The 72,089-nt window shown below is 35.8% G+C and overlaps 5 protein-coding genes across 6 annotated transcripts in view; 2 read left to right on the plus strand and 3 right to left on the minus strand.

Moving 5' to 3' along the window:
* The first annotated feature begins 21,836 nt into the window (after window positions 1-21,836).
* On the plus strand, window positions 21,837-23,781 carry LOC107763261 (putative methyltransferase TCM_000336). The gene is made up of 4 exons (XM_016581735.2): window positions 21,837-22,068; window positions 22,169-22,594; window positions 22,788-23,060; window positions 23,333-23,781. The coding sequence occupies exons 1-4, from the start codon at window positions 21,994-21,996 to the stop codon at window positions 23,666-23,668; spliced, it is 1,110 nt and encodes a 369-aa protein (XP_016437221.2). The 5' UTR covers window positions 21,837-21,993; the 3' UTR covers window positions 23,669-23,781.
* Window positions 23,782-30,464: 6,683 nt separating this feature from the next.
* LOC107763260 (lipid phosphate phosphatase epsilon 2, chloroplastic) lies at window positions 30,465-33,918 on the plus strand. Its single transcript, XM_016581734.2, has 4 exons — window positions 30,465-30,870; window positions 32,096-32,321; window positions 33,358-33,431; window positions 33,608-33,918. Exons 1-4 carry the CDS (start codon window positions 30,595-30,597, stop codon window positions 33,833-33,835), a joined length of 804 nt encoding a protein of 267 aa, XP_016437220.2. The 5' UTR covers window positions 30,465-30,594; the 3' UTR covers window positions 33,836-33,918.
* A 112-nt stretch (window positions 33,919-34,030) lies between these two features.
* LOC107763259 (galactinol synthase 2) lies at window positions 34,031-36,256 on the minus strand. The gene is made up of 3 exons (XM_016581733.2): window positions 35,878-36,256; window positions 35,139-35,462; window positions 34,031-34,723 (listed from the first exon to the last, which is right to left on the minus strand). The coding sequence occupies exons 1-3, from the start codon at window positions 36,208-36,210 to the stop codon at window positions 34,391-34,393; spliced, it is 990 nt and encodes a 329-aa protein (XP_016437219.2). The 5' UTR covers window positions 36,211-36,256; the 3' UTR covers window positions 34,031-34,390.
* An 18,227-nt stretch (window positions 36,257-54,483) lies between these two features.
* On the minus strand, window positions 54,484-62,443 carry LOC107763258 (gamma carbonic anhydrase 1, mitochondrial-like). Its single transcript, XM_016581732.2, has 5 exons — window positions 62,125-62,443; window positions 59,430-59,573; window positions 56,420-56,545; window positions 56,174-56,325; window positions 54,484-55,012 (listed from the first exon to the last, which is right to left on the minus strand). The coding sequence occupies exons 1-5, from the start codon at window positions 62,237-62,239 to the stop codon at window positions 54,743-54,745; spliced, it is 807 nt and encodes a 268-aa protein (XP_016437218.2). The 5' UTR covers window positions 62,240-62,443; the 3' UTR covers window positions 54,484-54,742.
* A 6,073-nt stretch (window positions 62,444-68,516) lies between these two features.
* Window positions 68,517-72,089, minus strand: part of LOC107763257 (uncharacterized) — a 4,056-nt gene continuing 483 nt past the window's right edge. For both annotated transcript variants that reach the window (XM_016581730.2, XM_016581729.2), the window contains 6 exons: window positions 72,059-72,089; window positions 71,828-71,966; window positions 71,206-71,376; window positions 70,157-70,397; window positions 69,485-69,576; window positions 68,517-68,951 (listed from right to left, as the gene is read on the minus strand). The exon at window positions 72,059-72,089 is cut by the window's right edge and continues 71 nt beyond it. In XM_016581730.2, coding sequence (XP_016437216.2) covers window positions 68,666-68,951; window positions 69,485-69,576; window positions 70,157-70,397; window positions 71,206-71,376; window positions 71,828-71,966; window positions 72,059-72,089 — 960 coding nt within the window. In that variant the 3' untranslated portion in view covers window positions 68,517-68,665. The remainder of the gene's footprint in view (window positions 68,952-69,484; window positions 69,577-70,156; window positions 70,398-71,205; window positions 71,377-71,827; window positions 71,967-72,058) is intronic.

Below are 72,089 nucleotides of genomic sequence, written 5' to 3' on the forward strand. Positions count from 1 at the left end.
ATGATTATGCCTTTGATTTCATCATTTAATGGGTGAATTAAGTTGAAAACTTTAAAAACCCTCTTGGTTTAATTTGAAGATTTGAGGGTCGAGTTGATGTCAGAATTTGGTAAAATTAGTATGGGTAGACTTGTGGTTGAATGGGCTTTCAGATTTTGTAAATTTTGTCGAGTTCCGAGATGTGGGCCTCACAGGCAATTTTTGGGTGAAAATTCGGATTTTTATGGAAAATTTATATTATCATATGGAATTAATTCTTATAATTTTTATTGACTGAATTTGACTATTTATGGCTAGATTCACTACGTTCGGACGCTGATTCACGAGGTAAAGGCATTGCAGAATAAAGAATTATATGGTTTGAGGTAAGTAACAATTCTAAATTTGGTTCTGAGGGTATGAAACCCCGGATTATGTGTTATATAATTGGTTTTGAGGTGACGCACATGCTAGGTGACGGGCGTGCACCGTAGGAATTGTGACTTCGTCAATTATGTGGAACTATGTAGTTGAATAATCTGTTGATATCCGTACAGTTTTTCACGTATTAGAGAAATTGATCTATAAATCATGTTTAAATCATATGTTTACATTATTGGGACCCACAGAGGTCGTGTACTTGTGGAATTATCTGCTAAATTGTTATTTTGCACTCAGTCACAGTTTTATTTGCAATTTTTACCTCAGTCTCCCTTATTCATTATTGATGCATCATATCATTATTGTTGGGGTGCTTATCATGATTTATGAGAGCCCGAGAGACTGGAGAGGTTGATGACCGAGTGAGGCCGAGGGCCTAATTGTGAGGATATTATGGGATCGGGCTGCACGCCGCAGCATGTTTCATTGATTTATGCCATGATTGGCTTGTTATAGCGCTTGGGATGAAGGAGCCCTTCCGGAGTCTGTACACACCCCTAGTGAGCGCAGGTACCTACTGAGTACTTATGCCGAGTGCTGAGTGATTGAGAAGAATGGGTGACAATGAGGAAAGAGTGATTGTGAGGTTGGAGTGAATAGGAGGACTGAGTGACTGTTGCTCTGAGAGGATGCATTGATTTTATTATTGCTGCATTTCAGCTATCATATATCATTATTTTGGAAATTTCTGAAAGACATTATTTCTGTTTCAGTCAAATTTGATATGAAATAACTGTGGAGTTTTAAATGTTGAACTTGAAAGCATGCCTACCTTTTCATGTTGAAATTACTCTATTTGGACTTAGTTATGAAGCTCATCACTACTTTCAGTTCTTTATTTATTATTGTTACTTACTAAGTTGGTTGTACTCATACTACAACCTGTATTTCGTGTGCAGATCCAAGTGATCCCGGACACAATGTTGATTCTTTCGCACAGTTGATTTTTCGGAGATTCAGAGGTTGTTGTTGTGTTTCGCAGACATTGTCTCTCCTTCCCTATCTCCTTGTTTACTCTATTTGGTCTCAGACTATTATACACCGTGTTTTCCAGATTTATAATGTATAGATGCCCATGTACTCAGTGACACCGGGTTTTGGGGGGTGTTTTATGTCGATATTAATGATATTTTTGTATTGACTTTAAATATTATATTTTCAAACTTAAAAGAAATTGTGGTTTATTGAGGTTGTCAGCTTGCCTAGTATAGAAATAGGCGCCATCACAACAGGTTAGGATTTTGGATCTTGAGATGTACGGACATTGAATTCTTATACCAACATTAGGTTTTGAAAATGCAAAGTTCAAAAATTATTCCACACCATTCAAGTATTCTGGTAATGCCTTATTCCTAAGAAGTATCCAACTTTTATTCATCATATAATAACCTACAAAAATATAAAATATTAGTTGTCCCTCAAATTTTTTGCTGTCAATTTAGCAAAAAAATAAATAAGGAAAAGGTCAGAGAAAGACTCTATACTAAAATATAGTAAAAATAACATCATATAAATTGAACCAACAGTGATACAAGCGAAGGAACGCACTATAGATGAATAGTAATTAGCAAGCTCATCAGACTTTATAGACAAGAAATAATGAAGCAAAAAATAGACCAGAACCAAATGCTCAGAGTTTTAGAACAATAAAGGGAAAAACCTTGCTAGAATGGTAACTGAAATAGGCTAAGGATTAAGAAAAGATAATTAAAAAGAAAAAACTGTTATGAATATATTATATTATGGATGTTCATTTAGTACTCCGTTGTAAATAAGCTTCCTGAAGAAGTTTATCCATATGAGACTCCGCCATAAATACATTTATCTATTTAGTACTCTATTGGAAATAAGCCTCCTGAAGAAGCTTATCCTTTCGGTACTCCGTTATGGATAAATATTACCCATGATAGAAGATTATCTATATCTCGCACAACAGTTTAGAGCAGCAGCTTGCAGTAGCAACTTCCTTTCTTCTATAAATAGAGGAGAATTCAGTTCATTATGTACAGAAGTTTGAATAATATATCAGTTTCTCTCTATACTTGTCTTTACTTTACAGTCTTTATTTTATAACATGTTATCAGCACGAGACTCTGCCATCTCGAGCAAATACTTTGAAAGTATCAGAGGTACGAACTTTCTTTTTCTAAATAATGTCAAATCTTTCTAAACTTGAGTTTGTAGCCCTGGATATATCGGGCAAAAGCTACATGTCTTGGGTGCTTGAAGCCGAAATTCATCTTGATGCGATGGGTCTGGCAGACACCATCAAAGATAAAAATCAGGCATCAAACCAAGACCGTGCCAAAGCAATGATATTCCTACGCCATCACCTTGATGAGGGCCTGAAAATGGAATATCTTACTATTAAAGATCCAGTCATACTGTGGAGTAATTTGAAAGATAGATATGACCACCTAAAGATGGTCGTTCTTCCACAGGCACGTTATGATTGGACTCATCTAAGGTTACAAGATTTCAAATCTATCAGTGAGTATAATTCTGATATGTTCAGAATTATTTCCCAATTGAAACTATGTGGTGATAATATTACTGATCATGATATGTTGGAGAAAACTTTCACCACTTTTCATGCCTCGAATATGCTCCTACAGCAGCAATATCGAGAGATGGGATTTAAAAAGTATTCTGAACTTATCTCACATCTTCTTGTAGCCGAGCAACATAATGGGCTATTAATGAAAAATAATGAAAGTCGACCTACTGGTTCTTGTCCATTTCCTGAAGTGAATGAGACGAACTTCCACCAAGCTAAACTTGGAAGAGGACGTGGCCCCAATCGTGGTCATGGCCGTGGTCAGGGAGGAAACTCTAATCGTGGTAATAATAATGCACCAAAGAACCTTCCTCACCACCAGCAGTGGAAAAGGAAGGAACAAAATCATGAAGCGGTGCAAGCAGCAAAGCCAGAAAATGCATGCTATAGATGTGGAGGAAAAGGGCACTGGTCACGTACATGCCGTACGCCAAAGCACCTGGTTGAGCTATATCAAGCTTCCCTGAAGAAGACAGAGAAAAATGCTGAAGCAAATTTTATTTCTGAAGATAACTTAGACTTCATGCATTTGGATGTAGCTGATTACTTTGCACTCGCAGAAGGAGAAACAAGTCATGTGATCGGTAGTGAATCTGTAGAGATGTAAATATTTTAATTTCTATTATTTGTAGTAGATAGTATAGTTATGTAATTGTTGTACATAAATAAAAGTTATAATGTTTACTATCATATTTATTTTGTTTATGTCATTTTGAAGAATATGGATAATCCTCAAATTATGTTTGGATCAAAGACCAATCATGAAGATATCTCTGTAGTTGATAGTGGAACAACTCATGCCATATTCAAAGATCAGAAATACTTTTCTTATTTGCATAAGGAAAAAGCAAATGTTTCTACAATTTCTGGTAATATAAGTTTGATTGAAGGCTCCGGAAGAGCTATTGTATTTCTGTCTAAGGGAACAAAACTTATTATCGACAATGCATTGTACTCCTCCAAGTCCCAAAGAAACTTGTTGAGTTTTATAGATATCTGCCGAAATGGGTATCATGTTGAGACAATAGATGAAATGAATGTGGAATATCTTTGTATTACAAAGAGTATTTCTGGCCAGAAATGCATTGTAGAAAAGTTAACAACTTTATCTTTTGGCTTATATTATTCAAAGATTAGTACAGTTGAAGCACACTCTATCGTAAACCAGAAGTTTACTGATTCAAATACTTTTGTGCTTTGGCATGGCCGTTTGGGCCATCCTGGATCAATAATGATGAGACGAATTACTGAAAATTCGAGTGGGCATCCATAAAAGAACCTGAAGATTATTACAAATAATGAATTTTCTTGTGATGTTTGTTATCAAGGCAAAATGATCACTAAACCATCACCAATGAAGGTTGGCATTGAGTCCCCTACCTTCTTAGAACGTATACATGGGGATATATGTGGACCTATTCACCCACCAAGTGGGTCGTTTAGATATTTTATGGTCCTAATAGATGCATCTTCAAGATGGTCTCATGTGTGCCTATTATCATCTCGCAACCTGGCGTTTGCAAAGTTATTAGCCCAAATAATTCGATTAAGGGCACAATTCCCAGATTATCCTATAAAGGCTATTCGCCTTGATAATGCTGGAGAATTCTCATCTCAAGCTTTTGATAATTACTGTCTATCAGTTGGGATAAAAGTTGAACATCATGTAGCTTATGTTCATACTCAAAATGGCCTTGCAGAGTCATTTATTAAACGGCTACAATTGATAGCAAGACCACTACTTATGAAAACAAAATTGCCCACTATTGTTTGGGGCCATGCTATCTTGCACGCAGCATCACTTATCCGTCTCAGACCAACGCATTATAATAAATATTCTCCGTCACAATTAGTTTTTGGTCATGAACCAAATATTTCCCATCTACGAATTTTTGGATGTGCTGTATATGTGCCAGTAGCACCACCACAACGCAGTAAGATAGGCCCCCAAAGAAGGTTAGAAATATATATTGGGTTTGAATCACCCTCTATTATTCGCTATCTTGAACCATTGACGGGAGATTTATTTACTGCTCGATTTGCAGATTGTCGATTTGATGAAACAAATTTTCCATAATTAGGGGGAGAGAAAAAGGAAATCAAAAGAGAAATTGTGTGGAAAGTTTCATCATTATCTCACTTTGATCCACGTACCCCTATATGTAATCAGGAGGTCCAGAAGATCATCCATTTACAGAATATAGCAAATCAAATGCCAGACGCATTTACTGATTTGAAAAGGATAACTAAGTCACATATCCCTGCAAAGAATGTGCCTATCCGAATTGATGTCCCAGCAGGACCATCTATTAGCATGAGAGCTAGTGAACCTAAAGAACGCCTGAAGCGTGGTAGGCCTATGGGTTCTAAGGATCGAAATCCTAGAAAAAGAAAATCGACAAATAATCAAAATGATATTATGAAGGGATATCTTGAAGAGACCCAAGATCTGATTAGTTATGAGATTCCTGAAGAAATCAATAAACCCGAGACTCAAGTGAGCGAAGAACTTTTAATAAGTTCTACTGGTGATGGGATTAATTTAAATCGATCTGAAATAGTGGTGGATAATATATTTGCATATAATGTTGCACTTAACATTATGCAAGATAATGAGGATTTTGAACCCCGATCTGTTGAAGAATGTCAACAAAGATCTGATTGGCCAAAATGGCAAGGGGCAATTCAATCAGAATTGAACGCGCTTGCTAAAAGAGAGGTCTTTGGACCAGTAGTCCAAACACCTGCTAGTATAAAACCAGTTGGTCATAAATGGGTTTTTGTGCAAAAAAAGAATGAGCAAAATGAAGTTGAAAGATACAAGGCTCGCCTTGTCGCACAAGGATTCTCACAACGACCTGGAGTCGATTATGAAGAAACATATTCACCTGTTATGGATGCCATAACATTTCAATATCTCATCAGTTTAGCCTTACGTGAAAGGCTTGAAATACATATGATGGATGTGGTTACAGCTTATCTGTATGGGTCACTTCTTAATGAGATTTAAATGAAAATCCCTGAAGGATTTAAAATGCCTGAAGCATATTCAAAATCTCGGGAAATATACTCAATCAGATTACAAAGATCTTTGTACGGTTTAAAGCAATCTGGGCGCATGTGGTATAATCGCCTCAGTGAATATTTGCTGAAAGAGGGTTACATAGATGATGTTATTTGTCCATGTATTTTTATAAAGAAAATAGCTTCGGAATTTGTTGTACTTGCTGTTTATGCTGATAACATAAATCTTGTTGGAACTTCAGAAGAGCTCCAAAAGGCAATTGAATATCTTAAGAAAGAATTTGAGATGAAAGATCTTGGGAAGACAAAACTTTGTCTTGGTCTGCAAATTGAACATTTAGCAGACGGTATCTTTATCCATCAACCTGCCTATACAGAAAGGGTCTTAAAATACATTTACATGGACAAAGCGCACCCATTGAGTACACCAATGGTTATTCGATCACTTGAAGTGAATAAGGACACGTTCCGACCTCCAGAAGATGATGAGAAACTCCTGGGTCCTGAAACACCCTATCTCAGTGCAATTGGTGCACTTATGTATCTTGCTAATGCTACAAGGCCTGACATAGCATTTTCTGTTAATTTACTAGCAAGATATAGCTCTTCTCCTACACTGAGACATTGGAATGGGATTAAGCATATATTGCGATATTTAAAGGGAACTCTTGATATGGGTTTGTTTTATGCTAACAAAGATAGTGCAAATCTTGTTGGTTATGCATATGCAGGTTATTTATCTGATCCCCATAAAGCTAGATCTCAAACAAGGTACGTGTTTACATGTGGAGGTACTATCATATCATGGCGCTCCACAAAATAATCTATTGTTGCTACTTCTTCAAATCATGCTGAAATAATAGCCATTCATGAAGCAAGTAGGGAATGTGTATGGTTGAGATCAATAATTCATTTTATTCGAGAAAAATGTGGTTTGGAATGTGAGAAAAGATCCACTATTTTATACGAAGACAATGTTGCATGCATAGCCCAATTGAAGGGAGGATTTATAAAAGGACATAGAACGAAGCACATTTCACCAAAATTATTCTACACACACGATCTTCAGAAAAATGGTGACATTGATGTGCAACAAATCCGTTCAAGTGACAATCCGACAGATTTATTCACCAAATCTTTACCAACTTCAACTTTTGAGAAGATGGTATACATGATTGGAATGTGGAGACTTAAATATTTGAAACAAAATTTTCATCAGGGGGAGTAAAATACGCGATGTACTCTTTTTTCCTTATTAAGGTTTTTTCCCACAGGATTTTCCTTATAAGGTTTTTAATGAGGCAGCTAGCAATGCGTATTACTAAATATGTGTACTCTTTTTCCTTCACTGGGATTTTTTCCCACGGGATTTTTCCTAGTAAGGTTTTAACGAGACACATTATCTTTTAATGAACATCCAAGAGGGAGTGTTATGAATATATTATATTATGGATGTTCATTTAGTACTCAATTTTAAATAAGCTTCCTGGAGAAGTTTATCCATATGAGACTCCGCCATAAATACATTTATCTATTTAGTACTCCATTGGAAATAAGCCTCCTGAAGAAGCTTATCCTTTCGGTACTCCGTTATGGATAAATATTACCCATGATAGAAGATTATCTATATCTGGCACAACAGCTTAGAGCAGCAGCTTACACAGCAGCTTGCAGTAGCAGCTTACACAACAACTTCCTTTCTTCTATAAATAGAGGAGAATTCAGTTCATTATGTACAGAAGTTTGAAGTTTGAATAATATATCAGTTTCTCTCTATACTTGTCTTTACTTTACAGTCTTTATTTTATAACAAAAACCAGTTTGCCGCTTTTTTTTGGCGGAAAGTTGAAAAATACTTAGCTAAATCTTAGGCCACTAACAAAACCTGTTGAGACAATTAAGGCGTGAACAAAACTTGTTGAGACAATTAAGGGTTCTGCAAAATATAAATTATTGCTAGTTTATTATATTTTAAAACTACTATGTTTTCAAATAAAATATGGCAGCAACAAAAAACTTACCCAGAGCAATTAAAAGAGTGGGCTAAAAATCCGGGAAAAGTGATTAACAAGAGAAAATTTTGCTGCTGTTTGATTTTGGCGAAAAACTAGAAAATAATTAGCTAAGTTTTAGGCCACAACCCACTTATATTGTTGGCAAAAATAAAGTGTATTGCTAACAATACAAATTTATTGTTACCAAATCTATTTATATTTTAAATTAATTATATTGTCCATAAATATGGTAATAGGAATATAAAACATTGGTATCAATGAAAAAGTCGTGGCTAAAAGTTCTATGATAATAGTAACAATTTTATCAAGTTTTTGTCATTTATTACAATAAGCCAACAACACTTTGATTGTTGCAAAAAAGTTGTTGCCAATTTTTTTAATTTAAAATTAATTATTTAAACGATAGAATATAGCAACAATATTATAATATTTGCTAACAAGAAAAATTTTATGTTTAAATTTTTTATGATATAGCAACAACTTCATAAAGTTGTTGCTATTTGTTCATTTTTGCCAACAATACTTTAGTTGTTGCTAAAAACATATTGCAAATTTCATACTTTTTTGTAGTGCTTATTTAATTTGTAAAATCTAAATAAATTATTTAACCCAAATAAAATTGGACCATACATCTAATCAGACTTTGAAAAGGTCCAATCAAATTTTATGTGCCTATAGAAATATTTGCATATGAAGTTGCAAACTTAAGATGCAGTTAAAACTGTTTTAGTCTGAAGTGTAGTTAATTTTTGTTTGCACTTAAAAATAATTTAGTCTGAAGTGCAGTTATTGCACTTAAGACTTAATTGGTCTGAAGTCCAACTAATATTTGCATGCACTTAAGACTTTTTAGTCTGAAGTGAAAATTGCCCAAAAAAAAAAATTTATTTTTCAAATTTCAACAATCCAACACACAAATCTACTCCAAATGAGTTCAAATTTGAAACATATCTTTCAAATATCATAAAAAATAAGATCCAATCATCAATTTGTCAAAACAATAACAAATCTAACAAAAGGTACCCATTTTTTAACTGAGAAGAAGAAGAAGAAACCTAAGCAGTAGTAAAGAGATGAGTATCATAGCAGTTCACTACTGTAACACAATATAAACTACCTTAAAATTTGCTCACAACACCACGTAAATCCACTGTCATCTTTGTTTTCATAGCAACTAAGAAGAAGAAGAAGAGAGGAGAAAAATGTTTGAAATTAACTATATTTTGGGTACTAGTTAAACTTTTTAAAAGAAAATAGGTATAAACTAAATGAGTACGATCAAACAGGATTTTACGGAAAATTTACACAAGAAAAAGCTAGATTGCTCTTCTTCTTTTTTCTCTTCTTTTTCTTTTTTCGCATTAGGTGGGCCGCTTATATTTTTCGGCTCTTTGTGCTCCAATGCTTTTCCTCCTACTCCTCTTTGTGCGGTTAATAAATGCTTATGCTTGGCATTGTAGTTTCAAAATATAGTATAAAATAATTGTTAATATATTATTAAATTATATAATAATCACATCTAAAAACTTTTATTCTTGGGTTGTAGGTGGCGGTAGCCCGTAAGGTTATAATATTGGAGTACTGCGTTACGTACTATAGCCACAAAGAATTTATTCATGACCTTAGAGAAAGAGGTATGCAATAAGTGTAACTAGGATAATGTCAATTGCTCTGCTCATGCACTAAGCCACAAAAAGTAGCTTTTCAGTCCTCGTCTCATTAACCAATCTGAGAAACCAAGAAAGTACAACAAATTAAGTTGATATACTTATCTCAAAGAAAAAGCCAAGGAACCAAAATCAGGTCCCCCATCCCCATACTAGCTATAACTTATCTCCCTTTAATTTCTTGACCAACAATATCTCTTTTATGGCTTGATGCACAGCTCAGAGTTGCAATATGTTTCCTATTTTGGATTAGCTTAAATCACACGCGTCCAAATCCTATGCTTCAGAACCGGGCCATAATTTATCCACTACAGCTTCCACTCAATTCCATTTGTGCGGCAAGTTTCCTGGCTATGATTTGACAGACTCAAAAGCAAATAGGGAGAGGAAACTTATCTTGTTTTCTTTTTCCAATGTCTTGTCTATTCACTTATCTTAGCTTTTACGCACAAAACACTAGCTAGTAAGCTTGCACTCTCAACAGTGAGAAGACCAACTTTATTGCACCGTCAGATATTTTTTATTTAAAATTCATTGAACCGCCTAATTCGAATTCAATTGGAAGGTAAAAACCTTTTTTTACCCAGAGATTCTTTATATTAGTATTCGAAACTAAAATATTAAATCCACTGTACCAATGGTAGTACACCATCTACTGTCATTAATGGACCGCCATGATCGAGTGCCCGACTCTTGGGCTAATTTTTTATTTTGAGATATTTGAGAGCATAGTTACATGATTTTCAGGGTTATCAAGTGACATTTAAATAATGATGGTATACATGAATATATTCTTTTAAAATCAATCCCAAAATGAAAGAAAATGTAACCATGATACCTTTGTTTGGGGTCGGGGCACCAACTAACATTTGCATCAATTATATTAAGTCAAAATCTATCACTACTTGATTGCAACTTAAAGTAATTTAATTATTGGATTGCTAGCTAATAGCTATCTAGCCGCGTCTCTACCTGTTATATAGTAGTGTCACTTGGCCTTCAAAGTTAGTCCACACTTTTCGAGTAAGAGGGTCTTATTCCTTGGATGCATTTAGTTGAAGATACGAGGGCGGAGGGTACACCGTAAAAACGTGAGAAAAATCGAGATGTATTTTTATTTTAATGTTTAACTATTAAGATTATATTCTTTGATTTGATGTAAATATTAGGTAGAGGTGGATTTAGAATTTAAGTTTTATATGTTCAATCTCTAAAGTTTTTAGTATTAAACCGATTGTATTTTTAATGTTATAGGTTCATAGTGCTATATATTTCAATATTAACGAAATTTTACATTTAAATTTAAGTTTTTCGCCAAAAGTACTAGGTTCAGTTGGATTTGGTACCAATACCTTGCATTCGCCTCTGATATTGGGTGGACGCAAGTGTTAACCTTTGCCTTGTTACCATATCCCTGACTTTTTTTTACCTATATTGGTTACTAAATGGTAGCGCCATATATCTATTGTTTCCCTGTAAGGCATCAAAACAATGTCCTTTAATTTGATCTTGGTAGGTTTACCAATTCGCATAAAGTGCTTATTATAGAGTGTTCACCCGAATGACAAAAGTTGTAGTAGATATTGTAGTGGTTGCGGGTTTCCCCTATTACCAAAAAAAACTTGCTTAATTAAGTTAAGATTTACGAACGTATTCAATGTGTGTGTATCTAACCATATAAATTAATGACATTTTTTTATATTCGTAGTGTACCTATAATATATGTCATTTAGGCCTCATTTATTTTTTTTAAAGATTAAGACGTCTGAATCTGAATACACACCTGAATTGCAAGATGTGTATTAAAATTAAGATATCTAAATCTGAATACACATCTGATTATTAAAATGTGTATTAAGATCTGAATACTAAATGATTAAGACCGTTTGATTTTTAACATCTGAATGTATGCAATTTATCTTTATTTGAAAATTAATAAATATAAAATTCAATTAAAATACTAATCAATCTAATATTCTATGGTAGTTGTTGATGGTGATGGCTAACGGTGGTGCTTGTGAATCCCGACTAGAGGCGACAGTTGGTGGTAGTTTTGGGTGATGATGGTGGTTTTAGGGTAGTAGCTAGTGGTAATTGGTGGTGGTGGCTATTATGATTGAAGATGGTGGTGGTGGGTGGTGATAGTTAGTAATGGCGGGTGGTGGTGGTAGTTGTAATTGAAGAATGTGGTAGTGGGTGGTGGTAGTTTATAATGATAGGCAGTGCCGGCTGTGATTGTTGATAGTAATGGGATGGTTAGTTGTGGTAGTTGAGGTGGATGAGTGTTGGTTGTGGTTGAAAATGATGGTGGTGGGGGTGGTGGGTGATGGTAGTCGATAATGATGGCTATGATTGAAAATGATGGTGATGGTGGTGGTTGAGTATGATAGTGGTGGGTGTCAGGTGGTAGTTGATAATGGTTGGCGGTGGCGGCAGTTAATAATGAATGTGGATGATGGCATCTTAATGAAATTAAGTCTTTGTTATAGATTTTAATCATACAGACCTATTCAGACCCATTAAGTGGTTGTGAAGTAAAAAAAAACTTAATGATTAAAATTTGAATAATTAAGATTACGACTTTGAATATAACAACCTCCCAAGACTGGTAGTACTGAGTCATTATCTCGAGGATCGAATATACAATATTGATTGAATAAGAAATTAACAATACAATAAAATAGAAAGACTCCAAGGGACTGCGAGGACCAAGTAGTTCTACCTTGAATCCTGATGATCCTGCTTTACTCTGCCCAAATCCGATATCTCCAATACCTGGCTCTACACAAAAATGTACAGAAGTGTAGTATGAGTACACCACGGTCGGTACCCAGTAAGTATTAAGACTAATCTCAGTGGAGTAGTGACAATGTACAATCAAGACACTCACTAGTCTAATAACATGTGCAATATGAGATACAAAATAATAGAAATAAATAGCAGTAATAGCAACACCAATAGACTAGTGATTTAAAGAGCAAAGCAACAGGAACACCATAAATATTACTAAAACGAATTATAAACAGAGGTACAACCAATTAATCCAGTCCCTTCAATATACATCTTTTAGCTATAAGTTTTTCAATAAAAGTCTTTAGAATATAATCATTTTCAATAAATATATTTCGAATATACTTTCTTCAAATAAATATCCTTCCATTAAAATTCTTTCACATAAATATCTTTCGAGTATAATTCTTTCAAGTAAATATCTTTCTAATATAATTCTTTCAAATAAATATATTTTTAATATATATAATTCTTTCAAGTAAATATTCTTCTAATATAATTCTTTCAAATAAATATCTTCCTAATATATATAATTCTTTCAAGTGAATATTCTTCTAATATAATTCTTTCAAATAAATATCTTTCTAATATATATAATTCTTTCAAGTAAATATTCTTCTAATATAATTCTTTCAAATAAATATCTTTCTAATATATATAATTCTTTCAAATAAAAGTTACAATGCGACACCTCATTTAACTTTCCTGGTGTGAGAAGTATATTAAATATATCAGATCAAATGGCACGACACTGGCGTGAGAAATATATTCAACATATCACATCAAATGGCACGGAAATACCTTCATGCACTTGTCTCATTCTCACCCAATATATATATGTAGATCAAATCAATTGCACGGCATCACCCTTCGTGCATTTATATCTTTCTCACTGTGCATACATATAACAATACCAACTAGGTGGGAGAAATGTCAATAACAATAAAAGAAATAAAGTGGAGGCACACAGGAAGCAACAACGACTACAAGTCACATAGAAAACATAGGAACATCTCAAGATAAAGGCATGAATGTATACACAACAAAATGATATCATAATGTATTGTATGTCTCTCGTCCTCGCCTGCACGGAGACACCCTTCGTGCCATGAATATATGATAATATAAAAATAATTGCACGGCATCACCCTTCGTGCTTTTACTCTCGTCCTCACCTGATAATATAAATGAAATAGCACGGCATCACCCTTCGTGCTTTACACTCTCAATGGCACGACATCACTCTTCGTACTTTACACTCTCAAATGGCATGGCATCACCCTTCGTGTTTTACACTCTCAAATGGCACAGCATTATCCTTCGTGCTTTACACTCTCAAATGGCACGGCATCACCCATCGCGCTTTACACTCTCAAATGTCACGACATCACCTTCGTGCTTTACACTCTTACCAAGCACATGTATATCTTTAACAAGCAAGGTAGGAAGCATAAATAATATCAAGGAGAGTGTTTAAACCACAACACGATATAATAATTCATATCACAATTTTTCACTGACCACAACCAAATTCCAAATATGTAACAGAATCAATAAATTTATCAACAAATAGCCCAAGGCTCCACACAACATATAATAAACCTCAAAACAATCAACAGATGTGAAAAATACTCAGTATAGGGCAACGCCTTCATTAATCCAAATTCTTGATAATTATATTAATTCTTCAACTTAAACTTATTTAATAAATATTTGCAGATAAGGATTCCATCATGAATTTAATTCAAAGAAAAATATCAAGTCAACAAACACACAGAATTCACATAAAATCCAAGTGACAATAACACCAAATTATTATATAAAATACAAACTTGACAATTAAGGAACGAGGCATGATAATTTTTAAAATGACAAGTCGGGTCGTTACAATATAAGACACATATAAATAATGTATGTTAGCTTTGTAGTCTATCTAAACGTGTTATCATTCATACTTTTACAATTATTTGATAAAAAAAATAACATAGTCTATCTACCCTGGCCATTATTAAAACTTCACAAAACCTCATTAGTTATACACAACCTGTCAACGATAAAATAAACAGTCTCTTTTTATGTCTCAAGTGCCACACCAATATACTCACTATTTAAGTTTTTCAAGAGAACTCCTTTGATGCATAGTGGATGAGTTACAACATCTAAATTCTACTGAATTAGGGGTTTTTTAAACTTTTGGGGAAAGCCAGACAATAAGATAGAGCATGACCAACATGGTGAAAAAATTCAAAATGCCAAAAGCTGGTGCATCAATTTCACACTACGGAAAGCTAACTAAAACAATTAAGATGCTCCATGTGTATTACATTCTGCACAAAATAAATCTCGAATTTAGAAAAGTCAAATGTCAAAAGAAGGAACTAAATTTAAATTCCGGAACATGGAAATAGAAATTGATGAAAAAATTGGTAATATAATCTTATCTAAGGAGGGTTTTTTCCTATTGCTAAAATTCTCTTATAGATAAATATTCTGTTTTAACCTAATAGGATTTTAGATCTTTCTATGTAATCATGAATAAGAGTGTTCTTAAAGAAAAATTTGCATAAAGGTACGGTCCATCATATTACATCGCACCTATGTGATCATTATTTTAAGTTTATAGCCGCATAACCTTTTTGGTTTTTTGCAACAATATTTATAATATTATATATAAAAATCGAATTTATTTTCTACGAATGCTAACTCGCAAACAATTATTACCAAATAGCTCAAGTCTTCACCGAATAGCTTCAAATTTTAACCACAACTTTAAAATTATATCACAACAAACACCAAACATTAATTTGTCAAAAAATTTCAATAAATCATAAAACTCATTTATGAGTTTTCAAGCTTATAAAACTCTAACAATCGAGTTTTAAATTTGTCGGTTAATTCATCAAAAACAATATTTAAATTTATGATGATAAACATAAATATGAATTTTAAATTAGCTTTTAACATAGATCTTCTTAATATACTGTTAATAGATGAAAATATGTTTCAAATTCTATGCAAAAGACATTAATTTAGATAAGAAAAAAGAATATATGCTAAATTGAGTGGGAAAGTACCTGCTTGTACTTCTATAATTGTTTTGCAGAATTAGAATTATTATTTACAAATACAGCAATATTGACGGGGAATAACAAAATTTAAATTTTTTAATGTGCTTTTCTGATCCAAGAGATGATTATTAGCTGATCTTTGGTTAGGCACTAAAAATCTCTAGATTGTACTTAATTAGAAGTTTATTTCTATTTTATTTTACTAAAATAACTAATAAATTTTTGTTGATTAATGTGAATTAGAGTATAAAACTTGATCAATATTTTAATGATATTTTTATTGTTCAACACACCACGTTTTAAAATTCATGTAGCGCGAAATTCCAAAATGAAACGTTGACCGATTTTTTAATCCTTCGTGAGTGCATTTGTAAGGACCCAATCGGTCGTTTTGAGCTCTGGCGCATCGTTCGGCGGTTTGAGGCATTTGCGTAGTCTCACTTCATGTATTATGACTTGTACGTGTGGTCGGAATTGAATTTCGGGAAGTTCAGAGTTGATTTGGAAAGAAAATTTTAATTTCGGAAGCTTCAAGTTGGAAGAATTGGCTAAGGTTTGACTTTTGAGCAAAAGACCCCGAAATCGGGATTTTAAGGTTCTGATAGGTTCGTATGATGATCTCCTACATGGGCGTATGTTCAGATTAAGTAACGGATTACTCGGAAGCAATTTGACGCTTATTGTTGAAAATTGGCATTTTGAAGACTTTAGAAATTTCCTAAGTTTGGTTTGAGGTGGACTTTGGTGTTGTCCATGTCCGTTTAGGATTCTGAGCCTTGGAATAGGTTCGTATATTGATTTATGACTTGTGCGCAAAGTTTGTTGTCATTCTGGAATGTTTTGATATAGCTTGGACGCGTTCGTCAAAGTTTGAAAGTTTAAAGGAAGGTTTCGATCGTCGATTCGCAACTTTTATGTTGTTTGGTGTGATTTGAGACCCCGAGTAAGTCCGTAATGTGTTTTGGGACGCGTTGGTATATTTGGTCAAGGTTCCGGGGAGCTACGGGTGGATTCCGTATGGTTAACGGATCGAATTTTGGACTTGAGGAAAAGATGGAGAATTATGGTTGCTGGTGCAACCGCTTCTGCGGAAGATTCACCGCAGAGGCGACCTTGCAGAAGCGAGGCAGTGAACCGCAAAAGAGGCTGGGAGTGAGTTGGGAGAGGTCTCAGGTGCGAAGGAATTCCCGCACCTGCGTTATCGCAGATGTGACCACTAGAGCGCAGAAGCGGAGTTTGCTGGGGAGGGCTGGGACCGGAGATGCGGTCGAGTTCCGCATATGCGGAACAACACCAGGCGTCGCAAAAGAGAGGCCGCAGGTGCTGCGTTTTGTCCGCATAAGCGGACTTGGCTGAACTTAGTAGGAAGTCGTGTTTTAAAAGGCGTGGGTGTAAGGCGGAGCATTTTACATATGCCTCAGCGGGGCGTATGCCCCATAGGTATTTAATTTTTAATATTTTATAAAATAATATAATAACAGTTAATATTTATAAACAGATAAAATTGCATAAAAATTGAAGAAAACTATATATATGTGTGCTTCATCCTAAAAAAAAACTAATCAAAACAATCTATTATATATACGTTACTTATAAGTACAAGTAACTTGAGTCTAAAAGAATAAAGTTTTCTATATGAAGGAACAAAAATGATGATTAACCTGCAATATGAACTTTGAATTTGCTGCTATGAATAAAAATGTAGTTCTCTTTGTATTTGTAAAAAAAATTAAACATTTGTTGCTTTTGGGAGATATTAGCAGACTAGTGGAGAAGATACAAATTTGAAAAAACCATGAATTAGGGCTTAAATCAATAAAAAAGGTCTTTACTTTTAAATTTAATACTTTTGAGTTCCTTTTTAAAACTTTTTAGTAATTATCAAACTGACTTTTGGGAATTTGGGTATTATATGAAAGACTAATTCAACAAATTTTGTTTTAATTTGAAAAAATCTCTAAGGCTTACTCCTTACTAAAACAACGCGCCCCGAACGCCCGGGTGTACACCCCGAACGCCCGGACGTACGCCTCAAATTGCGGGGCGTACGCCTCTTGAGACTTTCGTCCCACACCATCGCCCCGGGGCATTTTTGGTACGCCTCACCCCGGGGCTCACCCCAGAAACGCCTTTTAAAACAGATGTAGGAACCGCACCTGTGATGGGTATTTTCGCATGTGCGGAGCCGCAGGAGCGGCTAATGGACCACAGATGCGAAAGGTCGTTATACAGTATTTTCTTTTAAAATGGGGGTTTGGCTCAATTCCACTTCATTTCGTTCATGGGAGCCGATTTTGGAGCAATTTTGGAGTGCCATCTTAATCATCTATTATGAGGTAAGTGATTTCTTCACATTGTGAGTTAAATACATGGTTTATATATGAATTTAAGCATGATAATTTGTAAAAATTTGGGATTTTGGTGGAAAACCTAGAAATTCGTATTTTTGAATTTTTACCACGAATTTGGATATGAAATTAGGAACAAATTATATATTTGAGTTCGTAATGTTATGGGTAATGTTTATCTACGAATTTTTTTGGAATCTGGGCACGTGGGCCCGAGAGTTAACTTTCATGACTTTTAGAGCGGAGTTGGGGATTGTTAGGAATTGATTAATTATAAGCATTGGAGTATATTTTGATTGAGCTGCACATTGTTTGACTAGTTTCGGATCGTTTGGCTTGAATTGAAGAGTTAGAGAGGCGTTGGAGCTGATTTTGGAACTTCAGAGCAAGGTATGTCTCATGTCTAACCTTGTGAGGGGGAAACTACCCCCTATGTGATATTTATTATTATGTGCAACTAGTTGTGGGTGCTACGTACGCATGAGGTGACGAGAGTCCGTACGTAACTAAAACATGTTTATGTCCGAGTAGACTTAGGATTTTATCATGTAATATTTGAATTATTTGAACTCATTCTACTGGCTTAATTCATGAAAGTTATAATTGAAATTGATTTAGGAATAAATTAATGTATACTAGGTCGAGCCTTATCACTTTGAGTTATGGGCGAGTTATTTGAGAAACGGTAAAGATTATATTCACTTTGTGCTTGTGTACTGTATTGTAAGCATGTGTCTCGTAATTCGGTAACTTCCCTCCTTTCTTGTGGAGAGGGTCGAACACCTCGACAGTATAATAGATGCATCTATGGCTCGTGTCGCTCGACCCTCTGCAATATACACATTATTCTGGATCGGGCTAAACGACCTCGGCAGAATCGTGCGTTATATCGCTAGTAGTCCGAATATTCACGAGATAAACCTTCCACTGATGTCCGGCATTTTTATGGTGTTCCTTATTTATTTTAAATTGACACTTGGCATTTTTCTGAGCTATTAAGGAACAATACAAGATCGAGAAATTTATACTTTAAAAGAAATATTTGGAAGATTATGAAATTTGAAGATTTACCCCACTATCGTTGTGCACTTCATATCTGTTATGAATTATTATATTATTTCATTGGACCTCTAGTAAGTGTCGATGTCGACCCCTCATCACTACTTCTCCGAGGTTAGGCTAGATATTTACTGGATACGCGTTGATTTATGTACTCATGCTGCACTTCTGCACTAAATGTGCAGGATTTGACAGGTTCATTTGGTGATCATCTTGGCGCGTAAGTGCGTTTATTGAGGAGATTTTATGTGAGTTGCAATCCAAGCTATGCATCGTAGTCCACCGAGTCTCCATCATACTATTTATTTTATCCTGTCTTATTTACATTCAGGACAAATGTTGTATTATTATTGTACTCCTTAGAAATTCTCATGCACTTGTAACACTGGGTTTTAGGGTTATACTAGTTGATGCTTAGGGTTTCGTACATTATTATCGCCTTTCATTTCTTTTATAAATTACAAATGGTGTACGTTCCCGTGATTTAGAAGTGTAAATCTCCTTTTCTTATTAAAATTTGTGTTTTCGAAAGTAATAAAATAAGTAATCAAATTGGTAAATCACTGTTGGTTTGCCTGACAGCGGCATTAGGCTCCATCATGACCCAGTAGATTTTGGGTCGTGACACCATTTGAAAATTGATATAGTTTTAATTAAAGTTAGCTCTTTTGACTTTTGAATATTACAATTAATTTTTAAAGTTTTGAATGGATTAATACGTATGACTTTAAATCCAACAACGAAATTGCTTTTACTCTTTTAGATTATTTTGACTCATAAATATTTTTATCCTTTCAATTAATTAAAATTAGTTTCAATAATATAACCCTGTTGTGGAGTTTAAGTGAGATTATAACAAAATCTTTAAAGAATATCACAATAGATAGGAAATTCTATAAGGATCCATACTCACCTAATATTTAAGAATTTGCCGTGGTATGTACTAATCCAACTTGTACAATAACGTTGTATAACATGATAATTTTGCATCGATCTCAAAATTAAATAAATAAAGAAAGATAGTTTTAAAGAAGAATATATTATTACATAACTCAATAATCTTCTCAAACATAGGCCTAGGAAATTAAGGTAGCTTTGACATTTCCTTTTCTTTAATGGATTTTGTTAGAGCAAATACCTTGACATCTTCCTCGAGCACAACATACTTATCACGGTTATGATCATCATTCGTATAGTGATCTTCTTCTCCAAAACACAGTAATGCAGAGTATAACAAAAATCCACGATCGCAATGACTAACTTCCACGAGAAGCAAAATTAGCTCATATACTGAGGATGTTTAAGGCAATATCGAATATAATCTTCAAATTTAAACCATAGCTCATTCTTCTATTATGTTTCTCCATTCTTGAGGAACTATCAGTGTTGCGGTTAGAATAAGTTAATATTTTTAATGCAGGATAAAAAAAATTATCAATACCATTCACTTTGACACGTCCATTATTGGAAACGTACAATTAACATTGTTAATAGATACTTTCTCATCGTGAGGCAACTTAGTAATAACAATATGGTGGCTAGAGAGTAGGATTTTTAGCTTAGAACCTCTATGAAGAGAAGTTTCGAGAATTATTGATATTGAAGTTATTTATAAGGAGGGTCTTAATATTTTGGGAATAGTCTGAGGTAATATTTTTTTAGGACAAAATATGGTAAAATTTGGGTTATTTGATTTGATTATTTCAATTTCGTATAGTTAGAAATGAGGTTTGTTAGTGTGGTTTTCTAATCCTTTAAAGGTAATTAGTAGCTGATATTAGGCACCAAAATCCAGAGTTAGTACTTAATTAGAACTCTATTTCTATTATGTTTTACCAAAATAATCTTTAAATTTATGTATTTTAGGGCAAGCAACATTATATTCATACTTTTATATATATATATATATATAGTGAGAAAACGCATAAGTAAAACAAATAACACCATTTGACATAAATAATCTCTTGGCACGTTGGATGTGTGTCTGAATTTGTTCTAAGAGGTTAGAGGCTTGAACCTCAAGTAGCATATATTTTTGGCAAATATTTAAGAGAGCCTTAACGGTTAAAAATTATGATTAAGTATAATTGAACTCATTACTTTTTTAAACTTAAGACTCAACGAAATTAATGAACTAAGACTATTTATTGTGTAAATAGGTAGGCATGTAATTTAGAAGTGAATTAAAAGACAAAAGTAGTGATTCCATGAACTGGCTATCAAGTATATGGCAAGTACATCTGATTCGAACCCAAAAATTGTGGAGGGGATGAGAAAAATAGACAAAAGTATATGGCAAATTAAAGTGGTAGACAGTTTGGTTCTAATCTTTAGTTAGTCATTTCATGTGAATGAGTGGGAATAAACGTAGCTCTCCCCCCCCCCCCCCAAAAAAAAGTCAGATACCATCTTGTCCTCGATGGTGCTAGCTCCCAACTTTACCAAAATTATCTGTATCCCAATTAATTAAACCACATCTAATTGTTTCACTTTCCTGATTCGTTTTGCCAACCTTTTTGCGATTTCACTAATATTAAAGAAATGTCTCACTAATTTCCAATCCGTACCATCACAAATAAGCAAAAATTTCAAAGTAACTTTTCTTTTTCTTTCACGCTTGAGAAACGGACGGATTTAATGATGTGATGATAAGCAAAGAGATTTCTCTCGATTTCTCTCGATTTCTCGCACTTAAGAGTGTGATTTAGTAATTAATAAAAGAGTAAAAATTATACTCATGAGATTTTAACTAACATAAATTATTAGTCGAGCGATTTCTTTCTATCTGTTCAAGTCTTAATTAGTGAGAAGAGTTACTTGGTACTTATGATGTGACAGTGTGTGCTCAAAAATTGATTCAAATACTAATACTTATGCCGATGAAAGACAACTGATACTCAATGAAATTGTCCTGTACATCACCGCTAAAAAAAAAAACACAACTAAGGCATTAGTGGATATTGCAACACCCTCTTAGATATGCCTTTAAAAGGGGATGTCAAACACAACTAAGTTGAGAGCAATAAACAAAACTAGCACCATACCATGGATGTTAAGAAAGTCTTCCACATGACAGGAGGAGTTGGAGAAACTAGCTATTCCAGAAATTCTTCACTTCAGGTCTCTCTTATGCATGCTAGAAAGTTTAATTAATACGTATTTCATTAACGAACATTTTAATTAATTATTGTAACCTTTTTCATATATATTTAATTTGCAGAAGGCTGCATCTGATATGGTGAAGCAAGTAATCCTAGAGACTGTAGAAGAAGTTTGTCTCACAACAAAGCCTAAGAGCATAGGCATAGCTGACTTAGGTTGTTCCTCAGGACCAAACACTTTGTCAAACATTAAAGAAATCATTGAAACTGTCCAAAGGACAACAGGGAAGAATAACAATAATCGTCTTGAGTTTCGAGTTTTCCTAAATGATCTTCCGACCAATGACTTCAACGCCATCTTTCAGGCCTTACCTGAATTTCGTCACCAGTTAAAGGAAAGAAGAGATCTTGGACAGGATAATGAATTAATAGGTCCTTCAAATATATACATAGCTGCCTATCCTGGCTCATTTTATGGAAGACTTTTTCCAGATCATTGCTTGCACTTCATCTATTCCTCTTATAGCTTGCACTGGCTTTCAAGGGTTAGTAATTTCTATAATTGATTTTCTTCAACGTAACTTATCTATTGTGTGCTCTTCTCATTTTATATGATATTTTTCTTTTTTAGTATGTTTTAAAAAGATTTAACATGCTCTTATAATCATAGAAATATCATATCAGTGAATATAGAAGTTAATTTCTAAAAATTGTATAAATTATTATTTTTTCTTTTAGATTCCTCCACGAATTTATGATGAAGATGGGAGGTCCATGAACAAATCCAACATATACATATCAGAGACCAGTCCACCTCAAGTTTCAGAAGCTTATTTTGAACAATTCCAGGAGGACTTCTCATTGTTCCTTCGTTCAAGATCGGAGGAGCTGGTTAGTGATGGAAAAATGGTGCTGATTTTATTGGGAAGAGAAGGTCTTCATCATGCTGACAGAGGAAATGCTTTCTTCTGGAAAATGCTCTCTACGTCACTAGCAAATTTAATTAGTAAGGTAATTAATCATTAATCTCCACCTCTAAAATATAGTATATAGTATAACGTTCCATTTGGCCATGTTTAGTAAGAAATAATGATGACACATTTTGGATATTCCATTTAGAAAATTAAAGTGCACGACTTTCTAAACTGCTAAGATTGTAGTAACTACTTATGCGCCACTCACTTTATTCTGTAATAATATACGGTACAAAAACATTCAAGCCATATTATTAGCTAGCTAGTTACGACATGATTTTTATTCTCTTATTTTTCGTTGCTTTATAGGGAGAAGTGGAGAAGGAAAAGTTTGACTCATACGAAGTACATTTTTATGCGCCATGTAAGGAAGAAATAGGAGAAATAGTAAAGAGAGATGGGTGTTTTCAAGTGGACAGACTTGAAATGTTTGAGGTAGAGAAGAATATTGTTGGGAATGGTATGAGCTATGGCAGAATAGTGGCTATGACAGTTAGGGCAATCCAAGAATCAATGATAGCTCACCATTTTGGAGAAACAATTATAGAAAGCTTGTTTGAAGAATATGGAAGATTGGTGGATGAAGAGATGGCAAAGGAGGAAATTAGGCCTATCACTTTCCTCCTTGTTCTCAAGAAACTATGACTTGAAATACCTTGTCAGCAACAACAATGTGTATATATGGATTTACCGAATTGATCTCTAGAATCCACCTCCAATAGTCGAAATCAATTTTTAGCTAATACATTATTATGCTAGTAGTTCTTCTTTGTACAATATGATTTTAGTTGATATTATATATATATATATATATATATATATATATATATATATATATATATATATATGAATTGCTACACCGGGTGAGTATCCTCCACTTCCAATCAAGAGGTTGTGAGTTCGAGTCATCCCAAAAGCAAGGTGGGGAGTTCTTGGAGGGAGGGAGTCGAGGTCTATCGGAAACAGTCTCTCTACCCTAGGGTAAGGGTAAGGTATGCGTACAAACTACCCTTCACAACCCCAATAGTGAAATTATATTGGATTGTTGTTGTTGTTGATATGCTCGATGGTTGCTTTATACAACTAGCTCTACATGGTCATATGAATTAAAATAAGCTGGCAAGTAATGTTGCTACTTATGGTGGACTTTGTGCATGATTTACCATCAGAGTTGTACACAATCAAATCCGTAGTTAATTAATACCAACGTAAAGATGTACAATTAGATTTGAGATCTCTATCCTTTCTCTCTCTTTCTACTGAAATAGATGTCCTCCTTTAATTTGTTGTTGGAGAATGAAATAGGATGATATACATGTTAGAAATTATTTGAAACTGAAAACGAAATTTAACAAAGTTTAGGCGTGAGAATGACTTTTTTTAAAGAAGATATTGCCCTTATTCAGATTAGAGAAACACAAACAATCTTCTTCAAAATAGAACAAGCCAAAAATATAATTGCAAATTTTTCTATGCCACTTTGGAGGAAAAAACTCTTATTTATAGAGCAAAAACCAGACCTTTTAGAAGAGACGTTTCTCTTCCCGAACAGACATGTTCAGGTTTAATAAATAAAAAAATTATTTATTTTATTGTTCGGTCCAGCCAGCGTCCAAGATCCAAGTCCTAAGTCTTTGATATTCAAAGTGTATACTATTATAATTATACATTCATATATGTATCTATTCTCAATTAAGCTAACTTGGAGGGCATGGACTTTTAAAGCCTTATCAAAAGGCATCCAAAATCAATATGGGACAAACTAATCACATTTCCCACTATAACAAACTATTCTTTCAATAGATTAAGAGTTTACAATATACTTTTTTCATCAAAACAAAAACACTAACTTGTAGTATTCTATTTATTCCAAAAATAATGATGGAATTCGGAATGGGAGAGTTAAGATATCTAAATTTTGGGCTTTCATAACTATTTACAATATTGAAATTAAGAAAATAAATTCAAACATTCATTTCTTAATCTTCTCAAATAAAACTTCACATATCCTAAAACTACTTAAAAAGTACTACAGTATAAGAGAGATATGATATAATATGAAACAGTTGAAAATAATTCTCAGAAATAAAATAAGATAAACTAATTAGGACAAGAAAAGTAATTACAGAAGGCAGTAGGACTGAGTAAATTATTAAGGAGAAAAGGAAAAAATACGAAAATGTCCAATTTCAACTAAAACTTACCGATCTCTAGTCTTAATTAGACACTTGCCAAAGCTAGCCAAATATTTAAAAATCATGCAAACAAGGATTCTTCCATATGAGAATCATGCTAAATATCTCCTTCTCTATTTTTAAGCGTGACCAATAATTACATTCTGCAAATAACGGGAACACAAAAGAAAACAGAGGCCTTCTCGAACCCAAGAAATTCTCAAAAGAAGCTCCAAGTTTCACTCAAAAAATGATGTAGAAGCAACAATCAAACTTGTATCTACAAAAAAATAGCAAAAGGAACTACGAACTTCAAGCAAAATCAATCAAGGAATTAATAAGTTTTGACTTAGTCTCAGCTACTTCAATGGCAAATTTATCAATTTTTATTCAACATGGTAGCCGATTGAATATTGACAACAGTTTTATGGATTGCAATATCGACGATATAATATATAGTTAGTATTCAAATATAAGTTTTGAAGATTTTGTAGACGTGATTTCAAAACAACTTATGATAGATACTTCATTGAATGTTGTTAAAATCAAATATACTGTCAAAAAACGTTGTCCGCCAATAGTGATGCACAATAATATGGGTGTACGTGTATATCTTGAGCTAAATAAAGCTCGAAATTTACAATATACTCATGTCACGACCCAAACCGATGGGCCGCGACGGGCACCCGGTACCTTACTCAACTGAGTACCAACATAACAAATCTTTCGTATCATACTATCATAGGTAATTGAGGTGGAGAGGCTGTCGTGAGATAAGTAGAATAAAACATGAGGAAATACTTAATATAAGGTGACCTAACTTGATATACTGACTTATACATATGACGTACTGGCCTGTAAGGCCATACTAGTATCTGTATGCATGACATCTGTCTACAAGCCTCTAAGAGTACATAAATATCATAAAGGTCGGGACAGGACCCCGCCATATCAAACAATACATATTCAAATCATACTGGCCAAATAGGCAACTCCGGAGCAAGTGGAGTGCACATACACCTTCTACTGAGTTGATAGCCTACTAAGAGAACTCTCAACCTGTCTATCGGGACCTGCGGGCATGAAACGCAGCGTCCCCAGGCAAAAAGGACATCAGTACAAATAAAGTACCGAGTATGTAAGGCATGGCAGTAGTATATAAAAGACATGTAAGAAACATGGAGTAAAGAACTCAACCTGTAATTCTGAATAACTCTTTGAATCATGAAAAATTTATAATATCATGCATGTGCGTATAAATGTCATATCATGCACAGGTATATGCGTACATAACATCATCAAGCCTCTGAGGGCATCCCATCATATCATCTCAGCCACTGTGGGCAAAATCATCAACGTATACCAACTGATCAGGTGGTGGTGCGTATATAATACCTTAACCTTTTCTCATATCACATATACATATAATATACGCGTATATAACGTCTTCTTGTCATGGGTCAATGTACATGTATAAATGCATGAAATGCATAAGAAATACGTAAATAAGATTTCTCGAATATCATAAAATCAATATGCCTTTTGGACAAACTTTATCAAATACGTATTTTTCTGAGACCCATGAATAAAGGATATAATAATAATTCACATAGGGAATCAAGAATATAGACACCCCTAGTATTTCTATGAATATAGTTATTTACGAAAGTTGCGTATTTTCTTCGTTTCGTTTGTATCATTTGGATCATGCCAAAAAGAAAGAAATGATAGCCTAAATATACCTTAACTCCATTGAGTCCTTAATACCTTCCAAGAAATTTTTCAAACAACTCAATTCAATCTAGCACATCATAAGGAGATTCAAAATCAGTGCTGAGTAACGGCTAAGTCCTCAACTTAAACTAGTAGCTCGTTTACGTAAATTTGGGCAGCATCTCCCCTGTAACTAGGCCCTCCTCCAATACCATATACCAACAACAACAAGACTACAACAATAACAAAATGTAAGCATCATTTTCCAACCTTATCTCCATCACAATATACCACAAAACAGCCCATACACCCTAATCACTTCATACATAAAAAGACAACCAAAGTAGTGTCAAACAACTTTAAAAAATATAACAACGAACGACCAGCCCACCATTCTGTCATTATGTGGTGTTTCTCCACACCATTTGTCCTCCAAAACTCCATTAAACGGTAGAAAAATATATAACCCAAAGGCAACACGAAACAGCCCACAAAACAGTCCACTACAAGTCAAATAACTCGAACTCACGGCTTCCAATCACCGTCCCGTGAGTTCTAACTATTAGGAAACGAATTTATCAATATCAATTGATATTTAAACACTTAAATACAGAAAGTACATGTTTTATTAACTATTAAGTACCTTCCAAAACTCAAACTACAAAGAAAAAGAGAGGCGATATAGCGATACTTATGTCGTAGGGATCGTTTTAACGTTATCGCTTCTTGATTCCGTGCCCGAGATTTTAATATTGTTTGAAGATCTTGTAGAGAGCTTAAGAATAAAGTTAGAGGTGTTATTTGGGAGAGCGCTTTGGAAAAATGGAGAAAGAGACGAGATGGGATGTAAATATCACAATTGTTTTAAAAGTAATAAAGGTGTTACCAACAACAACTATTAAGTACCTTCCAAAACTCAAACTATAAAGAAAACGAGAGGTGATATAGCGATACTTATGTCGTAGGGATTGTTTTAACGTTATCGCTTCTTGATTCCGTGTCCGGGATTTTAATATTGTTTGAAGATCTTATAGAGAGCTTAAGAATAAAGTTAGGGGTGTTATTTGGGAGAGCGCTCTGAAAAAATGGAGAAAGAGACGAGATGGGATGTAAATATCCCAATTGTTTTAAAAGTAATAAAGGTGCTACTTGGCACCCTATGATTGGCCCTTCTTCCAACGCTTATAACTGTTTATCCGGGTATCGTATGAACGAACGATTAAGTGAGTTGGAAACTACATTCAAATACCTTCAATTTGGTATATAATATGTCCCAAAAGAACCTCATATAACACATGAAATATATTTCTCAAAATGCTTTGTTACATGACAAATGCTTAGTCGGTGTTTCCGCAACTTTAATCCAATTTTTCTCAAACTTCATATTTTTTATCCAAACATCATATATAGCCATATTATGACTTTAAATTCATTTAAATCATGATTAACAAGTCTCATATTTATTACGTCACCTTGGGACGCACAGGATGTAACAATTCCCTTTGTATAACATGGAGTAAAAAGGATTTGGACATGACATATTACAATTCAAATCCAGTTGTGATCCCCTCAGAATGTGCACAAAGTTCAGTTATACAAGAGATACAATGGTTATATAATTAATATGATTGAGTCTGGCGATGGAGAAGACCGGCAAGATACACAATATGATAAAAACAGAATAATAACTAACCCTTAATATATAGATGTAGAAGAAGGTCAAATTTATAAAGACAAGACTACGATAAACAAAGTCATGAAGCACTTAGCAGCAAAAGGAAAAATTCCAGTTTAAGGTGCATATATCAAGTAAAACTAGGTACCAAAATATTTTTTATTGTATAATTGTATATCTCAATGTATATCGTAGTTGACGTTAAAACCATAATTTTATGCAGAAAATAGGTTGCTTTGTAAGTTGTTGCCGTGCAATTTTAAATTGTGAATATCACTGTGTATTATTGTATAATTATTTTATTTTTCATTTCATATTGCAAATGCCAGAAAGTACCTTAGCAATTACCAGTAATGCCCCTATCAACCTCAGTCTTTTTTTTTGCCCACGTGTATTACTATCTATCGTTGTATTTTATATCGCTATGTGTTTATTGATGGAAACTTTATATCTTTATCGTAAGTATTGTCTAGTATGCATTAACAACAACTGCAATCGGTGTTTTAAATCTTCATTTTTATTTCCAAATCGTGTCTCATGCAAGCTTCATTATTTGGTAAAATTGATTGGGGATTTGAAGAGGTGATTTTAGATCCGTTTATTACTTCCTCTGTTCAAATATAATTGATTTGACAAATTAAATTTGGTTCAAAATATTTGATATTTAGACAAATAAAAAATACTTTTGTAATAGTTTATGGACTGACAATTTGGATTGTTTTCCCTACTTTTTCTTGATGGCTTCTTTGATTAAAGGCCTAAAAGCTTTTACTTTGGAAGAAGCAGTCTACAAAGTAGGTTTGGACAACTCTAATTGCACGCCATCCAGAATTCAATTGGGCTAAATAAGGGCTACACTGCAAAATATTGTAGAAATATAGTACTTTTTGGGTGGTCTTTGACTGTTATCCCCGTTTGCTCCATAGATATAATTTCAAAGTTGAAAGTTAAATGTTATTATCGGACAAGCGAGAGACAATACTCGTTAAACTTGAAATTATGTTCCGAAATAAACGTGACAAAAATTTAAAGAGCTAACAACTTAAAATATTAAAATAAAGAAATAAAAATGATCTAGAGTGGACAAAAGCATAGGACAATTTTTTTTTTAAAAAGTAATATTTCTTTCGTTTCAACTTAAATGAAGTATTTGACTTGACACAAAGTTAAAAAAAATAAAACTTTTGAAACATGTTGTCTAAAAAGTTTAATAGGTAAAGATTTCCGTAATATTTGTGTGGCTATAAAAACTTGTCATTAATGGTAAAGAATGTAAAATAAAAAGTTTAAAATTAAATTATTTCTAAATATTAAAATATGTCATTCTTTTTTGTACAGACTAATAAAGAAAATATGTCATTTAAATTAAAACTTAGGGAGTATTAATTATGGATATGTCAGACTCACATTATTGAGCTGTCTTATTTAAATTCGATTTAATTGTAATTGGGATGCCTAACTTTTTGGCAAATAACATCTTCATGCATATGCTGCCACATGTTTAACTTTATTACGCTAAAAATATACTATTTGTTTGTTATCTTGTTTAAAAATCAAATAACAAGTACTATTAAAGTAAACACGAGTTGATAGGGAAATTAGATATGTATTTTGCATATAAAGTTTTTATCAATTATAAATAAGTGATTATATTATCACTTTATGGTATAATTTTAAAGTCAAATTATGTAATTTTAATTGTAAAATTAAGAGTGAGTAAACATTTTCCTGTATAACCTGTTACCTTCCTCAATTATCACGAGTGCTATCACTATGCGCCAAACTCTAGAATCGTACCACCAAAGTGCCAACAAAATGGGATTCCATTTATTTGAGGAACTAACGATTGCCACTTGTTATTACATAATTTCTTGTTTTTTTTCCCTTGTACAAATTAAATTCTCAAAACCTTGTATTTTCTTCACGTAAGTTGAGAACTCGTCCCATTACATTTCTGCCAGTGGGACTCTGCTTTCAACTGAAAAAACATACAACACAAAATCCTCAAAATGTCTACCATAACTACCCTTGTTTTATCACCCTTAATTCAATTTCCTAAACCCAAAACATTTTCCACTTCTAAATTGAATTTCCATAGTAAAATCACTTTCTTATCCCGTGATAAAAAATACCCATATCCCAATATGGTGGATTTAGTGAGAAGTCAAGCCACTTCAGGTGATGATGGAGTAGGTGTAAAAATTGGAGGTTTTGAACAAGAAGCTTTCATTGATGGATCCTCAATTTCTGCTTCTGGTGGAATCAACGCCACTCTCAATAAGTTGGTTGGTTTACTTTCTTACCATTCTTTATCTTTCATTTTAACCTTTTGTACCGTTTCTTGATTTGTTTTGTGCTTACAATGTTAGTTTTGGAATGAAAAGAGGGAAATATTGTTCTTTAATTTGAATATTCAATTTAGGTTAATTCTTGGCATTTGTAGCTGATAAGTGTTTGAATTAAATATTTCTAAGGCAAAAGCTATGGTTTGATATGTTGATTATACCTAGATTTACCTGATATATTACAGAAATATGTTGAAGTCTTATGTAGAAGTTTTTGTGTTTTATAGTACCTTCTTGCTATAGCTCTAATAAATTGCCTTACATTTAGCAAAAAAAAAAATTAAAAAAAAAATAGAAGTTTAATGTTTAGTTACCCACGCTACAAAGTAGTGAGTTCTCATTATTTGTCTTTTTTTAGTTGTCCACGCAAAGTTGAAGCTGAAATTGGAAGTAGTATGTTCACGCATGCTGCACAGATAGGGAAAGGAATTATGGAGCATGTTTGATGTTGAATTTTGCTTTAACATCTGGAGCTGTATATATAAATTTAGAAGACCTTTTAAAATTACCCTGATAAAGTCCTACATTTTTGCAACATATTGTTATTCATTTTATTACAAGTCCCTGATTCTCAAGACGAGCTACTCATTTGGTTTTGGAACAAGTGAAGTTGAGAATATTATAATGTATCTATTCTCGTGATAACATAAAATTTTAAATCTTTTAAATAGAATCTGCCTGCACCCTAGGGAGTAGACTACAACTGGTTTACCAGTTTTGGTGTTAGGTTGGGTTTTGGTCCTACAAACTCGCACATATTTTCGGCTAATGTTAAGCTTGTAATTTCAATTCATCGAGGGTGCTATCTAATATTCTCTGACCCCTATATATGTGCTTAATGAAAGAATACCTTCCATGAAGCTGTGATCTTTTTTGTAATGTCGTGTAAAAGACTTTCAAATTTAACTCTTATCATTTGAATCATCATACTTTCTGGAAATTACACTATAAATTAATGATATGTTCCCTCACAAAGTTCAGATTGGTGCAGCAGACCTGCTTGCTTGACCTGAAATTTTTGGAACTCCTTTTGGTCATGACTTGATCTAATTTCTTTGCAAGAATATAACTAGTTATATCCATCTCTGAAATTTCTGCTTAAACTTTTGAGGTTGGAGAAAAATCTTGTAATGCATTCTAATTTCATAATTACCTTAAAATGCAGAGTAAGTGGCTGGTGGCTGCAGTTTTTGGTATAATCTTCCTTTGGAGGCATGACGCAGAAGCACTTTGGGCTGTTTCTGGTTCTGTTCTGAATGCCTGGCTCTCAACTGTGCTGAAGAGAATACTGAACCAAGAGCGACCTGTTTCTACGCTAAGATCAGACCCTGGAATGCCATCTTCTCATGCACAGTCTATCATTTATACAGCGACAGTCTGTATTGTCTCAAGTAATTTTCTTAGCCAATTGCTTAGAGGGAGAGATTATACTTGATTTTAGATATTCTTCATATCTATCGCATATTCCCTGTCAGAACTTCCTAGAAGATTTTAAGCAATCAATTAACTGATCTGTACCACTTTTCTCCCTTGATCATGGATATAATAGAATGTAAATTGCGTCTAGAAAGGGACTCATCCACGGTTATCGATCATCACACAGGTTTTTAGGCAATAGTTAGATGTAAGTGGGAACTGTTCAATTCATCATTGAATCTGTAGGATAAATCTGCAGTAAAGTTCAATGTCTCTTGCAATACATACCAGTACTAAAGCCTGAAGAGCTAAGCTACAACAAAATAGTGCTCAAAATCTTCTCATCTGTTACCAATCTATATGCATGCTTAACATTTCTCTAGTAATACACTGAAACTCTTGTAAAGAGTGTCGAAGATGCACAAGCCAAACATCTTGACAGGGAGCTCTCTATGCTAATAATGTAATGTGAGTAAGATGCTAAGGTTTCCAGGCAGTCTACAAGCTTTTAACCTAGCAAATTCTAATCCTAATTTGGCCTTAAAAAAGTGAGATGCAGTGCTGAATTTGCACTCTTTCTTCCCTTTACATGATAGTTGTATGTGATTGTGTTGCACATACTTAAACTTTATGACTCTTATTGACATTGAATACGACTCGTTAGCATGTCCAGATAGTACTGTGCCTGTACAAGCAGCTCTTCAAATTAATGTTATCATGATACATTAAGATAACTTCTGACTTGATTAACCTGTCTGCTACAAATGTTCATGTTCACAAGTGCTCTTCTATTGTCATAGATTCAGACCGACTTTTTATTGCCTCAGATATACCTTAGAACAATGTGGTTCTTATTTGATGAATAAGATCACTAGAAAGGTCGCAGAGAGTTTGCGCCTTGTTTGACAGTTCAAGTTTCCTTTTCTTGTTTCATATATTTTGTGTGCAGCTATGGCATTAAAACTCTCCATACCTAACCTCTGATACATCTTTTCTTTTTGTTTGTCACAGTGGTAGAATATTTTGGGTTAAACGGAATCACCGCAGTCATTAGCGCACTTATCTTTGCAATTGGCTCCTACTTTGTAAGTGTACGCCGAACTTTTATTTAGTTTGTTTTTGTCAAGTTATTTTCATATGCTTGCAGTTGCAGAGCAGCTTGGCTTCTACCTGCTTTCAACCGAGTTTCTGCACGAAACCTTAGTTTAGTTGTAACTGTTGTAGCCATAAATTGATATGCTCGTTGCTTCTGTTTGTGCAGTCATGGCTACGGGTTTCACAACGGCTTCACACAACCAGCCAAGTAGTCGTAGGTGCTGCATTAGGATTCTCTTTCTCCGTTTTCTGGTTTTGGTTGTGGGATGCAATAGTCCTGAAGGCATTTATATCCCACTTGTGGGTTCGGCTTATTATCGTTCTTGGCACTGCCGCCATTTGTGTCAGCTTTCTCCTATATGTGGTTCGATACTGGGTTCTTGAGGAAAACTGATTCTTTATATAGTGAGAAAGTAAACATTAACATTGAACTTTCATCGAGCAACTAACAAAACAAAGCTTATAATTTCTTCTCAACTTTGCTCAATACTGTTCATTTGCTATTTCTGCCCATTGTAGGATTAAGGAAATGTGATTACTGTTAACTAGCCAAAACCTCCACTCTTTCTTTAATGTACATTCTGCATCTTATTTGTTCTATTTGTACTAAATTTTGGTTGACACCTATGCCTAAGGAAACATTACGCATTGTTTTGAATAAGTATATACGGCAGGACAGCAAACAAAGATACACATTCAAACTCAATCAAGACAGCAATTGAACCAGATCCCAAGATCAGTAATATAATATGTAGTTCATTTATGTATTCTTCCAATATTCATAGTGGATACAAATTCAAGGAGAACTTAAAATAGCACGTCCTCCTATATAGTACTATATATAACTTTCTATAGATCCTATACACCTCAATAATAAGGAAAAGGAAGTAGAATCAAACATCTCTTTTGTTTTTTCAGAAGTGTATAAGTCATATCGTTTCTACTTTTACTAAGCAGCAGAGGGGGCGGTTACGTAGCGAACAACGCCGCCCTTCTGAAGCGCTGGCAGGAATTTGTTAGTGACGCTGGCATTCTTGTAATCCAGCGACTCGTCATTGTATATATCCCTCCATTTTTTCACCAGCATTTTGATGTCTTCTCTGTCCATGTTCTCTTCCTCTCCAGTGTATTTCCATGGCTTGGACCCTGCTGCACAATAATGAACAACTTTCACCTTGTCAAGCTCTACATTCTCTGGATGGCGCCACAGCATGGCCAAAACCAAGTTGTAAATATTTGGAATTGGCTTGTATATGTCCCTGAAGAACATGTTCAAGAAATCCTACAAAAGTTTCACCAACACAAAAGCCCACTTTAGTCATCTTGACAAGAGTCTAAGTTCTACACACTGAAACGGTAAATATTTTACACAATCATGTCTCTTAATAGGTAAATTTTTCTAATAAGCATTTAAAGGAACCTGCTATAACTAGTTAAAATACATTGATGATGTAAACCAATATTGAAGAACTAAAACTAAATAGTCGCCCACCCAACTGCCTAAACTAAAAATAACCTACGGATACATAATATATGAATTGATCCGTGTATAATATGTGTATAATCTATACATACAGGCTAAAAAAAAGTAAATAGTGCATCCGACAGACTATTTGTCTGAAGAGCTCTTCATATAAACTCTTTGGATTTGGGCAAAGATCAACTTTACAAGAAGCAAAGGCCAAGATTAATGTTACCTGTTCAGCAAATGATGTTGGATGGGTAACTTTAAGGGTCTTCAAAAGGTTATCATAAGTAGGGAGACTGGGCTCAAATACGAACATGCCCGCGTTGAAATAGAGACTGGGCTTTGGGCCTAACTCTTCTTCAGGCCACTGGACTTTATCTGGACATTGTTGGCAGTACCCAATACTGTACTGTGGGCTATTGGTCCAAGACTTCTCACAGAAACAGTCCATCACAGCGTAGAAATAGGCATCTGGCAAGTCAAACAAGTGGTCTATGTTCTCAAACACCTGAATATCCCCATCCAAGTATATCATCTTGCTATACTCCACAAACTGCATTTTACTCAACATAAAAATAATTTTCAGCAATTAGTACTCTTGTTCTATAGATTGATAACACAAAATTAAAGGTGTAACCTGCACTAAGGGATCAGTTCAACTTTCATGTTCTCGCAATTGAAACAAATGGATTTTTGCAATTGTGAATTCAGATTTTTATATTGATCATAATATTTTAGTTACTTTTACATATATAAATCTATTCTCCATGTAACAAGTATTGAGCTCAAATAATGCATTTTGTCGGCCTCTAGAGGCAGGCTAGCTATTTACTATATATGTTAGGTTATTAATATTATTACAGACAGTTACAGGAGTATATATATTATTGTAGATAATCTTAAGTGGATGGTGTAAAAGAATTGTATACGAACGGCTAGTGAACAAGTTAAAAGGAAGCTTGTTATACCTCCCAGATGCGGAGTTTAGAGTAGTTGATAACATAATAAGCCATAGCAAACTGAGTCTGATTCTGAGGAGGATAAACAGGCTCGATCTCTCGGACGATGCAGCCCTGGTTGATGAGTATGTGGCGATGTTCGTCTGGGACATCACGTAAAACTGCTACCACAAGAGGATAAGCAGATTTCACCTTCCTCAACCCTTTTGCCAAACCAACCACACCTTTTACGTAGTCCCCATTCCCTGCCAAGAATGTCACATACGCACGCCTAGGCAAACTTGCTGCCTTGGCCAAACCAGTGCCAGCCTTGTTTACACGTCCAATAACATTGGGAGTCATCTTCAACTTGAAAAAATAAGGTAAGGGAAAAAAACAGAGAAGATTTCTTGTGTTTTGTTGATGAGTTTTTGAGTGTTTTCCTTCTCTTATATAGGCGTTAGGAAAAGTAATAAAATATGAAAAATATTAAATTGCATGGGAAACATATAGCTGTGTGCACGAGCACGACGTCGTGTCAATGCTTTTGAGTTCGTCGGTTACAAAATTTAAAATTTGACCAGAAATAAATTATGTTAACTCATTGCAGTTTTTATGTCATTGTATATTATTATTAATTACCAAACTTGATAACACTAGATAATAGTCCATCTGGCCCTCCTACCATTATTTCATTCCTAGATTGCACATAAAATTAACATCTGGATTTCGTTTCTTAATTATAAAAGATCGCCTACTTTCTTTCCTTTTCAACAAAGATAAGCTACTTCTCGAAATCAATTTGTTATGATGGACATCGGCCTTTCTGTTGAAGTAGGCATAGATTAATTCGTTTAGAAACAGATAAGTTTTTAGTTTCCAAATAGGTGATATCTTTCTTATCTTGAGAATTTAATACTAATAGGTGGATTATGTCGCCTAAATTTCTTCCTTATTTAGATCGTTAGAAATTAAACAATAAGATCATCGTTTAGTTAAGTGTAGCTGTCCGAATGCTAGTGAGAAAGTAACACTAGCTTATGCTAAGATGAAACAAAATTACAGTTAAATCTACATCTTTATTTATTTAAAAGTTTGAGGTCTTACGTTCCTTCTTATTTTCCACTAAGATGTCCTCCTTTATTAGAAAGCAGTGACAAGCTCCACATGCACAATCCAAATACAGAATTTTACAGTACAAAAATATAGACATGCTTTCAAGTTTAACAATTTCAGCTCAAAACAGATACAATATGCTAAGTATGTGTGACTAAAATGAGGAATGATACATCTCTATATCTACATGTCAATTATGCATGCCAAATGTAATGCAAAACAGTGATAAAATCATATGCATACTGTCGGAGAATCAATTCACTCAGTCCTCCCATTCACTTAATCCTCACAGTCACTCATTCCTCACAGTCACCCAGTTCTCACAGTCACTCAATCCTCCCAATCTCTCGGCACTCGCATTCACACTCAGTAGGTATCTACGCTCACTGCTGGTGAGTCAGACTCCGGAGGGCGGATCCTACCCAAGCGCTATAATAAGTCAATCATGGCATGAATTAATAAAGCTTGTTGCGGCGTGCAGCTCGATCCCATAAATATCCTTACAATCAGGCCCTCGGCCTCACTCAATCATCAATTTCTCCAGTCTCTCGGCTCCCAAATCTCATGACAATCAGCCCATAATTGATAATATGATGTAACAATAAATGGCAACGGAGACTGAGATATGATATGCAAATAACTGATGTGATCAAGTACATAATTGAAAATTAAGCATTCAACAGCAAAACGACCTATGTGGGTCCCAACAATACCAGCATATAGCCTAAGCATGATTTCTAACATGAATCACACATAACTCAATTCCTCTAACACATGGAGAATATATGTATAATAACAAGATTATTTGACTACATAGTTCCACAGAAATGACTGAGTCACAATTATTACGGTGCACGCCCACACATCGTCACCTAGAATGTGCGTCACTTCAACACCAATAACATAACACGTAATTTAGGGATTCATACTCTCAGAATCAAGTTTAGAAGTGTTACTTACCTCAAGCCGTGAAAATCTCTACTCCAATAAGCCACTGCCTCGTGAATCGGCCTCTGAACGCCTCGAATCTAGCCATAAATAACTCGATACAATCAACAGAAGCTATAGGAATCAATCCCATATGAAAAATCTAAATTCTTAAGCAAAAGTCAAAAAGTCAACTCAAAAAGTCAACCCTGGACCCACGCCTCGGAATCCAACAAAATTTACAAAAACCGAACACACATTCAACCACGAGTCCAACCATATCAAAATTACTCAAATCCGACACCAAAACGCCACTCAAATCCTCAATTCTTACTTTTCAATCCCTAGCCCAAAACTCCCAAAATTCCACCTTAAAAACACATAAACTAGGTAGGAAAATCAATATGTAATCAATATTATTGAATGAAAATGATCAAAAGTGGCTTACCTCAATAAATCTCGTGAAACCCCTCTCAAATATCGCCTCTAACCGAACTTCCAAAGTCTAAAAAATGAGAAAAATAACTAAACCCTCGATCTTAATTATAACTCTACCAGACATCTCGCACTTGCGGTTCATTTAACCACTTCTGCGGTTCTGCATGTGTGTCTAAATTACGCTTCTGCAGTTTCCCCCTGAAGACCCTGCCTTCGGTTCTGCGGACCAGACTCTGCATTTGCGACCTAGGCTCCGCTTCTGCCGAAAACGTCTGCCTCTCGCCTTTCGCACCTGTGCTCCCATTCTCGCATATGCGCTCTCGCAGGTGCGCTAAATACCTGGCACTTGTGCATCCCCTCAGCCCAGCCATAATCCTCTTCTGCAATGCCAACCACATCCGCTCCTGCGACCAAATCCTTCGTAGGTGCGATCACACCTATTCATAACTCCTCAGCCATTTGTTAAGTTCAACATTCAATCTTTTAACCATCCGAAAACCACCCGAAGCCCCTGGAATCTCAACCAAATATGCCAACTAGTCCTAAAACATGATACGAACTTAGTCGAGGCCTCAAATCATATCAAACAATATCAAAAACACGAATCGCACCCCAATTAAAGCCTAATGAAAACCAATGAATTCCAACTTCTACAATCAATGTCGAAACCTATCAAATGAACTACGATTGACCTCAAATATTGCACACAAGTCATAAATGGCACAACGGACTTATTCCAACTTCTGGAACAAAAAATCCAAGTCTGGTAAACACAAAGTCAACTCAAGGTCAAACTTCTCAACTCTCCAAACTTCTAATTTTCCAACTTTCGCCATTTCAAGCCAAAATCACCTACGGACCTCCAAATCAATATCTCGACACACTCTTAAGTCCAAAATCATAATACGGAGCTATCGAAACCGCCAAAACTCCATTCCGGAGTCGTTTACACATAAGTCAACTTCCGATCAACTCTTTCAACTTAGGCTTCCAACCTTGGGACTAAGTGTCCCAATTCACTTTGAAACATCCCCGGAACCAAGCCAACCACCCCCGAAAAGTCACATAACAATAATTGAGCACAGAATAAGCAACAAATGGGGGAACAGTGCTACAACACTCAAAATAATTGGCCGGGTCGTTACATCATCCCCCTCTTAAACAAACGTTTTTCCTCGAACGGGCCTAGAATCATACTTGGAGTCTCAAATAGGCTTGGATATTTGCTCCGCATCTCCCACTCGGTCTCCCAAGTAGCCTCCTTGACTGGATGACCTCTCCACTGCACCTTCACTAGAGCTATCTTATTTGACCTCAACTTTCGAACTTGCCAATCCCAAATGGCCACCGGCTCCACATCATAAGTCAAATCACCATCCAACTAAACCGTGCTGAAGTCCAAAATGTGAGACGGATCACCGACATACTTCCGGAGCATGGACACATGAAACACTAGATGAACACTCGATAGACTAGGCGGAAATGCAAGCCTATAAGTCACCTCCCCGATCATATCAAGCACCTTAAACGGGCCAATATATCGAGGGCTCAACTTGCCCTTCTTCCCGAACCTTATAACACCTTTCATGGGTAAAACTCTAAGCAGTACCTTCTCTCCCACCATGTAAGCAACATCACGAACCTTCCGATCGGCATAGCTCTTCTGTCTAGACTACGCTGTGCGAAGCCAACCCTGAATCAACTTAACCTTGTCCAAAGCATCCTGAATCAAGTCAGTACCCAATAGCCTAGACTCACCTGGCTCAAAACAACCCACTAGAGACTGACATTGTCTCCCTTACAAAGCTTCGTACGGAGCCATCTGAATGCTCGATTGGTAGCTGTTGTTGTAGGAAAACTCAGCAAGTGGCAGAAACTAATCCCAAGAACCCCCAAAATCCATGACACAAGCGCATAGCATATCCTCCAATATCTAAATAATGTGCTCGGACTGTCCGTCCGTCTGAGGGTGAAATGTTGTAATCAACTCAACCCATGTGCCTAACTCTCGCTACACTGTTCTCCAAAATTGCGATGTAAACTGCATGCCCCAATCTGAAATGGTGGACACCGGCACACCATGAAGGTGATCAATCTCGCGAATGTAGATCTCAATTAACCGCTCCGAAAAATTAGTAGTCCTAGCTAGAATGAAATGCACGGACTTGGTCAACCGATCCATAATCATCCAAATAGCATCAAACTTCCTCGAAGGTCGTGGGAGCCCAACTACGAAGTCCATGGTGATACGTTCCTATTTCCACTCCGAAATCTCAAGCCTCTGAAGCAATCCGTCCGGTCTCTGATGCTCGTACTTTACCTGCTAACAATTTAGGCATTGAGCTACAAACCCCACTATGTCTTTCTTCACCCTCCACCACCAATAATGTTGCCTCATGTCCTGATACATCTTTGCGGAGCTCGGATGAATGGAATACCGCGAACTTTGGGCCTCCTCAAGAATCAACTCACATGGTCCATCAACATTGGGCACATAAATCCAACCATGCATCCTCAACACCCCATCATCCCCAATAGTAACCTCATTGGCATCACCGTGCTGGACCGTGTCATTGAGGACAAGCAAATGAGGGTCATCATACTGACGCTCTTTGATGCGATCATATAAGAAAGACCGAGAAACCATATAAGTTAGAACTCGACTAGACTCTGAAACATCTAACCTCACGAACTGATTGGCCAAGGCATGAACATCTGATGCAAGCGGTCTCTTACCTACCAGAATAAATTCAAGGCTACCCATACTCACCGCCTTCCTACTCATGGAATCGACCACTACTTTGGCCTACCCGGGATGATACAAAATGGTTTATCATAGTTCTTAAGCAACTCCAACCATCTCCGCTTCCTCAAATTTAGATTATTTTGTTTGAACAAGTGCTGGAGACTCTAATGATTCGTAAATACCTCACAAGACACACCGTATAGATAATGCCTCTAAATCTTCAATGCATGAACGATGGCTGCCATCTCCAAATCATGAACAAGGTAATTATTCTCATAGGGCTTTAACTGGTGTGAATCATAAGCAATCGCTCTACCCTTATGCATCAAGAAATACCCAATACATTGTATAAGAGGTTGACGCTGAAGGAAAAACTAGAACTGGAGTTGTGGTCAAGGCAGTCTTGAGCTTCTGAAAGCTCTCCTCACACTCATTCGACAACCTGAATGGAGCACCTTTCTAGGTCAACCTGGTCAAAGGCGCTGCAATGGATGAGAAACCCTCCACGAAGCGACGATAATATCCGACCAAGTCGAGAAAACTCCGAATCTCAGTAGCTGAAGACGGTCTGGGCCAACTCTGAACCGGCTATATCTTTTTTGGATCCACCTTAATCCCTTCACTGGACACCACGTGTCCCAAGAATGCCACTGAACTGAGCCAAAACTCACACTTGGAGAACTTGGCATAAAGCTTCTTCTCCCTCAACCGTTGTAGCACAATCCTCAAATGTTGTGCATGTTCCTCCTGGTTACGTGAGTACACTAGGATATCATCAATAAATACTATGACAAACGAATCAAGATATGGTCAAATCAATCTTAGAGAACACCCTCGCTCCCTGAAGTTGTTCAAATAAATCATCAATGCGCGGCAAAGGATATTTGTTCTTTATTGTAACTTTGTTCAGCTGCCTATAGTCGATGCATATCCGTATAGTACCATCCGTCTTCTTCACAAATAGAACTGGTGCACCCCAAAGCGACACACTAGGAATAATAAACCCCTTATCAAGAAGCTCCTGAAGCTGCTCTTTCAATTCTTTCAACTATGCCGGTGCCATACGATACGAAGGGATAGAAATGGGCCGAGTGCCCCGCACCAAGTCAATACCAAAATCAATATCCTTATCGGGTGGCATGCCTGGAAGGTATGCAAGAAACACATCCAGAAAGTCTCGCACTACCGGAACAGAATCAATAGTAGGAATATCAACACCAACATCTCTCACAAAGGCCAAATATGACAAACACTCCTTCCCAACCATCCGTTGGGCCTTCAAACATGAAATCACCCTACTGGGAACATAATCCAAAGAACCTCTCCACTGGATCCTTGGCAACCCCGTCATCACGAACTTCACGGTCTTAGCGTGACAATCAAGAATAGCATGATATGGAGACAACTAATCCATACCCAAAATCACGTCGAAATCAACCATACTAAGTAATAAGAGATCAACTCTAGTCTCCAATACTCCAACGGTCACCACACACGACCGACACATACGGTCCACAACAATAGTATCGCCTACCAGCATAAATACATGAACATGTGAAACTAAGGACTTACGGGTCATATCCAAATAATGAGTAAAATAGGATGATACATAGGAATAAGTAGAACTATGGTCAAATAATGTGGAAGCATCTATGTGGAACACTGAAACAATACATGTGATCACTGCATCTGAAGCAACGGCCTCTGGCCTGGAAAGCATAGGATAGAATCAAGCCTGACCACCACTTGATCGTCATCCCCCTCTAGGGCTACCTATATCTACCCGAGCCCTACCCTGAGTTGGATGGGCGAGTGGTGAAGTAACTGGTGCAAAAGCCACCGCCTGACCCCTCTGTTGAGCTAGACCTCCAAAGTGACGAGAACACTGTCTCCACACATTCCCAAACTCCCTGTACTCGAAGCAACTCCCCGCTAGTGGTGGGGACTGAATAGGGCCCCGATAAACAGAATAACTGCTAGAAGAACCTGACACAGATGAACGCTGAATCGATGGAGCACATGATGAACTCTTAGTTGGGAGAGCACTGAGAGATGACTGACCCGGAAGAGCACTATATGAACCATGGCTAGCTGATGCACCCCGATGAACCGGATGAGCCATCTGAGCGGGTCTATAAAGAAGACCCCTGGTGTGGTAGGACTGGCCCCTAGAAGGAACACCGTTGAAACCACCCGAATCACGAGGCCTCTTAGCCTCCCCCACCTCCCGCTCTTGACTACGGACGAGCTCTAGCCGTTGAGCGATATCAACCACCTCATCAAACCTAGCACCTGATGCATTCTCCCGAGTCATAACAAAAAATAACTGATAGCTAAGCTCATCAATGAACCTCCTAATCCTCTCCCTCTCTATGGCAACCAACCAGATCGCGTGGCGAGCTAAATCTAAAAATATTATCTCGTACTGGGTCATTGACATACCATCTTGGCGTAGCTGTTCAAACTTCCTACGCAACTCCTCCATGTAGGTCGGTGGCACAAACTTCTCCAAGAAGAGAACGGAGAAGTCGTACCATGAAAGTGGTGCAGCATCGGCTGACCTGCTCCACTCATAGGCCTCCCACCATCTAAAGGCTGCCCCCATCAGCTAAAAAGTAGTAAATGAGACCCTACTAGTCTCCACAATACTCGTCGTGCGAAGAATCCACTGGCACCTATCTAAGAAGTCCTGAGCATCCTCTGACTCAGCCCCACTGAATGTTGGAGGCTTGAGCCTCCAAACCTATCTAGTCTCTTTTGCTCCTCATCACTCATAATGGGACCCACCTGGGCCTGAGCAACTACAACCGGCTGGGTTGGTAATACCCCAAGTGACTGAAGTCTGTGCATCACCTGCTCTAGAGTATGAGCGGCGGGAGTCTGAGCACCTTCCCTGGCCTGAGAAGTGGCTGGCGCGGCCGGAGCTGAAATCTCCTAAGGAAGGCTAGTGCAAACAGTCAATATCTGGGCCAGAGCCTCCTGTAGGGCCGGAATCACAATGGGCACAGTTGGTGCCTAAGTTGGTCCCACCAGCTCAATCACATCTGGAATCTATTCCTCAGCTAGAGCAACTGGTGGGTCTGCAAGTGCTGCTCTAGCTGTTGTACGATCTGTATCTCGGCCTCTACCATGGCCCTGGCCTCTCTTGGCCCTAGCTGGTGGTACTGCGTTAGGTCCGGTAGCAAGTGTCCTCACAATCTGTGAGAGAATAGGAAAACGGAAGTTTAGTTTCCTCAATCAACAAATTAGCACGACAAGAACACAAGAAACTGAAGTTTTCCTAATGGTTCGGCAGCCTCTCGAAGATAAGTACAGACGTCTCTGCACCGATCCGCAAGACTCTACTAAACCTGCTCATGACTCGTGAGACCTATGTAACCTAGGCTCTGAAACCAACTTATCACGATCCAAATCTCACATGTCGTGATGGCGCCTATTGCAGTACTGGGCAAGCCGACAACCACAATGAACCACACATCTTTAAGTTTTAAAACATAATAAATTAAGCTTAAGAGTAAAATCTTATAAATACTGATAGGAAAATACGGACACCTCAAGAAATCTCATGAAACCTCTCTCATAAATCGCCTCCAACCGAACTTCCAAAGTCTAAAAAATGAGAAACATGACTTAATCCTCGACCTTGTAACTCTGCCAAATATCTCGCACCTGCGGTTCATTTAACCGCTTTTGCAGTTCTGCAGGTGCGTCCAAATTCTGCTTCTGCGGTTTCCCCCTAAAGGCCCTGCCTTCGGTTCTGCGTACCAGACTTTGCACCTACGGAGTCGCACCTGCGACCTGGGTTCCGCTTCTGCGGAAAACGCCTACCTCTCGTCTTTCGCACTTGCGCTTCCATTCTCGCATATGCGCTCTCGCATGTGCGGCAAATACCTCGCACCTGCGCATCCTCTCAGCCCAGCCAAAATCCGCTTCTGCGAAGCCAACCACGCTCATGCGGTCTCGCACCTGCGACCAAATCCTTCGCAAGCGCGATCGCACCAGTCCAGAACTCCTCAGCCATTTTGTAAGTTCAAAATTCGATTTGTTAACCATCTGAAATCCACCCGAGGCTCCCGGGACCTCAACCAAATATACCAACAAGTCCTAAAACACGATACGAACTTAGTCGAGGCCTCAAATGAAAAAAAAAAATTAAAAACACGAATCACACCCAAATTCAAGCCTAATGAAAACTAATTAATTTCAACTTCTACGATCGATGCCGAAACCTATCAAATCAACTCCGATTGTACTCAAATTTTGTACACAAGTCATAAATGACACAACTGACATATTCCAACTCCTGGAACCAAAATTCGAACCTGGTAACCACAAAGTCAACTCTCGATCAAACTTCTCAACTCTCCAAACTTCTATTTTTTCAACTTTCGTCATTTCATGCCAAAATCACCTACGGACCTCTAAATTAATATTTGGACACACTCTTAAGTACTAAATTACCATACGGAGCTATCGAAACCGTCAAAACTCCATTTCGGAGTCGTTTACACACAAGTCAATATCCGGTCAACTCTTTCAACTTAAACTTCTAGCCTTGGGACTAAATGTTTCAATTCATTTTGAAACATCCCCGGAACCAAACTAACCACCCCGACAAGTCAATAACAACAATTGAGCACAGAATAAATAGTAAATGGGAGAACAAAGTTACAATACCCAAAACGATCGACCTGATCGTTACAATAACCTTATTCAATGATGTCGTGCATTCAACGTTTTGACAAAAGGGATAAATTGAAAGATTTTGAAGATGCAAATGTTATTTGTTTACTTATTCGAGCTTACGTACAATAAATACAAAATCTTTTTACTAACAAATGGAGGTATTTGAAATTTGACTAGCGTAACCGTCGCCGACCAAACACCACTGGTTGATGTCAAAATTGCCACAGGTTCAGCCACGTGCACAGAAGCTTCTACAGTTCTACGTGTTGCCACAAGCTCCAGTGTTAGATTCACTCTATACAAGAAAATTTTAGTTATTAGTGCAAGTTAACAGACTTTAGCGAGTAAAATATTTCTATATTTTTCGTATTATCATCTGAGCTTATTTTAAATTATCTGTTACTATTAGGTAAATTATCAGTCAAAAAGTGGTGGAGGGTTAAAACATTGGCCCCACAAAGGTTGCCACTTCTCAAGGAGATTTGCCACGTTGGATAAAAATGCAACTTCCGTGAAAAGGAGCAAATAAATATTACTCTACTTTTTTGTTTGAGCTACTTTTCTAACCTCAGCAGTTAAGTTAGTTGGTCTTAACAGTTGAAAATCTGAAACCGACCAAAAACGTTATCCTCTGGAAATGTATTAGTTGGACTGCTGACTATGTCCAACACCAACTTTAGCTTTGGCGAACATTCATATGTAATCCCTTAACTAATCACGATCCCCACAATTGTAGAGCATGATTTATTGCTAATTTGCTATAGTTAAGAATTGTGGTGGATCGGTTAAAAATCATGGTTTTCATGTACCTTGATTATTCATCGAATATGCTATATCTCCCACTAATATAAATATCGAGTAATTTAATTTACAAAAAATTAGGCAGATAAAAAAGAATAACCATTACATTTTGATGAATTAATCTTCAAGAGTTACACCTATTTACACCTACACTTTGACCTGTAAGCCACTCCTTGAATAAAAATCATATATTTTCTTAACACCTATTTTAGAATGTCATATATCTCTTCATCCTTTAAAAGGTATTTGAAGACTGCTTTTAAAACATAAAGAATTTTGTGTACCGATCGTGTTACAATCATTTCCATGAATTAAAATGTTAATTAATTTAACCTAAATAAACATTAAAAGGTAGTATATTTTGAGTATAAGCATGTAAAGATAACTTTTTAATGTTGTAATTATGCTACTATTTATGAGTCATCATCTCCTATTGTTTTCCGTCAAAAAAACTTCTTATTATTACAATAAAAATTAGAAGTTTAAGCCCCTAAGAACCAAACTAGACGTAAATTGAAATTAAATGGATAAACTAGAAGTTGCAAAATTCTTAAATGTAACATGGTAAGTCGGTATGTCTATGAACCCACTAAACCCTATCTACCACAACCACTAACTATAGATAAATTCAATTTAAGGATAGATAATTATGCTATTTTCATAATCTTTTATTTTTCTTTTTTTTCTTTTGCTATTTCACAAGGAGTATCTGTAACACACAGCTGAATTGAACCGCTAATCGTAATTTCTGACAGAAGTGATGGAATAAAAAAAATAGTAGGACGTTCTTTATTTTTCTGGTTATTTTGCTTACGTACAATAAATACTTATTGTTGTCATGTATTCGATTTTCTTTTAAAATTTCAAAACATTGACTAAGGTTTTAGTTAGGGGTGTACATGGATCGAGTTGGTTCAGTTTTTATCACAACCAAATCAAACCAACTATATCGGTTTGGATTGGTTCGGTTTTGCCGGGTTTTTCGAATTTTTTTGTTGCATAAATATTATTTCAATCTTACTTTGTTAAATTTTTTATAAGTAAATATATATTTAGTAAAAATTAAAAAAATTGACAAACTAATTATCTATTTATGGGAGAATTTTCTTAGTAAACATATGATAGTTATTTTTTTTAGTCGTCTGACAATATATAATTTTTCGTTGATGTGTACTTTTTCAAGGTTAACTGAATTTAATAATTAAATATAAAATTAATATGATACCTATATAATAATATGTTCTACTTAATTTTAAATTATTAAAATACCACTTCAAATTCGAAAAATATATAAGAATGTAATAAATCTTGACATATGAATATAGAAGAACAAAGAGATTGACACATTTCACTAACACTTGATAAGAAAGTGATCATACAACCCATTATTTAAAGCTAATAAAGATAGAGCATTTCATATTTTACTAAATATTACATCCCATAAGAGAATCATAAATATTTTTAGACAATTTTTAAAGAAAATTCTATGAAAAATCTTAAAAATATATATAAAAATTATTTATTTATATATCGGTTTGGTTTGGATTTTTTCACTCAATACCAAACCAAATCAAATCAAACTTAGTCGGGCTTTTTAATCAATTTGGTTTGACTTTTCGGTTTGGTGTGATTTTCCGATTCGGTTTGTACACCCCTAATTTTAGTGATGGAATAAAAAATAGTACGACGTTCTTTATTTATTTGGTTATTTTGCTTACGTACAATAAATACAAAAATATTTTACCCACAAATGGAGATCTTTGACTAGCGTAACCATCGCCGAAGAAGTCATCGAGTATTTGCCATGACGATAGAAAGTTATACGCGTAGAAGTTAAAACCTCACATTGCATGTGGAGGTTTTTTATTTTGTAAATCCTTACCTAAACAGATGATGTGATTCACAATTTATTTTTTTTAACTGGTATAAATAAATTATACATGATAATATGCGCGAGCGCATATATATAGATTTTTTAGACAAAGCTCCAATAAAGTTGGAGTTTTAAACTTATTTTAAATTTTAAAACCAAATTTAAAAAAAAAAAAAAAAAAAAGGCCAATTCAAATTGGGGAGTAGTTTCTTCCAATATGATAGTCTATATCCAAGTGTAAAAACAAAAATTTAACAAGTCACACACTAGGACAAACCTCCTACAATTTTGGAGATTAAAAAAAAATTAAAAAAGAAAATGAGAAAACAAAGACATAAAGAAATTAACTACCTAAAATTAACTACTCAAACAAGAGTGAATGCTGGTTTAGGTTAGTTAATTTCTTTGTTTCTTTTGTTTAAATCGTTTTTGTTTTTTTATAAATAAAAAGTGTATTTATTATTGAGAACAAGAGAATAATATTTTAAAAAAAATATTTCAGGAGTAATAAAATATATATCTTCTATTATATTACAAAAATAAAGTAGCAGACAAAAATACTAAGCAAAGTTTTGCTAATAAAAAATTCTATCAACAGTGTAATAATACTAAAAATTGGATAGTATAATAAATAAATATACATAAAAAAAGCTATTTGATGACTATATAAATCCCTTCAATTTAATAGAGATTTTATTCATTAAACTTCAGACAATATTATTGAGAACAATAGAATAAACTATAAAAAAAGTTCAAGAGTAATAAATTATACGATAAAATATTAAACAAAGTACTATGCTAATAAAAATTTCTATTAACAATGTAAGAATACTAAATATTAAATAATATAATAAAGAAAAATACATAACAAAAAAGTTATTTAATGACTATATAAGTCCCCCTAATTTAATAGATATTTTATTATTGGTTATATTGTATTGACAAATAAGATGACAATTAAAACTTCTTATAACAATACGATCTAATGTTCAAACAACCTCGAACCAAATTCAATTTAATTAATATTTTTAAATATTGATCGCGCATCACGCGGGTACAATTACTAGTTTATAGAGATCGGGAGAAAGAGAGGAGAAAATATGTGCACAGAGAAGATTTCATCAACAATTGTGAGGTGTCTCTCACATATGTTGCTTTTTAGGATGTAAAAGTATGCTCAAACTTTGCCAAAATCACCAAAATGCATACAAACGACTTTCCAATAAAGGATGAAAAAATATGGACAAAAATAAAACTTCAAAAAGTGGTACAAGAGATGTGTTGATGAGATAAGCAAGGGTAGTTTCGTCAAGGGACCAAAATTTTATGTTATAGCCACCGAAAAATTACTTTTCGACTAATCATGTTGCTCAATTTTCATGAAATTACTGGAATACCCTCAGTTATGCCAAGCAGGCATATTGACCCCCTATATGCTTATTCTCACTTATTAATAGGTAGAAAGAATGCGCTATGTTGGCTAGAAAATAGAAATAAGGCTTCGTCGAAAGTTAGATCTAATGAGCAGGTCTCGGTTCCGAGGCTTGTGAGCAGAGTCCTACATAAAAGCTTTAAAATCACGCACCAAATAATTAAATAAAAAATAGAGAAAAAAACGAAAAGATCATCGAGGTGGTGGAATAATAAATATGCGTTCTTATTTAATCAAAGATTAGTTTGATCACTTAGAATGGACTCCTTAGATAGGGAGCACTAATACCCCCTACAGTATGTTTGTGCGAATACACATTAGTTAAGCCATTAAATTTCAAATATTGAATGATTAAAATCTATACTTGACTAAGGACAAAACTCAAGAGTTGGAGAGAGGTTATTGGCTATAGGGAGCCTGGAAGAGTAGTGGGGACGTGATTGCGATGTGGACCATGACAGCAAATTACATTAGGAAAGAAGCGAGAGAGGTTTTAGGGGTTATAAAGGGATACCCTGGGAGACGTATAGAGGACTGGTGGTGGAATGCGGAGGTCCAAGGTAAAGTTGAAGTCAAGAAAGCGGCTTATTTGAAACTAGTGGAGAGCACAAACGAGGAGAAAAAGAAGACGAATTAGGAATGTTATAAGAAGGCAAAGAAAGAGGAGAAATTAGCGGTTACGACGGCTAAGACTGCTACCTTTGTATGCATGTATGCGAAACTTGGAAGCAAAGGCAGGGACAAAAAGTTGTACAGGTTAGATTAAGTGAGGGAGAGGAAGGATCGTGACTTAGACCAAGTGAAGTACATCAAAGATGAGGACGACATAGTATTGATGGAAGACACTTATATTAGACGAAGATGGCAGGCATACTTCCACAGACTATTGAACGAGGAGGGGACAGAAGCATTGTGCTGGGTGAGTTAGAGCACTCCGAGAGTCGGCATGATTTTGGCTATTGTAGGCGTATTAAGTTCGAAAAGGTTATGCGTAAGATGAGCATAGATAGAGCGACTAGGCCAGACGAGATCCCGGTAAAATTCTGGAAGAGTGTGGGTCGTGCAGGTGTGGAGTGGCTTACTAGGTTGTTTAATGTTATCTTTAATACGAAGAAGATACCCGAAAAATGGAGGTGGAGTACGATGATTCCATTGTATAAGAATAAGGGTGATATCCAAAACTGCAATAACTATGGGGGTATCAAGCTGCCGAGTCATACTATAAAAGTTAAGCAGAGGGTGGTGGAAGTCAGGGTGAGGAGGAGTGTGTCTGTTTTCGAGAATCAGTTTGGATTCGTGCCGGGGAGATCGATTACACAAGTCATCCATCTGGTGAGGAGATTGGTAGAGCAGTATAGGGAAAGAAAGAAGGACTTACACATGGAGTATATAGACCTAGAAAAGGCGTACGATAAAGTCCCGAGGGAGGTTTTATGGAGATGTTTGGATGTTAGCAGTGTTCCGGTAGCATACATTAGGGTAATCAAAGACATGTATGATGTTTCTAAGACTTGGGCGAGGATAATGGGAGGTGACTTGGATCACTTCCCAATAGTGATGGAGTTGCACCAGAGATCGGCTCTTAGCCCGTTCCTATTTGCTCTGGCGATGGATGTGCTTATGCAGCACATTCAAAGGTAGGTGCCATGGTGCATGTTATTTGCCGATGACATAGTGCTGATTGATGAGACGAGAGGCAGGGTTAACACGAGGTTGTAGGTCTGGAGACAGACCCTAGAGTCTAAAGGTTTCAAGTTGAGCAGGACCAAAACGGAATATTTGAAGTGTAAGTTCAGTGATAAGACTCATGAAGCGGACATGGATGTGAAACTTGATACCCAAGTCATCCCGATGAGGAGTAGTTTCAAGTATCTCGGGTCTATAATCCAAGATAACGGGGAAATTGATGATGAGGTCTCTCACCGTATTGGTGCGGAGTGGATGGAATGGAGGCCCACATCCGGTGTTTTATGTGATAAGAAGGTGCCAACAAGACTTAAGGGTAAGTTCTACAGAATGTTGGTTAGACCTACTACGCTGTATGGGGCTGAGTATTGGCCAGTCTAGTACTCCCATGTTCAGAGTGTAAAAGTAGCAGAAATAAGGATGCCAAGATAGATATGTGGGCATACCAGGAGATATAAGATTAAGAATGAAATTATTCAGGACAAAGTGGGAGTGGCCCCCGTGGAGGACAAGATGCGGGAGTTGAGGCTGAGATGGTTATGGCACGTGCAGAGGAGAAGTACGGATGCTCCTGTTAGGAGGTGTAAGAGGCTGTCCATGACGGGGCTGAGAAGGGGTAGAGGTAGGGCGGAGAATTATTGGGGAAAAGTAATTAGGCAGGACATGACGCTACTTCATCTTACTGAGGACATGACCAGGATTGAAGGGTGTGGAGGTCGAGGGTTAGGGTAGAAAGCTAGTAGGTAGTCGAGAATTCTCCGTTCTTTTCTAGTAGTAGCGCTCTTGTTTTTTTCGTATTCTTTGACCTCTACTATTTGCCTATTGTTTTGTTCGCTCTGTGTTTCGTATTTTCTAGTTTGTTACTATTTGATACTATTTTTTCTTTTAGGGGTCGTTTGGTTGAAAAGAAGTTATCCCAAGATTAATTATCCCAGGATTAGTTATCCCGGGATTAGTTATTTCACCTTTTCATGGTGATAAAAAATACTACAATTCTGTGATAACTAATCTCGGGATTAGTTATTCCACCTTTTCATGGTGATAAAAAAATATTACAATCGCGTGATAACTAATCTCGGAATTAATTATACCGTAATTTTCTACCAACCAAACATGGGATAAACTCTTCTTAAATTTAGTTCCGGGATTAATTATTCTTTATCCCTCATACCAAACGAGCCCTTACTTGTTGTTGTTGTTGTTGTTGTCTTTTTTTCCTTTTCCTTATCGTCCTTTGTCTCCCTATTCATTTTTTCTTCTTCGTCTTTTTCCCTTCTCTCTCTTTTCACCTTTTCTTGAGCGAGGGTTTATCGAAAACAGTTTCTCTACCTCGGCAGTAAGGGGTAAGGTATGCGTACATACTACCCTCCTCATACCTTACTTATGAGATTATATTGTTGTTAATGATTAAAATCTAAAAAAAATAAAATTAATTCTGAGGTCTCAACTCCGAATTCTGGAGTTGAGCATCTTTTTGGTAGGAGAAACACTCAATTCACCCTTTTTGTGAACTTGTTTAAATTTGAATTAGTCGAATAAATGAGCGCTAAATACTAGATACTAGATGATTAAACCGAAATCCACCTAAAACAGCACAGAAGCTCTATGTTTGAGCTACTTTTTTCAAACTGTTCCTTTCTTAGTAGTAAATGTAGTTGCTCTTAGCGGTTGACATGAATTGAGGGTTTAATAACCTGATTAGTTTTGTGGATAATGAGAAAATATATTGAAAATCTGAAACCGACCAAAAACATTATCCTATGAGAGTTTAGACTTTAGATAGACGTAGGTAGGAACACTTAGACTGATGAGTGATGACCATGTGTCCAGGAGCAACTTTTAAGTTTTTACGAATATTCTTATGTAATTAAGGAATGTCCTTTTTGTGTAAGATCCCCGCATTGTGGAGCGTGATTTCTTGCTGTTATCAGGATTGTTGCTAAGGATACCCCACTAAGGACTCCAAAAAAGTGTAGGAAATTTATCAGGATAACGTGAATTATTTTATGCAAAATATCGAGATAGTTAATGTATTTATTAGGTACAAAATTTACTTTTATAACTTCACCATGATAAAACTCTTAAAACAACAATTATTCGTGAAATTAATTTTCCAGTTTAATGATGAAAATCTATAAACTTATTTACCCCCCAAAAAAACACATTCAGAATGTACTAATGGACACGAACATCACGGCCGATCCAAGCAAATTCTATCAAAGAGAAATTCTAGACTGAAAACTACGATTTTCCCTACCTAGTAAGGAGTAATTAAATAATGGAGTCAGAGTATAACTTTGACCTGATGAAAAAAAAAGGTATATATATATATTTGACCTAACAAAGACGTATCCAGGTTTATGTACTCTCAGTTGAACACGAACTACTAAAGTTTCTTGAGTCTTGACAATTCCCAAATTGCTTGCGTCTAATTGCATGAACACACGCTTCAGATATTATTCATAAATAATCTGAGAGCTTTGACATTCAGATCTTCTAGCAAATTCACTGCAACGATAACGTACTCCCTCTTTTTCACTTTATCGTACTATTACCACATATCACATTTCTCATATCTGAGTGGATCGGGTTGAAAAATAAGGTGTTTGGAAGTTGGTATGATGAAAGTCATTTTCTAAGGAAAAATAAATTAACTTACAACTATCTAAACTTTTACTTTCATATAACTTGTTCCAACCAACACTTGCAGAATTATCAATCTGTAACTCAACAAATTCATCCGAAGACTCCTGATCTGCCAATATTGGTACTAATCTTCATATATATTTTTTCAGAACACTATTTTTCACTCAGCAACCAAACAATGGAGCAAGAAGCGCTCATTGTTCGTGGAGCACTAAGAAAACATATGTAGGAAAATAATTTCTATGGAAAACAATTTCCACGAAGATAACATATACCAAACACACATTTTAAAAGCCAAAAACAACTTTATGCTTTTGCTATATCATTGGTTCCTCATCAACAGTCAGCTCTAATTAGCCAGACGGAATCAGCACAGGAAAGCAAGAGCGGCAAACCAGGATTAAATCTTTTGATGTTTCAGCCTGGTCTTAATTATTTAAGATGAAACGTTGGTGTTTTCTTGTTTAATCAGCCCAAAGAAAAAAGAAATAGGCTAACACCACAAAAACCCAAGGGATAATCAACTTAGAAGTTAGAACCACAGTTAAGAGGCCTTTGGCGCCTGGATATTATCAGGCAGGATAAGCTCTGGAGGTGTTTGACGATCAACTCCCAGCATAGAGTCATACTCCTCGTCTTTGCGGGCAAATTTCTTCCGCAACACCTTCTCAAATTCAATCGCATCAAAGCTTTTTGCATTTTCAGTAGCGTGAACCTGCGCTAAATTAGTGTAGTTGGCAGCTGACTGCGAGATAAAAGCTATTTCTTCTTCTGTGAGCTTTCTCAGGAACCTGGCTGGATTTCCTCCCCATATCTGTTCATGAAAAAGCAACATCAATTACATTTATTAGCAATATAAAGGTAAATCAATTGTCTACCATAGTTCCCCATCCCAAGAAATGGAAGTGCACTATACTGACAAGCTGGAACGATGGCAGAGAATGTTGAAACAAACTCAAAATGGATTTTTCCCAACTTATGTCAATTTACATCTTAAGTCATCTTTGCCTTTAGTCACGGTTGTCTATAGTGTGAATAAAACCAGTGTTGTCAAAGGCGAAAAGCTCTCCAAGTCTGTTGGGGATTTAAGCGCAAAACAATTCAAGTGTTGGCTTTAGTTATATAAAAAAAAAGAGCGTAATTCAAGGAAAAAGTAACAAATTCATTCATAATGCTTTCCTTAACAACTAATACACTTATTTGCAGATTGTATTTGTTGTTTAGTACCGCTCGATTCAAGATAGAACTCATGTGAAATGTGAGGCGCGCGCCTCAGTGCCTCGCCTGCCCCGAAAGGCAGTTTAAGCGAGGCGAAACACCCTCCCTGAGCTTTTCTGAGCTTCAGGGCTTAAACGCGCTCAAATGAGCCTTTGACAACACTGATTAAAACCTGCAAAGCAAGGGGTCGCTTCATGGGTGAAATTATACGCTTTAGAGAAGTGTGTCAAACAATGACGTGCAAGGTGATCCCAACAAGAACTTTTCAGTTATTTGGATCCTTTGAGAGTTAGATAATTCATGACTACCCACTGCATCTAATTTTTTTTAAAAGGGAAAAGCACAAAAACTGACGAAGTCCATGGGCCTAGAAGCGAGAAGCAAGAAGTGATGTGCACAACAGTAATTTAGTATTATAATAGTCAACTTTCACTTGAAATAACTAATTTCAACATCCAATATACCACAATGTCGATATTAATTAACTCCTCAAAGTTAAGATTTAAAGCAGCAATTGTTTCTCATTGAGATCATTTTGTGCGTCATTGTTTGAAACGCACACTTATCTGAAGCACATGGTTTCGCCCATGAAGCGATGACCCCTCACTTCACATTGCTTCATCGCTTTAAGTGATGAGTTTTTAAAACCATTGATTGCATATATTGGTTAATAATCACGCTGGAAATTAGATGCACGTTCTAGGCAATATCTATGATGATAGCAAAATGAATAACTTAAATTGAGGTTGCCACAAACCTCTCCACAAGGAATCCTCGTCTTCTGCCTGACAAGGGCACCAGCAGCGACCATAGCATTTTTCTCCACAACTGCTCCATCAAGCAGAGTTGCACCCATACCAACAAATGCATCATCTTCAACAGTACATCCATGCAAGACAGCACTATGACCTTCAATTAAGTTGGATGTCAAAAGGTTAACCACCACAGTTACTGCAACTATTCAAGGCAGATGTACGTTATTTCTTTGCAAAATAGTCCTCACCTACAGTAACATTGTTGCCAATAATTGTTGGCAAAACCTTTCCACTTAGATTTGATTTAGCTACATGAACAAGAGAATTGTCCTGGATATTGGTTCCTGCTCCTATACTAATACTGTTCACATCACCTGCATGCAATGTCTCTCACATTGAGCAAAAATAACCAAACTAAAGAGCGCAAATATTGAAGGCAGGAAAGTCACAGAACTCGCATCCTGTGCGAGGACACACTTTTCAAACATATACATATTGTCAGATAACACATTGTGGTGATTCAGTTTAATCACAAATGTCCAAGCGTAGGAAAATTAATATTCGGTGTAAAAGAGATCTTTTCCTCAATCCCTCAATCGGGATATGATAGTTCTCTTAGGATTCTTCATTATATTTACTGGGCAGCTTTCAAAATACATATGGCCTGTGTACAAGGAGGTTCATTTTTCTCTATATTTCAAAGGGCAAGAGTTAAGTGAGAGAAGAGTTCTTTGACAGCATGAAACCAAGATGGTCTCTGACTATTTGAGGAATTTCCAACATTGGCATAAAACCATCTGCCAATGAAACATGGGAATCGAGGTCGACGAAGCATATACCATAAAGGGACTTTTTTTTTTGGTTGAAGTTGACAGGTATGAAGCAACCATAGAATACCATAAAATGGTTGGTATGAAAGATAAGAACGGAATCAACTAAACATCTAGAATTTGTTGAAGATATGGGGGCACTCGCAAAAAGAAAGGTACTTTTGACCAAGTAGAGCAACAGGAAGCTCCAGCGAGGTGGAGAAGGAATAAACTGGTGATGAGAAGCAAAATGTTGTAATAGGGAAAAAGTTCTTCCCAGTGATGATATGTTGTGGTACTTGATGACAAGAGATGCTGCTCCATTCATTTAGAGGTGGACTTGGTGGAGATTGTGGAGAGATGTGCTGTTGCTAGAGGTGCTCTGCTTTTGGAGTTTCGACGAGAGTAACATTGCATTGGGAGACACGACATGAATATGTGGCATAAAGATGGTTGGATCTTGAATTCAGGCCTGACGTAGTGACAAGACCATGCAAAAGCATTTAGAAATTCGCCCTAAGTAAAAGGCCGTTTCACGACATAGAAGATCCAATTCAATTGAAGCCAGGTCTTGAAGAAGATGCTCAAGCCCAACAGTTTAATGGCCAAGCCACACACAATTGACAACCAACTGTTATGTGGCAGTCATATATTAAGCTGGCATTTCATGATGCCCAGCTGAACAACCAAAATCAGTTAAAAGAAGAGGTGGTAACTGAAAGGTCGAAGAGTTGAATGATTATACAACCACAAACAGGGTTGGCAGAGATGACAATGGGATAAGATCAATTAAAGAAAAAGCAGGACAATAGGTGCCAACTGGGTGCTAAACACTTCAAGTTTGAACCGGCAACTAAAAAATTGATCCAATTTCCAAGGAATCTCTGATACTAGAGCATAACATAGACAAACAACATTCTGCCAGATAGGAAATTTATGGATTTTGAAGAGGATGCTCTGGAAGGTGGGGACGATTATTTTCAATTAAGGAAGCTAATAGTGAACAGGAGTGGGGGACTGAATCAGTGTTGTCAAAGGCGCGCTTAAAGCGCGCTTAAGCCCTGAAGCAAGGCTCAAAACATGTTGAGCGTTTCGTCTCGCTTAGCAGGTGCTTCATTGTTTTCATCAAGGCTCTAAGGCATACCTTTCCTTGCCAATGAGCGTAATCTCGAAGATGCGACATTAAACAATTAATATTTCACTTTATCGTAAATTTTCTTCAATTTCTTTCTCCATATAGTTTTTCTCCATTTGCGTCTTTCTTCATTAAAGCCCGCACCTTATTTGCGCTTTGCGCTTAAAGCCCCAACAGACCTTAGAGCTTTTTTGCGCTTTTCACCTTTGATAACATTGGACTGAATTGGCCATGATACTGAAGCAGAAACAACAAAGCATAATGGGTAAGAATATGATGATGGAGAACAGACAGCTCATAATGAATTACAAGTAGATTATGAAAATGTATGACCATAAGTACTGAAAGTGGAATAAGGGAGTAATGAGGTAATTTAATAGTAAGAATGGCGGAAACTTAGGGAATTCGGAAAATCTATTAGGTGTCCTGTGGGGGTTAAATAAGAAAAACCCAAAGAAACTTAAAATAAACATTGAAAAGGGTTGGCAAGAAGATAGTCAACCAACTGATAAGGAAAATTCTGATAGCAAGCAAGGAAGCAAAATAAGTGCGCAGACTTAGAAAGTAGGAATGCAGCTTCAACAACAGCAAAGAGCTAACGGAGAATTAAATTGAACTGAGATAACAGTTCTTGTTTATCCTTTATTTTTGTTTGAAGGTGGTATATTGGATTTTGAATGACGCAGCAAGTGTGGCTGGTCGAGGGTCAGTTAGTATTTTGGTTAATTTAGTACGGATGTATATGGGTTACATCCACTGGATATTTTTCTAATAAACCATCTACTTAGAAAAAAGTCTGACATAAACATCGGAACTGCGAGTTAGAGAAAAGAACTGGATTGTCAACGAGTTAGAGAATAAACAATCTCTTGTGAGTTAAGCCTAGTATGTTAACAAAATACCACCTTCTAAAGTGAGAAATGGTAAAAGACAAATGGTTGCTTTGACTACAAAGCGTGAGAACCCATAATGCAGCTGCATCCTAATATGATTTTCTTAGAGCAATATTAATAACATTACTTATGAATTATCAAAAAGATGCAGCTCAAAGTGTCTACCCTCCCTCATACATTCAAGAAAGCATTTAACCTTTTTCCAAATACAGGAATTTTTTAGCTCACCCTACTCCAATGTCTCCAGGAGTGTTGAAAATCTATATGTTTCATAATCAACAGGTATAATTAAACGCTTACCTAGAAGAAAGATGATAAAGAAGTTTTCTACCTAATGCAACAACAGCAACATCCGACCCATTAAGTTTTACAAGAACACTTTTAAGCACGGATTCTACCATAGTATGAAAGCAGAACATACCTCGCAGAACACATCCATACCAAATAGAAGCATTACGTCCAACATGAACATCACCAATTAAAGAAGCACTTGGGGCCACAAATGCATCTTTAGCAACCATAGGTACTTTGTCAAACAAGTTCATAAGAGTTCTATGCCTTGACACTGGAAACAAGGAGGTAGAAATGACAAATGTTAAAAGATGCAAGATTCCAGCATCTGTATATATGGAGCACATTGACAAGCAAAAAGTTCAAACCTAGAATATGAAGAAAAAAAACTTTTGCAAGTAGGGCAAGAAACACTTAATTAAAGGAAATAAATCTTAAGATTATTCTGTAAATAATGCTAAAAGAAATTAAATCAAGATATCGGATAGCAAAATTTGCTAACGGGGAGAAAATATGAGTACAAATAAGACCATCGCAGCGAAATATCATTTGTTTTACCAAACTCTTCAGTAAAAGAAGCAATGCTCAAGGTGATAGCCAAAGGTGCCAATCAATTAGCTTCCATTTTATTTGATGAAAACATATGTATACAAAAATAATTTCTTGCAGTTAGCCTGAGAGACTTATAGCCTGTTTCGCCAAGCTTCTAAAATCAGCTTATTTTGTAAAGTGCTTTTCTCAAAAATGCTTCTCAAAAAAATACTTTTGGTGAGAAGCAGTTTGTGTTTGGCAAATTAATTTGAAAAGTACTTTTGAGCATCAATTAGTATTTGGCCAAGCTTTTAAAAGCGCTTCTAAGTATATTTTTCTCAAAAGTGCTTTTCAAAAAAAGTATTTTTGGGAGAAGCTACTTTTTTCTGCATCTCAAAAGCTGATCTGCTTCTACTCAAAAGCACTTTTTTCCCTTCAAAAAACTTGTCCAAACACCTTAACTTTGGAAAAAAAAAAAATTGGCCAAAAAGAAGCTTGGCCAAACAACCTATTATTCATTAAAAGAGTTGAATTATGAAAAATCCAAAATCTTTAATATCTAGTACTTCAACATTTTCAGCTTGGAAAATCTACAGACAAACCAGTCTATCATAGACATATGGGGTGAGATAGATACAGGAATACATTTGCCACAGGTACTTGTATTTCGTAAGTAGTCTTCAGAGTTTATGCTAATAGGATCTATGTTGCACGGACCTCCAAAATGATGCCGCACCCATGTCGGATCCTCCAAAATTACATTATTTTTGGAGGATCCGACATGCACCCGGCAACATTTTCGGAGAGTCCGAGCAACATAGAACAGGATAAATCTCTAGATATGTAATGGATAAGCAAATACCTCTAAGTCCAATATAGCTACACCTTTTCTTCTCTTGAACTAAGGTAAAACCAGCTTCCTGGGATTATTATCTATGTTTTAAAGGTAAAACTGTCCAAATCACCTTGAGGGAACTTGTAGTAAAAATTGGAAAGTGTTCTCCAAATATTGGAAATTAAACTCAAGTCTTTCCACCAAATCCATGTAATACATTGGGCTAACGACTAACTGAGTGACTGAGTCAAGAAACAAAGCTGTCCAAAGTTTACTAGACTGAAAATGTTGCAACCTATAGATTACCCTCAATGATCAAGATCACAATGTTTCTAAGATTTGATATTGTATTAGCTATTTTAAATGCACAGACACTCTTAAGCGGCATCCAAGTATAAGTCAAAGTAAAAGTAACTTTTTCATCAGATTAAGTACGGATTGGAATGTGAGACTGTTTTATTCCTTGTCATTTTAAAAGCAACACTTAACTCAGAACATGTATTTATATATGTAAGTATAATAATTTACTTTTCAAAGAAAGCATCCGTCTACTGTCCATTTGTACCCAAAATAATAACCTAGTCGGGACACAAAAGTACACTACTGAAATTCAAAACTTGAAAGCATCCCTCCGCTGTGCATTAGTATCCAAAATAATAACCTTGCCAGGACACAAAAGTACACACCTACTGAAATCCTGAACTAGTACCCTTCTTTTCGGCCCTTAAGTCATATAAATGAACAGCTAATCAAATTGTAGCTTTCCACAGCTGAATAAACCTTCAAAATTCAGTAGTAACATCAATTAGTTTGATGTCATCTTCAACAGTCAACCATATGCAACTTACAAATATCAATCAGTCAACCACTTTTTAATCCTAAACAAATTGGAGTCAGCTATATGACTGCTATGTAATCATTCCGCTCTATTCTGACCCATTTAGTTCCAAATACTGGTAAATAAGTATGTTTTATAAGGCAAACCCAAACTAGTCGGGGTCAACTATACGAATGCTCTATAGCTGTTCCACTCTATTCAAGCCCAATTTAATCGTAAACAATTGGGAAAATGACATTGTATAGTCGCTCATAAAATAATAACCGAAAAAATATATAATTTTTTGTATATGCATACATTTCTGTATGTTATATACAAAAAAAATATACATATTTTATACACTTTTATGGCTACCATATGTAAATAGCTTCTGCCACGGGTTAAAAGTGATCTTTGACCAAAACAATTTGTCCGTTAAGGCAAATTAGGGATTTTCTAACTAGACTAAAAATAATTCTTGGCAAACACCAGACCTTAGGTACTAGTAACAAAAACTAAGCTTTAATCTCAACTAGTTGGTACACTTAAGCAATCTACAAAGAAAATGCACTGAAAATGAAGACTAAATTAAAAGAAGGCGAAAAACGAATGGTGCATTAAGAGAGCAGATCGAAGACATACAGTGTTCATGGAAGTAATAGTTGCCTTGGAGGCGGCAGCCCAAACGATCCATGGCTTGACCCGTTTCCCTGATCCAGAACCCGACTGTGTAGATTGCTTTCCCCAGCGTACCCATTTGCCTACCTTCTTTGTTCTCTTGGAAATTGCAGAGAAATAAAAATGGTTTTTTGTAAAAAGGAGGAGATTGAGGGAGTCTTCAGTTTAATTTAGCTGAACACTTGATAAGAAAATTAGGTGAGTTGAATCGGACGAGTGGCCTCGGACAAGGCCTGTGTTATTTGCATTCTTGAGAAATTCTGTTTTTTTTTTTAAATAATATAGTATATTTCTTTTGTCCAATGACGGTATTTGAAGAATATGAATTTTTAAGAAACTATTAAATCTTATTCTATATATTTTATTAACAGTGGTAACATAAAATATTAAAAAATCATTGAAGAGTTTAATATTTGAAAATTTTAAAACTTGGAAAAATTGTATAAAAATATCATTTGCTTAACATTTTGGAGCATAATAAAGCAAAAGAAAATCATATAAAGCGGGACAAATAGAGTAAGATTTTTATTACATTGACGTATACTTTTTTAAGCTCGTCCAATGAGAGAGATCTCATTGTATGATGCTCCCTCTATATCAATATAGGAGGCCTTTGGACATGAAATTCTTTTCAAAAAGATAGCAAAATAGAAACTGAAAAAAGTTGTTTGATTAGTTGTTTTAACCTTTTTAGATGTTATGAAATAGTGCAATATTCAAAACTTGAATTATTTGTTGCATCTTACACCCTTTAATTATCTCAATAGAATTAGATTTCATCTAGTGACTCCTGAAGCTAACAAACTGGTGATACATTAATTTGGCAGTTTTTACAATAATGGCTTTTTAAGACATCATTTCATAGTAAACTCTTCTCTATGGCTTTTTCGTTTGCCCTAAGATTTGAATCTCATCATCACAACTTGTTGCAAATACAAGCTTCTCAATAGAAGAATTGAGTTATTTATCTGTTGAAATCTGTACATATATGGAGTTGCGCACAAGTAGTCATTCCTGAGTTCAGCACCTTCTAGTTACTTTGGCATTCTATTTGTAACAGTGGCATATGAGCCAACTTGTGCGCACCTTAACTATTCTACTAAGCACCCGCCACCTTCCACCAATACATGTGCTAGATAACTTTGTCCATCAAAACTTAGACAGTAGAGAAGACATTACCTAGCACTGCTACGTTATCTGCTTTGGTTTATGGATTGGAATTCGGAGGAGCCTAAATAAATTGACTGGGGGTACCTGAGATTGCATTTGCTTGAAATATTTCAGTTCAGTTACAAGTTTGCTCAGCCTGGTTTTATATTGCCTGCCATTGTATTTTCTATTGTTACAAGAATATCAATTGTTTCTTCTTCAATTTGGTTCCCATCATAGCCGTCATCCATTTAAACAATTTTCCAAGTGCACTTTTAGAAGTTTACTCTGACTGATACTCCAATGTCTTATAAGAATAAGAGACCAGCTTTCTATGATATGTCCTTCAGAAACAAAAAGATATTCACAATGTGGGTTCAAATCCTGGTGTTTTCCCTCTTTCATTTTGCAAGTCTTTCTTCTTTGGATAAGTAGATTAAAAAGAAAACAGAGAAGCTATTTTATAAATTTAACAAGCACTCAAACAACATCAGATTCTGTGATGACCCAAAATGTCATCTTTAAATTTAATAAGTAATTATGTGTTCTAAGACCTCGAAAAGCACCATTTATCATTTCTCGACTTGCGTGCGCAGTCCGTACAATTTTCCGGAAAAGTTTTTATGTGAAAAATGGATTAAAATATGAAATAGAGCTTTAAAACTCAACTAAGTTGACTTTGGTCAATATTTTGAGCAAACGGACCCGGATCAGTGTTTTGACAATTCCGGTAGGTCCGTATAGTGATTTGGGACTTGGGCGTATGCCCGGAATTGAATTCCGAGGTACCTAACCCGAGATATGGAATTTTGATGAAAATTTAAAAGTTTGAAAGCTTAATGATTTCTAAGAAATTACTGATGTTGGATTTATTGACCTCGGGTCCGTATTTTGGTTCTGGAGTCCGGTATAGGTCCACTATAATATTTATGACTTGTCTACCGAATTTGGTGGGAATCGGAGTTGATTTGACGTGATTCGGACGTCCGATTGTAAAAATATAAGTTTTAAAGTTTTCTTGAAAACTTCCTTTGATTTGGTGTCTTATTCGTAGTTCTAGGTGTTATATTAGCTATTTGATCGCGCGAGCAAATTCGTATGATGTTTTAGGACTTGTGTGCATGTTTGGTTTGGAGCCCCGAGGGCTCAGGTGAGTTTCGGATAAGCTACGGGATGTTTTGGACTTTGAAAATCTGATATTTTGCTGCAGCAGGTGTTCTGGCATGTTCTTCGCGTTCGCGAAGGTACTCTCGTGAACGCGAAGAGTAAACTGGACATCTGAAGTTTTCTTCTTTGCGAACGCGAAGAGATGGGGGCATTACCCTTCGCAAACGCGTAGTGTTAGGCACACTTGGGGGAGGGTTGATCATTCCTTCATCTCGAACGCGAGCTAGGGCTGCTTATCGGGCGGATTATGCGGTTATTTACTCTTAACGATTTGGCTTATCGGTTATCGGCTTTTAAATGTATTAATCCGCTATCCACCCGATAAGATATCGGGCGGATTTGTATCGGTTTAGCCCTTATCGGGCGGTTATTGGGCGGTTTATCGGCTTATTTCAATCTATATTGCGTGCATTAATTGTTTGCGACCATTGTGACTCAAACTAAAATTCCTCTGCTCAGCAGACAACATTCCAGTCTATAACATACAATAGATGAGTCCATTACATCCCAAAGCAAACTACATTACAGATGAGTCCATAATACATATGTCTTTCCTCCGCCCATAACTGCAAAGGAAAAGTCAATGCTCCCTGATTAATTCTGAAATGATAAAATTCCAGTCTATATTCAAAGTGAGTCCAGAATACATACTTCAAAATGATTAATCCATAAGTGAGTAGACTACACAAAAATGTTTGTCATGCAGCTAATGCCTAACAGTGCTTGAATTTCTGCAGCTTCAAAGTTCAAACAACAGTTTAATCCATAAGTGAGTAGATCCCTGTAAAAAATATGCATACACCAAATTTCAGCATTAGGCAACGAAGTAGAGACTGTGATAAATACTATTGTTAACTAGTATGCATACACCTAAAGCACATTAACAACTCCGAAAAATTAAAAAACTAATCTCAATTAACTAATATTTAACAAGACTCCAACGGTCTAAACTTAGTTGAAATGGGCAGCCATCCTTTTGGTTCGTTAACAAAATCATATATAAGTCTAATGAGGAATTTATTAAGAAAAACAGTCACATAAATGGAGATGGAACATCAGAAACAAATTCATTCATGATTTCAGCCATTTTTATGGAGAAATAGTACAGATTCAAGAATGTGTACCTAAAATACTTGACAAATAGAGCTTGAAACAGCTGATAAAGGGCAGAAATGGAGATGAAGGAAGTTCAGCTACGATTTTGATAGCAAACACCAGAAGAACAGCAATGTCGACCTCAACTTCAATCCAAAAACAAATGAGAAACACATAAATTCTCCAAGTAACACAACAGAAATCAGAAAACCTTTTAAATATTTTTTATCGTTTTTCTTCTTCATATCCGGATGTAGAAAAATGGGAATTTAGGGATTTTGTTTTAACTTTTTTCATAGGTGAGATATGTGTGCATGATGGCGAATTCTCGGCCTCCTTTTGCATGAAAGGGAATAGGTGAGTAAGGAAGGAGACCAGGTGGCTAGGGTTTTCAAAGGGGGATACGTCTGTCTTTTTCTTAGGTTTTGGGAAAATGAGTGTTTTAAAGAGAGGGGAGATCCGGTTGGGCCAGGCAGGTCATGAAAATTGGGCTTCTAAAGGGATGGGCTTGAAACAATTGCAAAATTAGTCACTTTGGATTCAAATTTAATTAAAACCCATTTGTGTGGCTAAACTATTATATATATTTTTGGCGTTAGATAGAGTACTCGAAGTCAACGAGATAGAGTGTTGGTGGCTACTGGTTGAATTTTAGGCGTTAGGGTTTCTAAATGTCTAATAGTAAATTAGTAATAGAGAATAGAGATAGAGTACTGGAAGTGGAAGAAGGTTTTTTGATTATTTAATATATATATATATATATATATATATATATATATATATATATATATATGTATATATGGATAAAAATAAAAATTATATATTAAAATTGATTAATCCGCCCCCAAACCGATAAGTCGTTAATAAAAAAAATTCAATCTGTTCCCCGTCCGTTAAACCGTTAACCCGACACCAATAAGCCATTAAGTTTCGGTTTCAGTTCGGTTTTGAACACCCCTAACGCGAGCAATGCCTCGCGAACGCGAAGCCAGGGGGAAGCCTTCGCGAACGTGACAGGCCCTTCGCGAACGCGAAGAAGGCCTGACCTGTGTGACTTAAAACAAAACCAAAACGGGACTTTCCCCCTTTTTCACAAACCTTCAATTATAACTCGGCTTAGGGGTGATTTCAAAGGAGTTTTTCACGATTTCGAACTGGGTAAGTGTTCTTTATCATATAGTGATTGTATTTCATAAATCTAAGCCTATATTCATCATTTATTTCGGATTTAGATGGAAGAAATTGGAATTTTTGTAAAACTTTCCAAAAACGAAAAATTAAGATTTGAAGGTCCATTTGATATCGGAATTGGACAAATTTTGTATGGTTAAACTCGTATCGGAACGGGTGTTCGGATTTCGCAAGTTTTTCCGGTATTTGAGACGTGGGTCCCACTGCCGAATATTTTAATGAATTTCGGATTTTTATCCGAAAATTTTGCAAATTCATATGGAATTAATTCCTATGATTCGTATTGAATATATCGAATTGTTTGTGAATAGATTTGAAGCTTTCAGAGGCAAATTTAAAAGAAAAAGTTGTGGTTGAATAATTGATTGGAATTTGCAAAGCAAGATAAGTGTGGGGTTAATCTTGACTTGAGGGAATAGAACCCTTAAATTATTTGTTATGTGAATTGCATGTGAACGACGTATAGGCGAGGTGACGAGTGTCTATACGTCGTCAAATTAATTGTTTGCCTGCTTACTTAAAAAATCATAAGTTGTTTTTAATCATAAATTAATTATTATAATAATTGTTTCTCTCTTATTCTTTGTCAAATATTAATTCTTGAATTCCTGCATTAATTGTTCCATGCTATCTGAATTATGTGTTTTAATTGTTATTTGACATTTAGCATATTAAATATTAAACTGTCTATTTTCTCCCTGATTTCTATAATAATTTGCTATTTGTCATTGTTTGTTTTATAATTTAATCATAATTGTTGTATGCTTGTTGTCTTATGATTTTATATTAATTGTTGCATTTATTGGGGAATTTCTTCTATAAGAATTAATTGAAATGGAAATATTGGAGGATCGGGTTGCACGCCGCAACAGACTAATGAAAAGTCAATATTGGTGGATCGGATTGCACGCTACAACATACTTATTTAAAAGTCTATATATATATACTTGATTGAAATAAATATATGACAGACTTGATTAAAATGAATATATTGGAGGAGCGGGTTGCAACAGAATTGAAAGTGAATATATCGTGAGAGCGGGTTGCACGCTGCAACAGAATTGATGAAAATGATAATTGGTTATGAATGCTGAGTTGGCTTCAATTATTATAAATGAGTTACCTGATTTATTTCTATTATGTTGTTGTTACTAATATTGCGTACAAGTAATGTAAGTGACCCGCCTTAGCCTCGTCACTACTTCGTCGAGGTTAGGCTCAGCACTTACCAGTACATGGGGTCGGTTGTACTGATACTACACTCTGCACTTCTTGTGCAGATTTTGGAGTTAGTCCCAGCGGCGTACCATAGACTTGCTCGGATTTCAGCTACCAGAGAAGACTTGAGGTATAACTGCATGGCGTCCGCAGTTCTGAAGTCACCGTCTATTTTACTTTAGTTGTGTGTTTATTTTCAGACAGCTTTATTTTATTTCAAACCTTTATTTGTATAATTCTAGAAGCTCGTGCACTTGTGACACCAATTCTGGGATGGTATTTAGACACCGTTGTTTTTATGGATTATTTCACTATATTTCAAACTTTGCATCCGCATTTGTTTACTTGTATTTAATAAATTTAAAATTGTTTTAAAAATGGATAATATTATTCTAACGTTGGCTTGCCTAGCAAGTGAAATGTTAGGCGTCATCACGGTCCGAAGGTGGGAATTTCGGGTCGTGACAGTTCATTTTGCCAAACTTTCTTCTTTCTTTGCAATTAAACAAATACAATAAAGAGAAGATGTGAACCTCTTTGGACCAAGCTGACTTCATTATCAGGTCGAATCAACCTATCTCATATGTCACCAAAATCTCCTATAATATGAATCAGATTGTAAGTTGGACAACTATACAGTTTATTTTACAGTGTAGCTCATTGCATATGTAAGCTAGCAATGAGGTTAAACTTCTGATACTGTTTCAAGAGAAGATGCCGGTGTCACCGTGGTTGACAACCAATCCAATAGAGCTTTATTCACTAGTTCTGGAACTTCGTCGTGGGGACAATGTCCTGCCTGCAGGTTAACAACAGTTGTGTTCGGATAGAACTCCTTAATCCGGTTGGCCTTGGCAGGACCAACCCAAGGGTCTAGATCACCCCATAATAACAGCAATGGGCAAGAAAGTTGTCTCAACACACTATCAAGTGTATACTTTCTCTGGTTTGACATGAATCTTGTCATCAGTCTGCAGATTGCAAAGAAGAGGACACTGGTTAAGCTTCCTAAACCAGAAAATAGGAATTCAACCAAAAATTTGAGAGATAAACAACATTGGTATCTTTTCCATAAAATTAGAGGAAATAATCTTATTTTGCAAGTAAACTGTTTCTGGTTATGGTCTACCAGTGATGGGTTTACAAACAATTATGCAGTTTTTAGCCAGTATTATAAGGCTAAAATGTCATGATAAGGAGGATGATTTACTAACTGGCTGGCTGCACTGCTACATAGACTGCTAAGTGCTTCTAGCTTCTCGCTATATTTGAACTTTGACCATTTCATGCAACTCTTTCAGCATTTTCTAAGAAACTACTGATCATTTCAGACTTTTCAGTTTTAAGTTCTGAGGGGGAAATCCTTGTCATATATGCCAGAGATGCAAGAGACAAGGACTTGATAAAAATGGAGATTTCTCTTCTTAAGACAAATCTCCGTACATAAAAAGGAATGCTGTTCAGCTATTAAATTGAAGCAGAACCTAGACAGCTGTATTCATACCGGTAATAAACCTCTCCTGCATTTGGGTCATTTGCAGGCCTAGTAATTGAATTGATGAGATAATCGTCCACGTTTGAAGAATCTTTGTAGACCTTCAAGTAAAAACACATAAAGCAAGTGAGTTGTTTGATAATAGTGAGTGAAGATTATGTATGCTTTTGGCTTAATAAACAAATAAAATGCAACTAGACGCAGATAAGCAGCTATCCTTTCTGATGCATCATGCCATTAGCAAACAGATTAGGTTCAGACATCATTCAGCCACAGTTTACCGATATTAAGTATGAAAACAACGAAGACAATGTCAAGAACAGCCTCAGATAGCAAGAGTCATCAAGGCTATCTACTCAGCCTATCACATCTGATTGCAATGCTCAATTTTAGACAGTCAATTTAATCAGTTCCAAAAGTGAGTTTTGACAGTGAGCTTTTTCTTGTTTATCTATTTGTAAAGAGAGTAAAATATCTAAAATGAAATCAAGAAAAGTTAATACCAATTCTGACTGTCACTTCAATTCCAGAGATAAGCAATGTGCAGATTTATATACATATTTGTGCAAGAAAAAAGGTAAAAAGTTATGCATGTATTGGTGCAAATAAATCCAATAATTTTGAAGTCCATTTACGTGGTGGATGAGAATAGAAACTTGAATTAGTTATAAAGGAACATACGCTCTTCAGGACAGATTCAATACGAGCCGGTTGCTTGGCTTGCCAGAATAAGAATCCAAGGAATACACGTTGAAAGATTTCCTTTAGCGGCTTTAGAATAAGTTTCTGTAAGGCTGTTTCTTCAGTTTCTTTAGCTGCACTGCTGGCATCCCCAAACTGTCCTGCGCTATTCAGTAGTGACACTCCCTTGACTTGACCGGTGAGTGACGCTGCTGCTACCAAAGCAGTAAATCCTCCAAGACTGTTAAACAATGTATAACACACTCATAATTAAATTCAATTTCATCTCTACAAAGTATATGCAACTTAAACAGTGCCAACAAGCTACATAAGAGTGAAATGAAACTTACCAATTTCAAACTCCAAGAAACTAAATAATTGATGCACTATTTTGGAAAATAAGATGTTATTTGCTTTACTTATTTTCCTTGATAAATAAAAATCCGGAGTCGTCACTACAACCAGATCAAAAGTTTTGCTAATGTATCCTTGGGCAGGTGGGTTTGGTGACTGGGGTTTACCACATCAGGAAAAAGATAATTAGATAAAGTATTAAGGACATGATCTTTGAGAAATCTCCAAAGGCAGCTGTTTTTCGAAGATAAGAATCTATCAATCACACTTAACGAAATTTACTAGATTAACCTACAAGATTCAACGATTTCAAAAGATTCAAATGTGAAGCACTCTACTGAGACATTTCTTGCATCACCACAAACATATACAGATATGTTTTGTTATTTTGGCAAAACTATGAGTTCATAGTAACAGCCTACAAATAGAAAACTAAGACATTGATGTTAGAGAAAGTTCACCGCTACCAAAATTTTGTAGCCACTGTATGTGAAATTTAAGTGTCAGTGACGAATCCATCCTTATTCCTAACTAAAAATTGACAGTGATCAACTCAACTAACTTACAACCTATATTTCCTAAATTCTTTTTTTTAAATGCAATAAGAAAGTCTGTATATGGTCAAAGGCAAGACCAGGATGTCCAACATCAAGAAACTTCACTAAAATGACGAGTTGCTAAATGCACAAGCTCACCTGTTCCCCACTAAAACTGCCGGTTCTTTCACTATCTCCTTCAAGAAGTCGACAACCTGATCTCTCCAAACCAAGGCATCATAGTCTATTAGTGCCTTCTCGCTCCAGCCGAATCCTATCAAATCCACAGCATAAACCTTGTATTTTTTAGCCAGTTCTGGTATGTTATACCTAAGAAAACAACAGAGACACTTCAGGAGCTTAAAGAAAGTACTATGCAAAGAAAGATTCAGGTCCCAAAAGAAATCACAACTTTATTGTATGTGTCCTCAAAGCACTTATTAATATTATTGAAGAAGAAGTATGTGCAGCATATAAAGAATGCAATTCCATAACTACAATTAACATCTGGAACATTTACAAAATCCCTTTCGGGCAGCAACAATGATGATATTTTTACGATGTGGTTAGAATACAAATGTCAACAGTAGGTTCCTTCTAAGCAAGAATGCACCAATAGCTTGACTCAACAGCTATATAGTCCTCCAAACATGGTTCTTAGTTTTAGCAGAAACATTACAATTTTCTGCCCAACTAAGCTATTACTACATGTAATTGATCTCAATCTAACACCACTAAATCTATGGAAAATGGTCATATGCAGATACATCGATCGAATTACCTCCAGTGAAAAGCTGAAGCACCAAATCCATGAATCAGAACAACTGGGAACCCTTCTCCTTCCACAACATAATGAATTTTGTGGCCGCGCCACGTCCAATAGTTGTACCCCTCTGGCTTAAATGGTAGTTTCTCCAGACCTATAATATCAATCCTTTGTCAAGTAATTTTAAAACTAAACTCACACAGGCATAGATATGCAGACAATCCAAGATACAAATGGGGACTTAACCTTTAGAGGTTTCAGCAACTACAGAAGGGGT

Source organism: Nicotiana tabacum, chromosome 17, assembly GCF_000715075.1.
Source record: "Nicotiana tabacum cultivar K326 chromosome 17, ASM71507v2, whole genome shotgun sequence".
In the NCBI taxonomy this organism is placed as follows: domain Eukaryota; kingdom Viridiplantae; phylum Streptophyta; class Magnoliopsida; order Solanales; family Solanaceae; genus Nicotiana; species Nicotiana tabacum.

Excerpts from the sequence above, each read along its gene's own strand:
- LOC107763261 (XM_016581735.2), top strand. The coding sequence starts at position 21,994 with ATGGATGTTAAGAAAGTCTTCCACATGACAGGAGGAGTTGGAGAAACT. Across the intron at positions 22,069-22,168 it reads CCAGAAATTCTTCACTTCAG|AAGGCTGCATCTGATATGGT; the intron begins GTCTCTCTTATG and ends TTTAATTTGCAG. Across the intron at positions 23,061-23,332 it reads TAGCAAATTTAATTAGTAAG|GGAGAAGTGGAGAAGGAAAA; the intron begins GTAATTAATCAT and ends GTTGCTTTATAG.
- LOC107763260 (XM_016581734.2), top strand. The coding sequence starts at position 30,595 with ATGTCTACCATAACTACCCTTGTTTTATCACCCTTAATTCAATTTCCT. Across the intron at positions 30,871-32,095 it reads ACGCCACTCTCAATAAGTTG|AGTAAGTGGCTGGTGGCTGC; the intron begins GTTGGTTTACTT and ends CTTAAAATGCAG. Across the intron at positions 33,432-33,607 it reads TTGCAATTGGCTCCTACTTT|TCATGGCTACGGGTTTCACA; the intron begins GTAAGTGTACGC and ends CTGTTTGTGCAG.
- LOC107763259 (XM_016581733.2), bottom strand. The coding sequence starts at position 36,210 with ATGACTCCCAATGTTATTGGACGTGTAAACAAGGCTGGCACTGGTTTG. Across the intron at positions 35,463-35,877 it reads CTAAACTCCGCATCTGGGAG|TTTGTGGAGTATAGCAAGAT; the intron begins GTATAACAAGCT and ends AGTAAAATGCAG. Across the intron at positions 34,724-35,138 it reads CAACATCATTTGCTGAACAG|GATTTCTTGAACATGTTCTT; the intron begins GTAACATTAATC and ends AAACTTTTGTAG.
- LOC107763258 (XM_016581732.2), bottom strand. The coding sequence starts at position 62,239 with ATGGGTACGCTGGGGAAAGCAATCTACACAGTCGGGTTCTGGATCAGG. Across the intron at positions 59,574-62,124 it reads CTATTACTTCCATGAACACT|TGTCAAGGCATAGAACTCTT; the intron begins GTATGTCTTCGA and ends CCTTGTTTCCAG. Across the intron at positions 55,013-56,173 it reads CGAGGATTCCTTGTGGAGAG|ATATGGGGAGGAAATCCAGC; the intron begins GTTTGTGGCAAC and ends TTTCATGAACAG.